Genomic DNA, 72,089 nt, shown 5'->3' with positions numbered 1-72,089 from the left:
GGAATAGCCAAGTGACACCTCTGTGGTGGGGTGAGAGCAAGCAGACCTCTGAGCCACGTGTTGTCAGAGCCTCTGGGTACCCTACATACTACCATCAAGGGAGGGGGTTGAAAGGTCATGGTCTAGCCATCTACATACCACATGCATAGAGTCCCAAGTAATGGGATCATCTATAAGTAATAGAAGACCAGGACCGTTCTCATCCCTCCTCCACACTAATTTTTGTGGCTTGGAAGGGATTAGAGTAGTGGAGATTAAGTGTGCAGTGGTGTGAAAGTGTCCCATCTTCCCCACAAGTCTTCAAAATGGTCCACAAATCTGTCAAACACATCAAAAACTTTATGCCTTAACTTTTGAATTTCTTGCCATAGAGCATTCGGGAATTCACCCTGCTTGTAATGCTACACCAACACCACTTTGAGATGTCTTCATATGCTTGACCTTGATTTAGCTAAGCTCTCCATGTCTACAACCACCTTTTGGCATCTACCTTCAACAACATAGACAACAATGTTAACTTATCCTCATCTCTATCCTTTTCAAAGGTAAAGGCTGCCAATTCCATCCCCACCAAAAACTCCTTTGGATCTTCTCCAACATGTCCATGGAAGATTGGATATATCAGCGTGGCTGCCATCTGCTCTACTGAAAACTTTCGAACCTATGGACAGATTGAAGGGTGCTTCAAAGCCCTCCTCAGTGGGGGCACCAAAACAATGAAGTGTCGGCGGGGAGACCTGCCTCTATAGCTCTTCTGACCACCCCACTATGAAAAGAGGGAACTACCACCTAGCATAAACACCAAATGAAGGTACCAATCCACTTAGATTGTGTCTCCTGATCTTCAACTAACCCAACTCTTCACTCCCAAGCCTTCAGCTGACCTTAGCTGACCACAAACCTGACCACAAACAAGCACCTTGCTGATTGGGAACTCACCCACCTATTTGCTTCAGCCGACTCAGTCCTGAGTCATATTTTAACCCTCAATATCCGCTGTCACCTCCAATTCGTAAAAAACTTCAGATCTCACCTGAACTCAACTCCCTACACTCAGAACTGAGAAACACACCCTTCTGACTCTAGAACACCTTTCCCTTCAATTCTACCCAACTGCTGACAGTCCTCAAAAATCTCTTCTCTTTAATCCAGATAGCTAGATCTACTCTTGAATATCCTCCACTAATTCCCCCAACCTATCAAGACTGACTTCTAACTAGTTCCTGACTGTCAACCTAGACTTCACAAGCGTCAAACAGAGACTAAACCAATATTGCAACAACATCAACTAACATATCCAGACACACAGCCGACTCCAGTTGATCAACTTATGACACTGTCAGATCTTATTGACTAAAAAAACAAAGTGATATTGACACAACTCTGATTCAACGTAGTTTAGCTCTTCACTCACGATTGGTTCTTTTCAATAAACTCCATCAAGACAACATAGCTAAAACTAAAACATAAGGTTTCATCAATCCAACACAATCAAACCTTCATGTATATATAAAACTGAGCCAATCTCAACAACCCTAATATTTGGGGATTGAACAAATAAGAGAGAACATTATGGAACCAAGGGACCTTCACACAATTACCCTAACAAAAATCCTTTATTTTTAACTCCACAAAGACCAACAAAAACAACAAGAGCTACAGCTATACCCTGCAGTCTTCCACCAACAAACCAACAAACACTGCAGAGGATTGTTCATGAGTAAGGCTTTGAGCTAGTACAAGTTCTAACAAAGTTGCTATTCAGAGGTCCTAGGGAACCAACATCCTACAAGGCCCTCTATCATCCTTGTAGCCTCTTCTCTAGGTAGACCCAAATCTACTCAAACAAAACCCACATCGCCTTCTTCTCAAAATAGAACAAAATTCAATAGCAAGCTATTTCAGAGTTGCTTCACCATAAAACACCTTGGCTTACTCACGACTCTCTTCTCTGCAACCAGGCCCCAAATTTGGAGCGCCGGCCTCGATTTGCGTGCCGGATCGCTCAGGGGGGGTGAAAAGTTTTTTTCGGTGAAAATGTCTGGGATGTTCCCTTGGTCATTGGGGTGCACACCGTCCCCATCAATCAGACGCCCGATCGTGCATTTATTAAGGTTTAAAGGCCATCTTTTTTTTAACTAAAAATAACTAAAATTCACGTATATGCTTGATCCAGTGTTTGTTTTGGATGCTATAAAATCCTATGTTAGGGTAAAATCGCATGCAAATTTCAAATTTAAACTTGGAATTTAAAGATTCTAAGTAGAAATGGCTTGTTTAATAAAATCATTGATTTTTACATCATAAAAACTCATAAATTCATCTATTACAGGGACATTTCTTTATATGAAGATGGGCACATTACATCCTTCCCTTCTTTAAAAAATCGAGATGTCCTCATCTTGTCATGAATTGGGGATAGTCCTTTAAGAGTGTAGCTTCATCTTCCCAAGATGCATCCTCTTCAGGGTAATCTTTCCACTGTACTAGATATTCTACAAGAGTTCTATTACGGAGTTTCCTTTCTCTAGAATCTATGATTCTACTAGGCTGTACTTCAAGGACTCCTTGAGTAGGGATTACAACTTGGTATCAACAATATGAACAAGACTGGGTACATAAGTCTTTAACAAACTTACATGAAATACATTGTGGATTTTTATATGGGCTAGGAGCTGGAGTTTATAAGCACTTTTCCCTAGACACTTGATAACTGTATAGGGACCACAATACCTAGGGCTGAGCTTGTTATATTTCCCAAGTGACAAAGAACTTCATTTGGGTCGCATTCCTAGAAGAACTTTGTCTCCTTCCTTGAACATCCTTTCAGACCTCTTGGTGTTAGCAAAATGCTTTGCTGATCTTGAGCAGCTTTAATATCCTTTTGGATTGCCTTGGTCTGTTCCTTCATCTCTTCAAGAATTTTCCTGGATGCCTCAACTCTTATGGGTCAGATCAGAGAAATTTAGAGGAGATAAGCATTCTTTGCCCATAGAGTGCTTTGAATGGTGACATTCCTATGCTCTGATGATAAGATGTATTGTAGGCAAATTCTACCAGAGGGAAGATATTGAATCCATCTTCTTGGTTCCCGTCCACAATATTCTCTGAGAATGTCTTCAATTACCTGATTGAATCTCTCAGTCTAGCCATCAGTCTCTCTGGATGGTAAGCTCTACTAAAGCAAAGTTGAGTACCCAAGGCTTGAAATAAGGACTGCCAGAACTTTGAAGTGATGTCAAAATCCCAGTCACTTACTATCCACTTTGGGAGACCATGAAGTTTGAAGACTTCTTTAATGAACAATTGAGTGACATCAGAAGTTTTGAATGTCCTCTTTGCTGGTATAAGATGAGCTACTTTGGTAAGAAAGTCCACTACTATCAAAATGGAGTCATATCCTCCTTGTATAGTGGAGAGACTTGTCACAAAATCTATACTAATGCACTCCCAAGTTTCATTTAGGGAATATCCAAGGGTTGAAGTTTCCCAGGCATCTTAGTCTACTCCAAGTCAATGGAAGAGCATGAGGAGCATGTGAGTAGGGTTCTGTAATTGCTGCGCAAACATAAACTCTATGCCAAGAAGAGAAAATGTACCTTCTTTACTCATCAAATTGAGTATCTTGGGTTCATCGTCTGAAGATGGCATCTTAGTAGATCCCGCCAAGGTCAAAGATATACTGGAGTGGCCACCCCCTTTATTCAATTTGTGAAGTTCGTGGGTTTTTGGGAATCACAGGATGGTACAAGATTTTCATCAAGGATTATGCCTTGGTAATTGCACCCTTAATGGATCTTCTTAAGAAGGATTGCAAAATAGTGTGGCTCCCAATCCATCAAAACAGTTTTGATCGGCTTAAGGCCATTATTACTTCTGCCCTAGTCCTCCTGAAACTTCCTGATTTCACCAAGGATTTGAAGTGGTACTGATGCCAGTAGTCTAGCACTTGGTGGTGTCTTAGGCCAAGAAGGAAGACCAGTCGCTTATACTCCCCTCAAGCTAAGCAATATGAAGCAAATTATGCCACCCATGATTTGGAGCTCTTAGAGCAGTTGTTCATTGCCTCAAATTATGGAGACATTATCTCTTGGGGGGCAAATCCCAGCTTGTAAACTGACCACAAAAGTCTGAAGTGGATCTTTACCTAGCCTAACCTCAACATGCAGCAAAGGAGATGGATTGAAATTCTACAAGAATATGACTTCAACATCAAATTCCACCCTGGGAAAGATAATGTGGTAGCAGATGCACTTAGCCGCAAATCTTTCTTAAGTGTAATTTCGATGCCAAATGATCCTATACTAGTCAAGGTGAAAGAAGTCTCATCTCATGATCCAAATTATCAGAGGATGGTGAAGTTGGTAGAAGAAGAGAAAAATTCAGAGAAAGAGAAGAATCTAATCAAGGGATACTCCACTCATGAAGGAAGCCTCTACTTCAATCACAGGCTATGTATCCCTAAAGGATCCTGCTTTAAAGAAACTAATCCTCCACGAAGCTCATGATAGTCCCATTGCAGGGCACCTAGGCTATGCGAAAACATTAAATGCCGTAAGAAGGAGGAGCTTCCATTGGGTAGGCCGCCTGAAAAATGATGTCCTTCGGTACTTGAAGCAATGTCTCTCATGCCAAAGGATCAAAGCTGAAAGGGTGGCAATTGAAGGTTGCAGGAGGAGCATTGGTTAGCCCGAATGACATTACAGTAAACTCATCGTGGCCATAATGGGTATTGAAGGCTATCTTGGGTATATTTGCTTCCTTGACTCTGATCTGATAGTAACCAGACCTCAAATCTATTGAAGCTTGTCGATGCGAGGGATAGGATACTTATTCTTGACAGTGACTTGATTTAGCCCTCAATAATCTATGCAGAGGTGGAGAGTGTCATCCTTCTACTTTTGGAAAAGAACAGGTGCCCCCCAACGATAGCTACTGGGGCATACAAATCCTTGCTCAATGAGTTGGGAAAGTTGCTCTTTAAGTTCAATGGCTTCAGAGGGAGGGACATTTTATAGGGCGTTTTTGAGATGGGTTGCTAGGGATCACCTCGATTTCATGATCGACTTCTCGAGGAGACGGTAGCCCTATAAGCTTGTCAAGAAAGATGTTAGAGAATTGTTGGAGCCAAGAGGGTTCTGTCTCCTTACTAGGTTCAACGGCTTTATTGAGATTGACTAGGAAAACTTGCTGACCCTTACATGCTCCTCCCTTGAGAATATGTTTTACCTTGACTACCCTAGATTTAGGTTTTCCTATTTTCTCCTAAACGGATACTACTTGGCCATGCTCATTTTCAAAAGTGATACTCCCCTGGTTACAGTGAATGCTAGCTTTGTTTGCAATTAACCAATCCATCCCAAGGATTCCATCATAAATTCCTAATGGCAAGACTCTAAAGTGGTCTCATGAGTTTGCTCATTACCCAACTCAAAATCAAGGTTTCCTATAGAGTGGCGAGATACTACTTCTTTCCCACTAGCTAACTCTACAATCATTCTTGTAGCTATTTTTTGACCCAAGTTTAATTTTTGCAAACACCTAGGAGAAAGAAATGAATGGGTACTACCACAATCAATCAAAAGCTGGGATAGCTTACCGCGATGAGTGATTGGGGTTTTGGATTACATCAAATTGTTGATTCAGACCTTGGTGTTCTACCATCGCATGGACGGTGGCACACTCTTCTACAGCCATTTCCAAGGTCGGTTCTTCACTTATAGTACAAGTGGTTCTAGCAATTGTTCCTCCGTGGCCTTTGCCATGTCCATCGCTTCTTACACCTTGGTGGATAAGGGTTCCACGGCCTTGATTTTCTCTACCACCTTGGGAAAATAATGTTGCCAACTTTCTAATAGTTGGCCCTAAAGAAGCAACATATGAGTGGGGGACAAAAGGGTTGCTTTGCTTCCCTCTATTATAGTAGGGGAAATTCTGTTGGGGTTTCTTGTAGGGCTGATCTTTAGGGTTTACCTCAAGGTAAGATCTCTTTTGAGGCTTAGCTTTGTTGGTCCTCAGTTCTTTCACAAGGAGCTTTGCTTGTATGAGAGCATCCTGTAATGTGCTTGGCCTCATTGCTCTTTGAGGCAAGAATCTAAGGGTTCTTTTAACCCTTGGTAGAAATGAGCCACTTGTTGGGAAGTAGTCATAGCTGGGGCATACTTCTAAAGAGTGATAAATTTGGAATAGTAGTCCTCAAGAGTTAAGCTGCACTCCTGAGACTAAAAAACTCATTCATCTTTATGGATTCATGGGATGGGGGAGGATATCTTTCCTTCACGGCGGCTTGCTTGATGTCTTCCCATGTTTGAGAATGCTCGGTGACTCCCTTATCATGGAACCATTGTTTCCACCAGAGTTTAGCATCTCCGGTGAGGTGAAACCATGCAAAAGAATAATCATCCATCGCTTCAATCCAAACTTCAGCATCCTTCTCAATCTTTGAACCTTCTCCCTTAAAGGGGAGGTTGCATTTGCGTGAGCAGGAGCTTCTTCTCCTAAATATCAGTGTAAAGTGCATTGGGAAGCGGAGGTTGATTGTCCTAGCCACCACTGTAAGATTAAAATTTTAAGATTACAATATTCATACTATGCACAACGTTTAAGCGTTTTTTGAAAGTAAAACTTTGAAATCATTTTATTTTTCAAATAATTACAAAAAAGGACAAGTTTTATTACAAAGATCTAAGACTAATATAATTAGTCTTTATTCGTCACATAAAGGAAAATTCCTAAGCTTGAATATGACATAAGGGTAGAGCGATCCACATAGGTGAAGTATGGGGGTTCCGCTGTAGTTTCTAAGACTCGAAAAAGTGATGGTAAGGGTGGTAGACTCTGGATTGGGATACGTCCCAACACAGCTACTCTGTTAGGCAGGTAAGACCTGCATCACTCAGTCATACACCCAACGGTTCTATGGTATGTGAATCTCATCTATAATCACAGAGGTGTCGGGCTTGGGAGTACCCACCACGAACCAAAATAAACGAACCATCTTCAACTTTTCAATCCAACAAATTTTCTTTAGATCGGTGGTAAGGTTCCTAACTTTATCTGCTCGGATGAAGAAATATCTCGGCCCATGATTGTAGAAATCTCTACCCCATCCTTTTTTGATATGAGAGAAATGGGGGAGGGACATCTTCTCTAGTATCTGCACCATGGTGTCACGAAACTCAAAATTTAAGGAGTGACAAAGCGGTCTCGAAGATGTACTAGAAAACTAGAAACTTCAAGTAGGTATTTTCCTCTTGCTACAATTATTCAAACATCAATTCAACTTGTTCTTACTAAGGTGTTTTTATTAATTAACATTATGTTAGGTAAAACATACATTGCAAAACAGTCCTTAAATGGTAAGTCCTAGGAGCTAAGATCGGCTCTGATACTAATTGTAAGGTTCCCCCCTTCCAAAATAGGGGAAACACTTAAGATAGTATACTAAGTCTTAGGGTGGAGAAAATTTCCTACTCGTCGAGCGATCGACACCTTGACCATGTAAAGATTCAAGGATACGATTTGTAGGTAAGACCTAGTCCTATCCCACAAGGGGAGCATGCTCTTCTAAAAGTCAAATTACCCATAGGGTAATTGATCATAATTTGGGAAACTACTAATCTTGATTCCTAGAGACAACGCTTTTTTCCTCATCCATGCAAGGCACGGCCGCTGGCCTAGTTGTCTAGAATAGAGTTGCCCGAGAACCTATTTATCTAGCATAGGGCTTTTACTTAATATGTTGGAAAGCTACCCGACTAATAATCCACCCGTCCGTAGGATGGTGCCGTCGAGGCATGCCATCCTCCCACTTTCCACCCTACTCACGCGTCAATTTGTTTTCTTATTAATCTTATCACACTGTTTGACATAAATAAACATGTTCCTTAATTAAGGCCCTTTTCACAAGGTTCGTTAAAATAGCCTCTTTCCACAGTACAATAATGCCAAAGATAAGATTTATAAAAACAGTTTATACAAGAATCAATTCCATACAAGCTAAACCGGCTCTCTTATTCTTTTTCTTTATACTACCAATCATGTAGTAATTGGCCTTCTAGCCTCTACATGCTGGGCAAAACCCTACGTGACCATACACCTCATCGTCGGCGAGGACTCAAGCCAGCTTGTCGCTCCCTCAAGCTCTATCGCTTGATCCTCCCGCCCCTCAGAGGGATGTCTACGCGCTAGGGTGGGCTTATTCACCGCACTAGCCTGGGCCCGCATAACTAGACAGCATCACAATCACTCGCCTCAATCGATGAACCTCATTCTCCCAATGGTATGAGGGATATACTATGGGTCGAGCTTTGCTAACGACGTCACTCGGCTACACAAGCACAGAAACAGAGTTAGTGTCGAAGCCAAGAGAAAAAATAAATACATGTACTCTTTCTCTTAAAAATAGCAGTTTTAATACAAAACGTTAATTACAAAATGCAACATCACTTCAAATAGCTTCATAGAATTTCTAACATTTTTCAATGAAAAGATACGCATCTTCTTTCTTGATTTATTGATATTAATAACAAATAATAATTTAAAACTCCTTTTAAAAGATAATCAAGGTAGCCTGGCCACCGTTCCCTTGTGGAGCTTACATCAAGGTAGAGGCAGAGAGTGCTAGAGCTAAGGTAGAGGAGCACAAGATGATGGAGAGGATTGCCCAACAGGGTGAAGCAGTTGATCTTGCATGTTTAAGAGTTTTGCAGGTCCTCCGATATGATAGTGCCTTACTTACCTTTATATCCACGGTCAATTTACGGAGGTTTTTTGATGACCTATCTCTTGAGATACACCACCATTTCTTACGAGGCTTGTTGCACTCTATGCCTCAAGGATATAGATGTGGCTAGTGGATATGGACATCTTTTCCATTTTTCTTGCATCACTCAAGAGTTAGTACATTTCTCAGCATGTCCCTCTTGTCAAGAAGAAATAAACTTGGCGCCATATAGAGTTCTCGACATTAACGACTTCCACACCTAGGCTTCGATTGTGTAATGTTAGGACTGGTAGGCCTCTAGATTTTACATTAGCGAGTGACTTAGGAGTTGGTGTGATTGAGGACAAAGTACAAGAGTCCAAGATGCCTTTGAAGATTGAGTGGAGTGCACATGAGTTCGATGCCTACTAGAGAGTCCTTCAGGAGAGCATGCTCACTGCACACGAGCATGTAGGTGGTGTTGGTGCCATTAACGACTTCCACCTAGGCTTCGATTGTGTAATGTTAGGACTGGTAGGCCTCTAGATTTTACATTAGCGAGTGACTTAGGAGTTGGTGTGATTGAGGACAAAGTACAAGAGTCCAAGATGCCTCTGAAGATTGAGTGGAGTGCACATGAGTTCAATGCCTACTAGAGAGTCCTTCAGGAGAGCATGCTCACTGCACACGAGCATGTAGGTGGTGTTGGTGCCAATGGAACCTCAAGTGTTGGTGGTTGCAATAGTGCAACTTTATGTGAGTAGTGTGTCCTTACAGTAGAGGAGTTTACATGCGTAGACTGGCAAGCATGGATCGTAGCAGCCGGTTACAAAATTTGGGTTTATAGACAGAGACGTCTCCTAGTAGCTCAACATTGAGAGAGAGAGCTGGCTCTATCAATTTATGGGACTCGTGAGAGCTCCCAACTATACCACCACTAGCCCATGATCCTACCGTTAAGGCACACATACCTATAGAGAAACTTATAGCCTAGAGACCATGAGTGTGAGATGATGATATTGCTCAAGTGCGATTGACTATACTTAGACTAGCTAGGTTAGTTCACTTACATTGTACTTAGATTTATTGATAGTGACTAAACTCAAACTAGCTAGGTTCACCTACATTGTACTTTGATCTATTGAGATAGTGACTAAATTGAGATTAGTCGGGTTAGCTCACATTATGATGTACTTAGTTGATATTTATACTTTATGACTTATGTCTTCATTAATGATCAACCACATAGGAAACGTGAGATGGAGTACCATATCTTGCTCAAATGTTTTGCTCAAACGATGTTTGATGGTGACCAAACTTTGCAAGTTTGTGGGGAGGGGTATCCCACACTGGCACTTGAAAAGTTCAGCCCCACCACCACCATCAAACATTGTTCGGGTATGACAATATTGAGGAAACCTAGATTTTGTGTGTTTGGGCCCTCTTAGAGAAACTCACGTAGAAAACATGAGATGGAGCACCATATCTCACCTAAATGATAGATGGTGATGAACTTTACAAGTTTGTGGGGAGGGGTACCCCACACATACTTGCAACGTTCTCCCATCGTACCGTCACTCAGGCATGATAAGATCAAGAAAATCTAGATTTCATGTGTTTGGGTCTTCTTAGAGAAACCCCATAGAAAATGTGAGATATGGAGCACCATATCTCACCTAAACGATGATTCGATGGTGACCAAACTTTGCAAGTGTGTGGGGAGTGGTACACCTAACATACACTTCCAAAGTTTGGCCAACCATATCGAACATCATTCGAACAAGAAGGGATTGAGAAAACCCAAATTTTGTGTGTTTGGGCTCTCTTAGAGAAACCCATGTAAAAAATATGAGATGGAGCACCATATCTCACCCACCAAACCATGTCGAATGGTGACTAAACTTTACAACTATGTGGGGATGGGTACCTCACACACACTTGTAAAGTTTGGCCACATTGGATGTCATTTGCGTATGATGGGATTGAGAAAACCCCAATTTTATGTGTTTGGGTGGAGAAACTTGCGAAGAAAATGTGAGGTGGAGCACCATATCTCATTGTAACGATGTTCGATGGTTTACTAAATTTTGTGTGTGGGAAGGGATACCCCACACACTTGCAAAGTTCAACCCCACCATCCGCCGATGTCGTTTGGGCGGCAAGATGGGATTGAGAAAACCCAGATTTTGTGCATTTGGATCCTCTTGGGGAAACCCATGTAGAAAACATGAGATGGAGCACCATATCTCACCAAACAATGTCCATCGTTTGGGCAAGATCTAACCATTATAAATACCTTTACTCACATGAGTTTGGAGTCATTTGCATAAATATTAAAATTCTTATTATTGAATTATAAAACTCTCACGGGCATTCTAACAAATTGCCATAATTTTCTAAATAAGATCTAAAAAAATCTAACCATGAAATTTAGAATTTTATCTGACTCACATTCTATCAAACTTCATCTAATTTATAACCATTGGATCTCTAAAATTGAGCATTGTAATTGTCGATCTTATATGCACAAAAATTACTGTTAATTTTTATCATTCGTAAGATCTTAAAATAATTTTAAAAATAGAAATAAAACTCAAAAAATTTACCAATAAATCAAGTTAATCTCTATGTTATGTGAATTTATTATATTCAAAGTGGCTTTTAATTAGAGCTAAGATACAAAAATATAAGCATTTTAAGAATATATTATACAGTCCAAATTTGTGACATAAGATACCTGCTATGCGTTACACAAGGAAATGTGTATCATGTTTCATTAGAAGATGATCTTGTAATGAAATTCCTTTTTTAGGGTGCCCATCTTTGGGAACATAGCACCCGCCTGTTCTTCTTAAGAAAGTCATGTTTATTGAGTCCCTTCAGCAGATCTAAACGAGAAAGTGGAGCTAAAGAGAACGAGAACCTTTGAAGAAGCCTTGAGAATTTCTAGAGAGAAGGAATGAAAGCTACAGAGAATGGCTCAAAAACAAAGGGAAGTTCAGGTTGAAGCAAGGCCAATTGTGCATGGGGAGAGAAGAGCAAAAGGATCTTCTCCAGTAGTCCCAATGGTTTCTGATCAGCTCATGCAAGGTATTAATCATATGACTTAGCAGATGGAAAATTTGAAGTTAAATCTATTGCAAGGAGACAGAAATACCCCTAGGGTGGGAGATATAGTTGGTATGAGAGGCAGGGGAAGAGGAGACCTAAACATGAATGTTTAGTGTTTTAATTATATGGAAAGAGGTCATATATCTCCTTAGTGCCCTTATCCCAGGAGGATGGGAGGTGATGTTTATCCCTTGGCACCTAGGAGGGAAGAAAGGAAAGATGTTAGGAGGGCAGAAGAGATGCCTAATCAGCTGGTGCCACAGGTTTAGCAGCAACCAGTAAATGGACCAAGACAAGGAAAAGTTAACTTGATTGGAGTGGATGAAGAAGCATACATTTTAGTCAATAAAAGGAATAGAGGGGAATGTTGAAATATACAAGTGAATGGGTGTGTGTGCGGGAACAAGACCTTAGTAAGAGGCTGTAAAAGAGAGTCTGTAAATGAGTGAGTAGCACTGAAAAGGTGATAGGTATCTACTAGGAGAGAATAAAGGGTAGCATGAGAAGATCTAGGATGTGTGGAGATATTCTAGGAAAAGTGAAGAGGTGGAGAGAATCAAGCAAAAGAGGTGGAGTGAATCAAGGATGAGGTGTCCCCCCAGATGTAGGGCAGGTGGCACAAATCAAGGAACAAATCAGTGGAGCATATCATGGACAAACTTGTATCAATTGAGGCATTGGCCTAATGAGTAATTTGCTAGTTTTTGAGTATCGACGATGAGGATCTTGGGATACCAGCTATGAGAACACCTGGTGTAAAGAAGGCTATGGATGCCATGAATGCAAAGCTGCTCATGCCTACATTAAGCTATCAGTTAATTGCTCACTAATTTCATCTTAATCATCATCTAATCACTTGCTAATGATGTTGATTCTTGCATTTGATCCACCATATCTCATCACTTTGCTTGCATTTTAACTTGGTATCAGAGCCTAGCTTAGGATCCATCTAATTTATGAGCTTATTTATCTTGCTAATCATCCTATTAATTAGAATTAAGAGATAATCAAAATTTTAAGCTCTTTTCAACTAAACGAGGGGCTTGATCTCCCTCTAGCCTCAACATTAGGCAAAGAGGTCTTAGGCACATATAGCCAGCTCATCCACACTCCAGACCATCGCGTCAAATCATCAAATCCCCGCCGGCTCTCCTGATTTTTGTCGATTTTTGCAGGTGCCAGAGTTTTGAAGAAATTTATAGATGTTCTCTCTTACAAATGGAATTGTTCTAATTCCTCTTGGCCCTAGAGGTTTTAAAGGGTACTCTACATGCTGGTGATGTCAGATTTGTGAAATTCCTCAAGGAGAAGTGGCATCAAGCTCTGCATCAAATCTACAAGTAACTTTGGTAAAACAAATATGAAGCATTCAATGTTTGGTCAAATCTTTTGTTTCTTGGCTTGATCCTCTACTAGACTAAGTGCTATTTATGCCTTTGAAAGGATTTGAGCTCATTTGAACTCTAAGGCACCAGATCTGGCCTCCCCGCACACTCTGTTTTCTACACATAAAACAGGAGATTATTTCACTAAATCAGTATTAATCACTATATTTTGGTGCAATTGAGGGTTCAATTTTACCATTGGTATCTGATACAAATTTCTATCACTTCAGACTGCAATTCGGAGATGGTTTGATACTCCAACCATTCCGTACAAGATCAGCTACGCTTGGCTTTATGTAATTTTTGGTAAATTTATGCCAATAAATCTATTGTAATCATCATTTAACACCAGATTTGAGTTGTAAAAGGGTAGACACTGTCCTTGAATCTTGAATTGGATCAAGATGTAAGACCCCCTTCACATCATCATGAGCATGGCACAAGAAATTGCTAAATTTAATGGGGAGCAGTTTCATACATAGTAAACAAAGACCATGTATTTGCTCATGAGAAAAAATCTGTGGGGGCTAGTTAAGAGAAGAGATGAATGCCCAGAGGTGTTTGGGGAGAATGAGTGGAAGATCAGGAATGAGAAAGCATTAGGACTCATTGCACTCACATTAAATTATAAAATCATTCACCACATCACAGGGATATAACGGGCTAAAGATGCATGGGATGAACTCAATAAATTATTTGGCACTCAAGCAAAAAATTCAAAGATAAATCTGCTAATGCAATTCCATAAACTTGACATGAAGGAAAGTGAACCTCTAACCACACACTTGAACAAATATAAAAGCATTAAGCAACAATTGGCAGCCCAACCATTGGTAAGAAGGTAGAGGATGATGAGGCACTTAGCAGTGCTTCTGAAGAGTGTGGACAAAGGCGAATATGAAAACATTGTGGCAACCTTAAAGAATGTATTGGAATTGAAGCTACATGAGATAGAAGGAGCTCTACTAGAGCAAGAGACCAAGGTCAAAGAGAAGAAAGGGGTGGACCCAACAACTGGAGAGGAAAAAGCATTCTACACTCGAGGAGGATTCTCACGAGGACGGTAGGGGAGGAGGAAGGACCTTCACTTTGCCACGAGGACGGTAGGGGAGGAGAAAGGACCTTCACTTGCCACAGCTATGGGAAGCCAGGACACATGGCAAGAGACTACTATAGCAAACCTAGTGAAGAAGGATCGACATTGGCAAACTTTATGGAGACTCCTAAGGAAGTGGAGTCAGATCATATTTTCTGGGAGACAAAGAGAGAGAAACCCCACAATTTACTATCTAGACATGCTAACCTTAATGTGGCGCTTGAAAGAATGCGCCACAATGAGAGCATCTAATAAGGTTGCACACATGCATGATGAAGTTTCATAAGAGGGGTTGTTGGAATGTAGTCTCTTGGAATGTGCTAATAATCACTGTATGTGCCGAGATGGGGAAAGGTTAGAAATCACTGAACTATATGACATGCCCCTGTATAGACCTATTCAAATGGAATATTAAAGAATCTAGGACTACATGGGTAAACCCGGCTATATGGCACGAGTGGGAGATTTTTTTGCTAAGCATTTTCTAGCGAGTGCTTTTTGGGAATCAGACGAGTGGATTCCAAAAAGATACCCTCCCCCCCTCCATCAAGAGAGAGAGGGGAAAAGATAATTGGAGAGAGTTTCATGACATAATTATTTGAGAGGAAGAGGGCAATAGAGAGACAGCGAGTGAAATCAAAAAAATATGACACCACATCCTCTACATCGTGGTTATTTCTTTAAACTAAAAATAAAACTAAGTTCGTTCATGTACAACTTTCAAATACAGAAATGTGAAAACCATCATCTTTATTACTATGGGCCTTGCTTGTCCTCCAAGGAGAAGGCACAAAGTAAGCGAACAATGTTTATACCCTTTTGCACTTCCTCTAGTAAGACACGCTCAGATGATTCATCAATAAAACCATGGCTCACCATATTGCAATTAAGCCCACCACTTTGGCCTTCACTTGAGAAATAGCATCATTATTATTAGGAAGTGGAAAAGACGTGAGACCTTTCCATGCTTGTGCACCATCTATGGTCTTCTACTTGACCTCCACATTGGTGGCCTCTCTCTGGATACGTGTAGCAACAGCTTTAATGTGCTAATATTTGATGAGGCCATCATAAACAATATGAAGGACGTTTTAGGGTGGTGTACTCTACTAGCAAGGCTTTATGGCAATGGTGATTAACAAAGTGTTGTGGAACTTATGTCTATATTTATAAAAGTAGGAGAGGTGTACTCTACTTTTGCAACAAACAAAATAGAAAACAATTTATATCTTTTTTAATGTCAATAATAAAGGCATCTTTCCTCCAATTTCTACACCATAATAATAAAGGCATCTTTTGTGCTTTTTGGGAGAAGAGCGAGTATGTATTGGTTTTTTTTAAAATACATGCAATTTTAGATAAGGAGTTGTGTGTTTTGTGGAGCACCTTGACCCTCTCTCTTCTCCTCTCTAGCTAGTTGTTTCCCTCTCATTTTTGTAAGATTTCGAACCAATGAATGCTCATAACGTAAACACCATTCATCAATACATGACCACATTCTACAATACTATACTTGCTTGAAAATGCACAATCCATAGCGAGAGGGGAAAGAGGGGGGAGGGGGGCAGAAAGATATTGCACAATTAAACCCTCTACAATGAGGTTATTCCACCACACAGAGGTTACAAAAGTCCCAAAATACTATAGGTAAATTGATAATCTATGCATTCAATTGTCTAAATTAGGGTAGGTTCTCCTATGAGACAAGGCATTGTAAAGCTCAAGGTTTGATAGGATAGGTTGGTGCATAAACATATTCTCATTCTGGCTCAAGCTTAGCACACACAAATAAATGAAGTACAAGTGCTTGCTTGCCAGATACAATTTCTTATTGGTTTCTCTATCTGCAAAATCTGGACACGTACAACACAGTTCGTCTTTCACATGTAGATCATATTTTCCCATATGTGCATCATCCCCATGTGATTTGATCTTGAAAACTTCATACTTATGCTCCACTCTTTGCACTTCTTTACCACCATAGCTTTCATTTTCAAAGCTACCTTTATTGTTTTTCCACTTCCTTTGATATCGACGTGCGGTACTTGACTCTTATGCCATTTCGCATGCCTGAGCCACCAACCTCTATTAGTAGTGGACCCATATGTGTTAAACAGTCCTAAAATGAGATTGATCATGGTGATAGACATAGATTAAGCAACACCACACTAAGAACTCCATAAGAGAGAGAGATTGCACACTCAAGACACAAGCTCTATTGCATTCGCAAATGAACTATACAATGATATAAGCATTCTAGCCTTATCATATGAGACTAAGCAACATAATTAAGGTGGGATACTCAAGACACAAGCTCTATTGCATTCACAATGAACCATACAATGATATAGGCTTTCTAGCCCACTAAGAACTCCATAAGAGAGAGAGATTGCACACTCAAGACACAAGCTCTATTGCATTCGCAAATGAACTATACAATGATATAGGCTTTCTAGCCCTATCATAAGAGATTAAGCAACATAATTAAGGTGGATTATACCACACTAAGAACTCCATATAAGAGAGAGAGATTTCATACTCAAGACACAAGCTCTATTGCATTCACAATGAACCATACAATGATATAGGCTTTCTAGCCTTATCCCACTTTACACATCATCATACTCCTTTTCTACTCTTGTGGTCAACACTCACATACCATACAATATCACATGTGGCATTCTTATCTTACCACAATATCTTGCACCTCTAGGGTGCATTCACACACTCAACCAAATAACCCATTCATTTTATATTGCACATTTCAACACCCCTCCTCAATGTAAACTTAGGTGTGTGCATAAAATCTCTCCAATTGATTTGACCAACTCATCTCTCACCCCATCAATTTTAGCATTACCAATCTCAACACTCCTCCTCAATGCAAATTGGGTGTGAATGTGTCTATCATCCTAGACACAAAGTCCATTTTGAGCCGACTTGCTTACACTAGAACCACTGAGTCCGATTTGAACATAGAAGTTCAGATGGGAACGAACCCATGCGCATGCATCTCACACGTGCATCGCTCATGCACACATCATGACCACCATTTTGAGCTTCTCGGTGAGCTCGGGTACCCTCATACCAATGGGTGAGAACAAAAAATTCTCATTTTGAGTACACAGGCTCGGGCACGGTTGCCCTCATATACATGGGTGGAATACAATTTACAATCCTTTTTAAGGCTCTTTGTGGCTTGGGTTTGGCAAGGCACCCAAATATGTATACAAAATGAACCATGTGCCACTCATGGTCACTTGTTGTAGCTCACAACATGGCTACGTCAATATCTTTGCCATCTCTTGCCCATGGCTACGTCAATATTTTTGCCATCTCTTGCCCATATCACAACGAACTCCTCATGGCCCCATTGTGGTTCTTCATGACCACCAAAACACTAAACTTTATATTTCATTCCATGTATCCATGTAAATGAATTTACATCTCATATTAACACTTCCCTTATGGAGGACCTTTTAAACCATAATTTTAAGATTACCCCTTTTGGGTGTGCTTTGAACCACAAGAAAAAATATCCTCTCTTTTAAAAATTTTCTTCTCATTATCTTATGCCTGAGATAAGCTCTGCCACCACCACACAATTTGACTTTCTGGCATTTGCAACACCTTTTTCCTTTGTCTTTTACAGTAGCACCATTTGCTACCATATGTACCCAGTCTTCTCAGGTCTAATGCTTACTTCCATGTGCTGTTGGCGATGGTTGTGTTGTAGTTGGGGCCTCTTGTTGAGAGCGATCACCTAGGCAATGACCCCCCTGATATCTGCACTTGTAATGATGATGTCGTTGTCACTTGCTTTCACTGTGCAACCTATCCTTTCTCTCTCTCTGCTGCTCTGTCACCCGAGGTCGCCACACAGGAGCCACCGCCACCTTGCCTTGGTGTCAGTCAGCCTGCTACTAGAGGCGGAAGGTGCAATAGGTCTCCACTTTAGTGATACTATGGTCTTTCCAATTCCATGCTCTACTCTGTGAGGCGCAGTCTTGTTGCCATCAAATTTTCACAAGCCGTAGCTCTGAGTCGTCACCTCTCTCTATGATCAGCCATGCTAGAGCGTAGCCCTCATTCCTTTGTGCTGGGCCTTCTCTTTTTTTTTTGCATAGGAAAACTACCAAACTGCGGTCTGTCATCTTCTAGTAATGTAACCACCATTGTTGTTATTGCCTCTTTCGTTGAGTACAAGATCCTTCTTGTTCATCAGCCAAGCACTGTGTCTTGTAGTTTCTCGCATCTAGTAGTTTTTCCCACCACTGATCATTCTAGCTTGCCCACACATCTCTTTCATGGTCACTCTTTCTCTGAGGTGAGATGTAGCTATTGTGCTCTCTGTAGTCTTCTTTAGCTCCTGAGATTGTATTAAAAAATTTCTTGTATCATTACATTCTATTAATCCAGCGGTGATTTACATAAATCTTTTTTTCTCTCCATTTGTTTTGTGCTTGGATAGCACTTGAGTTTTTAAAAGCTTCAGATCTTTTTTGTTTTCTCTTTTCTATATCTCTAAGTATTTGAAGCATCTTGGATGACTTTAAGGTTTCTTTCCTGTGTAGTTGTTGGAGTATTCTATGGTAGAACCATTGGAATACTTCATGCATGCTGTTTGCTTTTCTCCTTCCTCCACCATGTTGTGTATGCCTGAAATATGCATTTCGTGCCATATAGTGTGACTTTTCCATCTCTCGAGTGTTCCAAGTACTAAGGTTTCCATACTTTCAAATAAAAAATGGCGTATGATTGTAGAGCACGTTAGTAGAATGGTTGCTTACACTGTTGCTCTCCATGGACTACTACGTGTACGGGTGAAGATAGGGTGATAATATCTTGCTTATACTATCAAGGGATTTATTAGAATTTCAATTCTAAGCACGAAATGTTTCATTAAAGAGCCCTATCTTGGTGTATAAGATACGAAAATAACTACTTTATGACAAGTTGACAAGAATTATATTAGAATAAGGTTATATTAGGATTCGAATTTATGAAAAGCTTGTAGCTATTCATAAATGCAAGAGTAGAATAATCACATCTTAAAATTCTTTTTTTTTCTTTTTGTACATTTCTTCTAGAGAGAGAAAATAAAAATTCGTGAATTTCTTGGAAGGCCCTACAAATGATCTCCAAAATGTCCTAATGCATATATACGCAGGTTAGCAGGCTGGTGGAGATGCATGCACAGGCTGCTGGGGCTAGTGGAGATGCATGTATATGTAGGTCAACAGGCTGCTGGGGCTAGTAGGTACGTGGACATGCAAGTTGTGTAAAGGGGGCGCCCATGCATGGGCAGTCACTTTTTTAATAAACACAGGCATGGGCAGTTGGTGCGTAATGGGGTACGCCCATTCAAGAGTGCACAAGGCACTTTTTGGCTGCCCACATGTTGGACACCCTTAGGCGGTGTGTAAAGACCCTTAGATCTATCTTTTGGTTTTACCACATTGGTGGATTCACATGAGGCTGCCATCTTTTCTCATCTCATGAGAAACATGGACCATTGATGGATGAAAGTTCTTTACACAAGGAGGACTTCTTTATAATGATTTTTTTTCATCTTTTCCTTTGTTTTTGTTTTTCTTGTTTTTCCACTCACAAAGAGTGTGAACACATATGCATAGAAAATGGCACAGGAAATTTCTCAAAGAAATAGTAACGAAAGAATAGAAGAAAGAATCGCTTTTGCACGACTAGAGTTGCCGCCTTGATGAGACGCCCAATGAAAAAAAGTAGTCCACTACTGCTTCTTTAATGCCGCCACCACCAGTGCACAACTCACCGCCATACACCACCACGTCTTGTTTGAAGCTGGCCGTCGAGTGCTACTATTGTGCAGAGTTCCTCGCTTGCTACTTGCAGGGTCCTCAAGTTCTCAGTGCGTTGCCTCGGGTTCTCAGAGAAATAAGAACCAATCACCACACGATGGAAAGAACCAATCACCACACGATGGAGAGCCTCGATGTCTTCACACAGAAAAAGAAGAAGGAAATAGCCAGTTGCTTCCCTTTGAGCCTGCAATGCCGTTTGCAGTTGGCCATCCTTGCATCTCGACATCTTGGTTTGCCCAAAACCTCGCTTGCCAGCTGATGTTGATCCTTCTCAAAGCTAAGATCTTTACTTACTGCTGGAGAAGGTTAACACTTAGTTTATTGAATGCTCTGAGTACTTAGGTTGAGATGGTGCTACTAGAGGTCATTGTCGTCAACAAAGAGAGTGCTCAAAGACTCACTTCTATATTGCTCTCCAAAGGAGTACACCACGAAGGCTAAAACACGGAAGGATCTACCCACATAGGGTGTAGGGGTATTTATACATCAAGCCAAGGGGAGGGGGCGCCTATATCAAGTGGACATGCCACTTGTCTCGACAAGATCATCCTCTACCACATATCCAAAAGGTGCCTAAGATATCTAAGATCACCTTGGACCACTATGATTAATCATATCATAGACCCATAGCTTACAAAGTATTAAAACCACCCACCTAAGGTAGTGTGCCTACAACTAATGTAGATCACATCTTTCAATGATATGTTCATATTGCAATAGGATAGGTATAAACTCTTTTATCATGGCTTTATCCAGCATGGACAAACATCTAATACTACTATGTTTACAAACATCTTAAGTAAAGCTCGTAAATCTTTTATGCACCTCAAAGAAAAGGGACCTAGATTGGATGCCCTTATGGAAGCATGGACAACAACATCTAAAGTGCAAGAACTCTACAAGAAGCTCACAACAGAGAAAAGGAACCTAGATCGGATGCCCTTGTGGAAGCATGGACAACAACATTTTTGAAGTGCAGGAGCTCTACAAGAAGCTCACACCAGAGAAAGCGGTAGACCTTACAAACAAGAACATGCTAGAGGTGAAAGTAACAACAACCATTGGGATATGGAGAGCTTTTGGCATCATTGAAGAGGAAAAGGAGGATCCTCATTGAGTAGAAGTTGCCACCTTCATTGCAAATTTAGGGTGGACAGGGAAGGCTAAGATGATAGTTGAGGCCCAAAATGCTTTCATATATTGTTACATGTGTTCAACATATTCGTAAGTGTTTTGTCATAATATTCTACAATTTTATAATTTTTCTTTGAAATCTAATGGAAGTTGCATCTCTCTATGGTGTCTTTGTGAAGAAGTAGCAATGATAGTGGTCCATGGAAGTAAAGAACATTGTGTATGCCCTTGCTTTCATGTGTTGTTACGTGTGCTCAACATCTTGTAGGCTAGAGTTTGTCATGTAATTCTGTGGTCTTGTAAATTTTCTTAGAAATACAATACAAGTTTTAAATCATAAGATGGTGTCTTTGTAAATGAGTTGTAATGAACATTGTATACACACATGCTTTCAAGTATTGTTGCGTGTGTTCAACATCTCATAGGTGTTTGCCATATAATGACGTGGTCTTGTAAATTTGCTTTGGAATATAATGGAAGTTTTAGATCATAATATGGTGTCTTTGGTAAATGAGTTGTAATGATAGTGGCCCATGGTGTCTAGTGCGAAACATCTCATAGGTGTGACAATAGAGGAAGAGGAGTAGACGGATACAAGAAGCGTAGAGAGAGAAACCTCTCACCTCAACACTAAAAAGCGCTTGCTAAAAAAATGCTCACCAAATAAATACACCTCGCACGAGATAGTGATTTGGTGGGTAGCAAACCAGGGTAAACCATACACACTATAAAGCAAGTCACATGCATTGCTAATGATAACAACATACAAATCTGTGATTACTTGCATTATGGGTTTGGCGCCTCATCTTGATTGGGCTACTTCCTATATTCAACACTTGTATCTCCGCATTCTTGATTTCAAACACATACATAGGGGTCTTGTTAGGACTCGATCGCCATCACCCTTGCCATCTTCGGGCTTCTTGCCACTACATGGCTTGCCCAATTTCCGGTCATCATCCCTATCATCGCTGGTCTTCTTCCTTCTCTGTTAAAAACAGAACCATGCACAAGTTAAAAGCAATTTGACTGAAATCAGCATTGTCAAACCTTGTGCTTCGTATACCCACTTGTGTTTTGTAGCCCTCGTAAATTCCTCTTCCAATCTTTTTCAATTTTCACATCCCTTTGTGACATGTATTTGCGCATTGCTCTCTCCACAAATTGTCACGTAAACGTCTCCTTTGACCCCAAGCGATTTATCTTTGGAATGCACTCCCAAACCAGCTCTGCCTTTGCATACTGCCCTCTTTGGAACTTCTTGCAATTATTGGCAAATTTCCTATCAGCATCCACAAAGTGCTCCTTGGAGCGTCTTTCGGATGACTCTGGATTGATATGCGACTGCTCCTCCTTACACGGCCGCCCTGTTTTTAGCCTTGGCACATTTACGGTACTGCCATGCTTTGCCTTCAAGTGCAGCTCCATGCGAGATCTCTTCAAAATGTGTAGGTTTCATGATGGGCAAGCCTCGTCTACTCGGCATAGGAGGGCTATCCTGCCATCCTCCATTTGAACACCTCAATGTAAGCAGCGTGCCCGCTTAGCTGCAGAATGGAAAGCTCACGTTCCTTTTCATGCTTGACTAGGTCCTGTATCTACTGGTGCAGTACTAGGGCATGTCCATCTTTCTTAGCCTCATCATTTGGCCCTTTGTTCTCCTACACCGATTTCTTAATGGCCATCTCCTCATGCTGCACAGGATCCATTGCCCCCCTCACGTGCGGTTTGACTGGCAATTTTGAGGTGTTGCCTTCCCTCCTCCCTTTGGAGTCTCTGTAGAGTCTCTTCATTCCCATGGGTGGGTGGTGACTCGTGGGCCGTCGTTATCTTAGGCGCTTTGCATGTCGCGTTTGCTCGTGCAAGATACTTGCTAGATTTCACCCCTTTCGGGAGGAATCTCTGCCTAAGGCACCAACTCCTTAATGGCCATCTCCTCATGCTGCAGAGGATCCACTACCGCCCTCGCACGCCGTTTGAGTGGCAATTTTGGTGCTTTGCAAGATGTTGCCTTCCCTTCTCCCTTTCGAGTCTCTGCAAACTCCTCTTTCTTCAATCCCATGGGTGGGTGGTGATTCCTCTTTCTTCGTTATCTTAGGTGCTTTGCATGTCGCCTTTGTTGGTGCAAGTGACTTGCTAGATTTCACCCCTTCCCCTTTCGGAGTTTTGGGAGGAATCTCTGCCCGAGGCTCTTCTATTCCCTGTAGTTGCCCTCCTTTTTTGGAATGGAGACCCTGGTACGCCATGTCTTGGACCACCACAAAGGCATTCACTGTTGCATGTAGCCACTCTCCTATTCCCTACGATTGCCCTCCTTTCTTGGAGCTCTGCCTTAGCTCGATTCCCTCTGCGAACCCACAGTGAACCCCTCCTCTTCGCACAGATATGGCCGGTGAATCACCTGCCCTCTCTCAAATGCCCAAGTTCCCGCGTTTCACATCAATGAACACTCGGACACCAGCACGCCAAATGCCACGTGACCTCGCCTTGGTTTACTGACATAGTAAACCAGGCAAGGTCTAAATTTGATGTCTAAATTTGATGCCTGTTTTTCTGTCATCAAGGGCCATTTTGCCTGTCAAAAAAGGTAGTTGAAAAAAATTCCAGTCAATCGACAAGCCCGAGAAAAAAATTTGCCTGTCATAAAAAATTTGGGGTAAAGCAAAAAAGAGGAGAGCTATGCCATTAGAGTGATTTTTGGATTGCACAACTTTGATGATTGTTCACATTTTTTGTCTTTTGTCCGAGGTTTATTGTGATCTAGTGGTTTTTTATTTGATATCTTTTGATGATTAGGGATTTTGCACTGGCAAGATATGCATGAATGTGATTTTAAAGAGAGCCGGTCCGTAGGTTATTCTCTATTTTATGTGTCTTCTTTTTATGGTATCTGTGTTGATATAAATTTACCTGTCATTTGACAAGAACTTTTTTGTTGAAGCCTGTCAAGCGAAAGGCGGAAAAAAAAATTGCCTGTCATAAAAAATTTCATAGGCACCCGTCAAATTTAGGCCCTAAAACCAGGGCTCGTTTTTAACATCAATCCTAGTCCGCACGTGTAGAAGGTGCCGGCCATCTGGACGGTGGAGATATATCATAAGTTTGCGCTATTGTCGATCACCCTAACACCCTTTTTGCCCTTGTTTACTAAAATAGTAAGCTAAGGTCCATTTTTAGAACCTCAGATCCGACGACCCTCGTCACTCCGAAAATCGGGCTGGGACTTCACCATCACCGATCGCATGTCTCTAGCTTCATTCAATTCCCGTGTGGTTTAGTGACGAGGTTGGGAAAACTACTTAGACTAGTTCAAAGTCACCAAAGGTCCTAGATTTCATGTAGTACAAGAGATTAAGGTAAGTTTCGGATAGTGTTGGATGCTGATGCTAGGTGTGGTAACGGATTGAACCATATTGAAGACGCTAGCCTGTTTTTGGGTAGGCTTTAATGCAAGCGTTTCTAACAAGTCGTCACACCTTCAAGCACACCTTCACGCTGCTAGGGTTTCTTCCTCATGGCAGCTACGCACCTGCTTCTTCTCTCTCTCTTGGCATTTTTCCTCTCCTCTGTCTCACAAGCCTATGGCATCCCTTTGCACCCAGGTTGGAGCTTCTCTACTGACCTCTTCCTGTCCTCCCCTTTGCCTCGCAATGCTTACTCCTCACCTTCCATTAGCCTCTTTACACCGTTATTAAGCTCCATCAAATTCTCCTCTGGCAAAGGCTTTTCACTTGGTTTCTTCAGTTTGTTCGATTCTCCAAAGCCATCACCCACCAGTATTTTCCTCACAATTTGCTTGGGAACCAACAAGACTGACTCAGAGGGCAGATCCTTTGCTGTGCCAGTATGGAATTTGGATAGCCAGAGGCCATTGAAGCAGGTAGGGACATCAGGGTTTGTTTCTCTTGGTGTGAACTCTACCAACAAGGACTTGGTTCTCAGAGATGGAGATGGGGGTGTGCAAGAGAATGGCAACTGGGCTATGTACAACTCCAACAACGAGGTGATATGGCAAAGCTTTGATCATCCAAGTCATGTTCTCTTGCAAGGACAAACCCTGGCCCTGGGGAAGAAACTAGTGAGCAACAACTCTGTTTTCACAGCTGAGATGATGCCAGGGGGTATGCTTTTCTATATGAATTCTGAAGCACCTGCCCCCTTGGCATACTGGGCAGTTCCTATCAACCTGAGGTTATAATCCCTTTGATCTCCTTTGCTTGTTCACCAGCAATCAAAGGTTTCATCCAACCCTATGCTACCTTAGAGGGGGGAAATTTAACAGTCCTAGGGGGTTGCTCTAGTTACCAACGGTCAAATTTTGCCAACACTTTCTTGAACTCAACTTTCAAATCGGACTTCTTAATGCTAGCCAACAATGGGTACGCAGCAGGTTTCACTTACCTTCATCAACAGGGAGCCAATTACCTCTTCTCAGTTCAATCCGATAAGAGCTATTGCCTGGCCCCGAACTCGTGCGGAGCGTATGGGATCTGTTCTGAGTACTTGATTGGCATGCCACACACGTGCCACTGCCCAATATCATCACAAGATAACCCCGATTTTTTGATTGATCCAGAATTTGTCAATGCATTTAACCCCATCAGTCCCTCTGATCCCTCTCAAGGTTGCAAGCGTGCCATCCCATTGCAATGCCCAGCTAGAAATGCTAAGTATACTCTAATTGAGATCAAGAAGACCACCCTCTCATCCATCCATCCTTTCTTTGAAACCACCTTCATGCTCAATACACTCCCTCTTCCTGAATGCATCGCCCGCTGCACTTCTAATTGCTCTTGCTCTGGCTTCCTCTATCACCATGGCACCTCCTACTGCTTACCCTTCAGTGATACAACAGGCTTGTCTAAAGTCTCATTCGTTGCCTTAGATAATCCGGATTTCTCTACCTATATCAAATTACCGTTCTCTTCCTCAAGAGCTCGTATCAACCACTCTAATCACTCGGTAAAGGCAGTGGTGTATGCCACTGCTGCAGTCACCTTGGTGATAATCACTTGCTTAATCGTCATAATGATACGGAGGTACAGGTCAAGGGACATGGATAGCTTGGAGTCGGCGATGGATGAAGAAGACCTACAAGAGGTACACAAGGCACTTTTGTTTTTTTTTTCCGAGAAAAGATCCTTTCATTAGTTATGTAAAAAAACGCCCGTAGGGCTACAAAAGAGATCTCTCCTGCTCCTAACAGAGAGAAGAGCAGTGAATACATCATGGCAGCCCGGGAGACTCTCCCTAGGTGCTGCAAAATACAAAAATCAGTCTAAAGGACTGAACGGCTAAATCATACAATGGGAGGGGGGAAGAGCCAAACAGGAGGCCTGTAGTGCCAACGGGGGGATCCCGTGTGTAGGGTGTAGAACGGGCCGCAGCGCCAAGTGGTATGAAAGGCCTGGCGCCGTAAGATCGCCTCATCCGAGTCTCCCCGGATGCGGTCGTACTGTCCTCGCAGGGTGTGGATCAACTCCTGCCAAATCCCTCGAACAGTCTCTGCTGGTGGCTCCAATCTCCCCTCAAAGGCCGTGAAGCACCGGGCCCTCCAGGTGAACCAGATGGTGAGGCTGCTGAGGAGCTCCCATCGTAAATCCCTCTCCTGTGTCCAGCTGGCGGACGAGTAATCCGGTGCCGGAACCAGGCGAGGCTGGCCCCTAATAAAGCTGATGGCCTGACTGCCCTGCTCCATCTCATAGCCCATAGCAGGCCCTGACGAAGTCGACCAAGCAGCGGCACCCCACGTAAACATACCCTCTGGAGAGAGGGGGGCCAGAATACGCAGCATCCGCAGCCAAATCTGCTGAGCCTGAGGGCAGTCCCAAAGGCAATGTCGCTGTGTCTCCATAGGGTGGCCGCATCGGACGCAGGCCGCCGGGAGACCGCTGTAAACAAGCCAAGTGCCAACTGCTGAGCCCCTGTGGGCGACCAGCCACTGAAAAGCTGAGATCCTGCGGGCCTGTCGACTAGCCCAGAGCCGAGCCCAGAAATCCTCCAGGAACTCCTGTGATAGTCCCTGCAATCGCCAATGCCCCGATGCCGCTGGAGAAACCGTCCTCCTCGCCGTCAAGATATGCCGTCCCAGCCGAACAGTATACTGGAAAAATGTGATCTCTGTGGCCTCAAGGGATGCATAAGGATCATGCCACTCGTACTCTCCGGGGTCCCACTGCAGCCGGGCCAAGGGGCGCGCTGCATATGCCCATATGCGCCAATCCGGGAGCACGTCAGCAGGGTCGGGGTCAATATGCCACTTCCGAGAAGCGGCAGCCACTACCCGAATCCTCTGAAAGGTGCACTCTGCAACCAAAGGCGACTCCACCTCCACTCTCTGGAGTCGGCCCTCATCCTGAATCTCATAATAGAGGCATCTGCCATCCTCAGTGCTAGCTCTGACAGCAATCAGGATCTCCAACTGTGTGAAGGCACCCATCCACCGTGGGGCCACTGGCTCGAGAGGTGTGAACCACTCCTCTGTAAGTGCCTCCCGAATATCATCCCTCATAATCAACCCCCCTCTGAAGTGACTCAGCCTCTCCACCTGGGTCTCCTCTGGTAGACTGCAGAAAGCCTGCCAGTCTCCAAAACTACGAGCTGGGCCTGCCGCTAAAGGTCCCCAGGCTAGACGAGGCCGAGAACCCAGCATATGACCCTGCTCTGTACGAACCGCTGGGCTCCAGATGAGCGGCTGCCTGGCCCGCTCCTCAACACAAGACGGAGGCCGCTGAGAGAGCCCCGGTCTCAGTAGCTCCCAAGCTCGCAGGATACTCAAAGCAAATCTGTCCTCCCATCCTCTACTGAGGCCTGTCCTCCTCATCTCTATGAATATCCAACGAATCTCTGGTGCCCAAGTACCCCCTGCAGGAGGCGCCCGGGCCTGCAGTCGCTGCAAGAGGAGCTCTTTCCAAGGCTCAGCGCCTGGAAGCAACCCCCGAACAATAAGCTTCCCCAATAAGGCTCTACTCTGATCGACTGGATCTATAATGCCCAAACCGCCCTGAGCCAACGGAAGTGTAATAACTGCCCATGCAACCTTTGCCCGGGCTGGCTGACCGTCCCGCCCAGACCACAGAAAGTTCCTGATCAGCCTCTGTACCTGGCTGATGCAAGAGCTCGAGAAAATCCAGCAAGACGTAATGTACCACATAGTCGCTAACAGCACCTGATTTGCCACCACCACCCTCCCAGCCAAGGATAGTCGAGCTGTACTCCAATACAATAGCTTCTTCCGAATGCTCAGAAGAAGCGGGGCAATCTGCTGCTCGGGTGACAAATCGAGGCCAATCTGGCATCCCAAATACCGCACTGCTGTGCCGGAAGGAATCCATCTAAAACCGGGGTCCGGACTCCATGCCGGAGTGGGAGCACTATTGATCCAAAAGGCCACTGTCTTGCGACAATTGATCAATGCTCCCGAAGCTGCACTAAAAACCTGGAGCGACTGCTCTGCCCGAATAAGATTGGCCTCTTGGCCATGCAAAAATAAGCCCGTGTCGTCTGCAAACTCTGCATCAAGCAAATCCTCCCCCCGGACTGGGAGCTGAAGTCCTCTCAAACCAACCTCCTCTGCCGTCAAATACATACTCATAGCCTCCGCAAAGAAGAGAAAAAGGAAAGGGGCGAGAGGACACCCCTGACGGACTGATCTGGTCAGCTCAAAACTCGGCCCCCGACCTCCTGCAATCAGCACCTGGCTGCGAGCTGTGGAATACAAAGCTGCCACCCCTCTGATCCATCCTGGCTCAAAGCCCAGGCGCAGCATAGTGCCCTCTAAGAATCCCCAATCAACTCTATCGTATGCCTTCTCAAAATCGAGAAGCATCACGACCAAGTCCTCGCCAAGAAACCTAGCTCGGGCCGTCGCCTCCCAAAAAGTAAAGATGTTGTCAAGGATACTGCGCTCCTTGACAAATCCTGTCTGAGTAGCATGAATCAACTCCCCCAGGAAGGGCTGGATCCTCAAACTCAAGGCCTTTGCCAAGACCTTGTATACAGTATTGAGGATCGTAATAGGCCTCCAATGCCGAATGTCATCCGATACTCCCTCCCCCTTGGGGATAAGATAGATCAAGCCCTCTGAAAAGCTCTGCGGCATCACCCCAGTGTCCAAAACATGCTGAAAGCCCCTGCGGAGGCCTGGCCCCAAAAGGTCCCAATAGCGCATAAAAAAGGCCGGCGTCAGTCCGTCCTCCCCTGGGCAACTATGTCGCGGCAGGACCCTCAAGGCCTCGGCAAGCTCAATCTCTGACAGAGGCGCACCTAGAACTGTGCGCATATGGTCTGTGACCCTCCTCTGCACATGGGCCCACACTGTCTGTCTGCATACATCTCGATCCTCAGTGGCTGGCTCCGCTGAAAGCAAGTCACGATAAAAAGCAGTGGCAATGGCTCTGATCTCCCCGAGCTCAGTAGCTATCGATCCATCCGGTCTACCAAGCTGGCGAACCCCTGCTCGCGCATGACGGGGTCCAGTGATCTCAAAAAACTCCCCAGTCACTCGATCACCAAGCTGCGTCCACTGAGAGGCCTGACGACGATAATAAAACTCATGTCTCTGCTCCTCTGCCTCTCTAACCTCCTGGCGTGCCTGGCTTAGCTGGGACGCCACCCACTCACATGCAGGCTGCTGCTCCTGAAGGCGCTGTAGCGAAGCAAGGCTGCGCCTCAGCCGTTGCTCCCGCTCGCGAATCTCTCCCAGTCGTGTCAAAGCTGCAGCGTGAAGAAAAGAGCTAAGATCAATGAGTCCCTGGGCACACTGGCCCGCTGCATCCTGGTCAGAGCACTGACTATCATGCCAGATCCTCTCAATGTCCTCAGCGAGACTGGGGTCTGCAAGTACCCTCTCTGGGATCCTCAACTGCAAGCTGGGCTCCCGTGTCCCCTCCTCCAAAGTCAGTATAACTGGCGCATGATCTGAAAATGAGGTGCCAGCAAGAATGCCGACGGAGCCCCCTCGCTCCCCCAACCAATCGCCCACATAAAAGCGATCAATCCGAGATAGATTAGTCCCTCCCTGCCGGCGATCCGACCGAGAGAAACTAAGACTGTCCTGAGACCGGGAGAAAGCCCCATGCTGCCATGCATCAGTGATCCTCAATGTCATACAAAACCGGTCCCAAGCTGCAAGCTCCGTGCCGTGCACTGTAACATGACTGCCTCCCACCCTATCTGCCGGGTCCTCAAGCATGTTGAAGTCTCCCCCAACACACCAATGTGCGGCCTCTGGCAATGCATCTGTAACCTGAGTCCAGAACTCTGCTCTGGCACTAGCATGATTGGGCGCATAGATGTTGAGCACACCCAATAGCTCATCATGCATCCTCAGAATGACATACTGTGCTCTACCAGGCACAATGATCCCTCGATCCACAATGGCCTGCCGCCATGCATCTGCAATAACCATGCATACTCCTCCCTGTCCTCCCAAAGGACCAAACCCTGCAGACCAGAAAGTATCCCATCTACCAGGCATCACCGAACCATATCTCCGGATCCTGCTCTCACCCAAGTGATGCTCCTGCATCATCAGAATGTCAATGCTGCCACCAACCAGGCATCTCTGTAGCTCCTGCCTCAAGCAGCCTCGATAGCGTATAAAGTGTGCTCCGCCAAGGCCCTGTACATTCCATGAGATGATCCTCATGGATGTCCTACTGAGGTGGAGGCTGTCTCAGCCGTGCGGCGGGCCTTCGCAAGCGGCTTGGATGGAGAGTAGTCCCCATCCGAACGGCTGCGAGTCTGCCCACCCGGTGTACTGCAAGTATCCCGGATCAGGCGCCAGTGGCTGTGACCCATGACGACTGCCTCCTGCTCGGACATAGTAACCTCGTGAATACTCACATATCCTGGGTCGCGTGCCAAATCTGCAACTATGCGCACGACCAAATGCCGAATCCCGGATGTATCCACTCCCTCGGGATCCAAGACAAAATGAGCCAACTCCCAAAGTCGGCCTAGCACATCTGTAACCTCCAAGTCGCTCATGTGGTGAGAAAACTCAACTGCCTGAGTCTTCAACGTGCTGAGAGCGAGCTCTAGAGTCCACTCCCGATCACAAGGTCCACATAGAGGGAACGAGAAGGCCACCGCTGAGTCTAGTGCCTCCTCCCCGCGGGCCGGGGGTATCACTACATGCACTCGGATGGGTGCTGGCTCATGGGGGCCCTCTGCTCCAAAAAGCCGTGTAAAGGTATAATCAAACGCCGCCGAGCGCTGTCGAATGCCGAGACGACTCAGCCGACTGCGGATAGATGAAATCCGTGAGGCCCTAATCGGCATAGGTCTCCTCTGTGATGCTCGAGCGAGGTCAGTGCTCAGCGCCCTCCGGACTGCAGGTGAGCGCCAGGGAGCTGCCAGAACCTCCCGGGAAGGCGAGGCGGGCGGAGGGGGAGGAGGGGGAGGAGAGGGAGGAGGAGAGGGAGCCGCTGCCGAGGCCGGAGCGGGGACGGGAGGAGGCGAAGGTGGAAGCGAGGCGGTGGGAGGGGATGGGTGTGGGGGAGGTGAAGGAGGGGGAGCTGGCATCTCCTGGTCCTCGGTCGCTGCAGCGGTCTCCTCCTGAAGGGGAGCAAATCTGTTCCTCACGGGAACCCAGTGAGGCTGAGACTGTTGCTGCTGCTGCAGCGGTACCGGGGCGTGCTGCTGTGGCTGTCTCCCTCGACGGCGCCCCTGTCCAGGCTGCCACTCCGAGGTCTCTGTGGCCTGAGCAGGTGTCCCTGAGGCAGCCTGCCGAGCCGAATCTGTGGGCGGGCCATCCGTGGCCTGCTGCTGTGGTGAGGGCCGAGGTCTCCTGCGAGGGCAGGCCTTGGCCAAATGACCGACCTGCCTGCAAATGAAGCACTGGTTCGGGAGCCCCGAGAACTCCACTCTCTGATCAATCCACCCCCCCCCTATCCTAGGTAGCTGAATGACCTTAGGAAGGGAGGAGATGTCAGATACCAACACTCTGACCGAAGGTAGCCCAGCTGCTCTGGCCACCACTGAAGCTGCTGAGGGGCCCGTCTCAAGAACCGAGCCCACCAATGCTCCGAGCCTGGAGAGGAGCGGAAGATACTCCCGGCGGAGACCAGGGAAACAAACTGTAATATGGAAGAGGCGCTCTCCCTGCTCCGCCGCAGCTGGGTCAAATCCATGCTGCCAAGGCCTGAAGAAAGCCCGAGCACCCCTGATATCCAGAGGACTCATGGCAAGGACCTTGGCAACGCTCTGGGCAGCCTCGAACTCGATCTGATAATGTCCCCGGCCCAAGAGCTGTACATCAAGGATCTTGCCCACATCTGCAAGAAGGCGAGCCTGAAGTAGATCCCTGATCTCCCCTCTGCTGGGGCGAGTGCCGACTATACGGCAGATGGTGGAGTGAGCCTGAAGGCGTTCCACCTCTGCGGTGAGGCTCGCTTCCTCTTCCGGCGAAAGAGAAAGCCTGATGGGGATGACCTCGGGGGCGGGCGAGGGGGCTGCGGAAGAGTCCCTCTGAGGCGAGGCGGGAGGAGTCTCCATCAGAGTCTGAAGCTCAAGCGAAGGCGAGGCGAAAGCGAAAAACCCCAGCAAGAAGCGGGCTGCACACCAAGAGGCGGAAGACGGATGACGAAGAGGAAAAAAAAACCACAAACCCCCAAGGGGGGGAAGGCAGCGCGACAGAGGAGGGAAGGGGGGGGGGCGGCGAACGCGAGAAGGAGAGGGGGGGGGGCGCTGCTGAATGGAGGCGGGCGAGATGAGATCGAGGCGGCGGGGGGGTCAGCAGGCGGAAGCGGGGGGGGGATGGCGAGCAGGCGGAAGCGGGGGGGGGATGGCGAGCAGGTGGAAGCGGGGGGGGGATGGCGAAAAGGCGGCAGCGGGGGGGGGGGAACAGGCGGAAGCGGGGGGGGATGGCGAGCAGGCAGCAGCGGGGGGGGCAGGCGCAATGGCGCAGAGGGGAGGGGGCGAAACAGGCGAGAAGGGGGGGGCGGCGCAGCAGCGAGGTAGGAGAGGGGGGGCGCAGCGGCAAAAGGGGGGGGGGAACGAAGGTGCGCAGAGCTAGGGGGGGGGCGGGAGCTTCAGCGAGCGGGATCACAAGGCACTTTTGTTCATTCTCTATATAGTAAAAAAAAACATTTACTATATAATTTCTTAGATATAAATAAGCATATCTAGAAAAAGTGCAAACTAAAGAAAATGAAACACTTTCTTAGATAGCTAACTAAGAAATACAATGCATGGATTTTTTTATATAGAAAAATTTATCTATATAGTAAAAATTTCTTATATAACAAATTTTCTTATAAAAGAAAAAAATCTCTTATATGTAGGAAGATTTTCTCTATATATAAAAATTTGCTTATATAGAAATTATATATATATATATAAATTTATCTATGTAGAGAAATCCATGCACTTTTTTAGATATCTTTATTTGTATCTAAGAAATCATATAGTGAATCCATTGTATCTCTATATAGAGAATGCTTAGTAGCTTATCCTCTAGATAGTTTTATGAATCGTGCTAATATACTACTTACAACATAATAGATTAAGTAGTTTTATAAAGCATTATAAAATAAAAATCTTTTTATTTATCAAAGATTAAGCAAAAAAGTCTTGCATATTTAAAAAGAGGGCCAAAAGTAGTCAACGTACATCATGTTCAAAATAAATAGTACTTCAAGATTATCTAAATGTCATGGGATTATGTTTACATCTTCTAAACTAATAGGTGTGGTTTGTGCATTGAATTTGACTTTCTTATTGGTAATAAGCTAATGCACAGTGTCACGAATCATAATGTCACTCCCAGGCCTTTTCGGATGCTTTGAGCAGTTTTTGAAACTAATATTCTCCTTCTTTAGATTGACATATGTACTCTTGAGAGAAAAGTACATGTCTTGGATTGTATGCACTCTCATGTACTTTAATAAGATTGTCTCTGTATCCTCCTCTGAAATGTGATTCACCTACTGTATTCATGATAATAAAATATATAAAATTTTAAAGCATATTCAATTTATCTAAATAAAAAGATTTAAAATAATAAACTTATCAATGATAAATTTTTCTAATATAATATCACTTACTTGTAAAGGTTCACATGATGTCTCTACATTTGATTTTCCAATGTGTTCTAAATCCTATTTGAAATAGCAAAATCAAACCCATTATGTTAAAAATAGAAAAATCAAATCCATTACGTTACAAATAGGAGAATCATAACATTATACATCTATCTAACAATACCTTTAAAATGGTTTGTTGGTATAATATTTTCACCCTTTTGGTGGTGATTTCTTTCTTCCAAGTGAGTGTTTATCTTCTCACTTACCTTTGGAACAACCCAAAAACTAGGATTAATAATCACAAAAGTAAAAAGAGAAAGAGAGAAAAAATAAGAGTACAAAGAGATAGTAGAAAACTTTTATAAGTTTTGCAATACCTTTCTCTTTCTTTGACTTTTTCTTGAAACCTCATTCGTATACTTAACCAAATTCAACATTGGATCCTACAAGTACAATAAAGTATTAGAAGAAATATTGACAACTTATCACATATACAAAGAAAAACTGAACCAAACCTTGTCTTCACTTGTCATATATACTCTCGCTTCTTGATTTCTTATGGCTCTCACTCTTTTTGATGTGTCATGATCATCAAAAAGAGTGAGAGCCATAAGAAATCAAGAAGCGAGAGTACGTATGACAAGTAAAGACAAGGTTTGGTTGAGTTTTTCTTTGTATATGTAATAAGTTGTCAATATTTCTTCTAATATTTTATTGTACTTGTAGGATCCAATGTTGAATTTGGCTAAGTATACGAATGAGGTTTCAAGAAAAAGTCAAAGAAAGAGAAAGGTAATACAAAACTTACAAAAGTTTTCTACTATCTCTTTGTATTCCTATCTTTTTTCTCTTTCTCTTTTTACTTTTGTGATTATCAATGCTAGTTTTTGGCTTGTTCCAAAGGTAAGTGAGAAGATGAGAACTCGCTTGGAAGAAAGAAGTCACCAAAAGGGTAAAAATATTATACCAACAACCATTTTAAAGGTATTGTTAGATACATGTATAATGTTATGATTCTCTTATTTTTAACGTAATGGATTTGATTTTTCTATTTTTAACATGATGGGTTTGATTTTGCTATTTTAAATAGGATTTAGAACACATTGGAAAATCAAATGTAGAGGCATCATGTGAACCTTTACAAGTAAGTGATATTATATTAGAGAAATTTTTCATTGATAAGTTTATTATTTTGAATCTTTTTATTTAGATAAATTGAATATGCTTTAAAATTTTATATATTTTGTTATCATGAATGTAGGTGAGCCACATTTCAGAGGAGGATATGGAGACAATCTTATTAAAGTACATGAGAGTGCATACAATCCAAGACATGTACGTTTCTCTCAAGAGTACATATGTCAATCTAAAGAAGGAGAATATTAGTTTCAAAAACTACTCAAAGGATACGAAAAGGCCTAGGAGTGACATTATGATTCGTGACATTTTGCATTGGCTTATTGCCAATAAGAAAGTCAAATTCAATGCACAATCTACACCTATTAGTTTAGAAGATGTAAACATAATCCCATGACATTTAGATAATCTTAAAGTACTATTTATTTTGAACATGATGTACGTTGACTACTTTTGGTCCTCTTTTTAAATATGCAAGACTTTTTTACTTAATCTTTGATAAGTAAAGAGATTTTTATTTTATAATGCTTTATAGAACTACTTAATCTATTATGTTGTAAGTAGTATATTAGCATGATTCATAGAACTATCTAGAGGATAAGTTACTAAGAATTCTCTATATAAAGATACAATGGATTCACTATATAATTTCCTAGATACAAATAAGAATATCTAGGAAAAGTGCAAACTAGGAAAAATGTAAGAGTTTCCTAGATAGGCTACCTAGAAAATACAATGCATGGATTTCTTTACATAGATAAATTTACATATATAGAAATTTTTTTCCTATGTAAGTAAATTTTTCTATATAGAGAAAATTTTCCTACAAAAGAGATTTTTTCCTTTGTAGGAAAATTTGTTATATAGAAAATTTTTACTATATAGATAAATTTTCCTATATAGAAAAATCCATGCATTGTATTTCCTAGTTAGCTATCTAGAAAAGTGTTTTATTTTCTCTAGTTTGCACTTTTCCTAGATATGCTCATTTATATTAAGGAAATTATATAGTGAATGGTTTTTTTTACTGTATAGAGAATGAACAAAAGTGCCTTGTGAATTTCATAATGCCTTTGAAACAATGTAATTATATCGATTTATATAATTTTTGGACTCCATGGAGATCATTTGCAACATCTTTGTAGGAACTCTTGTACAGTTGAATGGGTAACACATGGTGTTCCTCCCAGATAATTCCACACCATGATGAGAGTTGCATTGTAGGTAGTTCGACACCATAATTGCACACCATGACTGGTAGCAACCATAATTGCACACCATGACTGGTAGCAACCACATTGCTGCTGTTTGCGGCGCAATTTAATAGAAAGACATGCGAAATGTTGGATGGAGGTATAGCCTTTCTTGCAAGGATCTTCATCATAAGGTTAACTACTTTGAGCCACTTGGCATTGATATAGCAGATGCTTAAAATTTAGTTTAGTTCAAGCATCCACATTAAAACTTTAAGAATCCTTATTTTAAAACACAATACCAAAACATCGGGTTTATGTATACGTATGCATTTAGGGCATATAATAAAATATTAATATACTATATATTTAGCTGTTGACCTAGCCTACTCCTTCTCCATTTCCTTCCTCCTCTTTCTAGGTTGGAATGTGTTTGAGGGCATATGAAATTCCCTCCTCCACCAACTTCACATATGTCCACTCTTTCATCCGAGATGCATGATTCTATATCAAGATGTGGTAAATGAATGATTTGCCAATCATGTCTGCAACTCTCCCACATCCATGACGAGAGCATATGATTCATTGTAGAGAGTGTTAAGATAAGACTTGCAAGCCTCTAGCTGGCGTGCAATATCAACAACAAGTACCTACATAAGAGCATTAGAACAAAAGAGAAAATTAGTTCTAAGAGGCCCTTGCTAAGTGGCATATGCATGAGGCCTCTACAAAGTGGCATATACAAACATGAATAGGAGGCCTTCTTCAAAGAAGCCTTATACATAAGAGGCCTATATACACACGGCCTTATAGATAAGAGGCCTATGGTGTCATGTGACCTTACGTAAAGAGAGAGCTCTCTTTACATAAAGACCATAAAGAGAGCTTTTTGCTCTCTTCATGCATGCTTAAAGAGTATAAAGAGAGCTCTCTATGCTCTCTATGTATGCATAAAGGAGCTCTATGATCTCTATGTATGCATAAAGGAGCTCTATGATCTCTATACATGTATAAAGAGCTCTCTCTATGCATATGTATAAAGAACATAAAGAGAGATCTCTATGCTCTCTTTGTATGCATAAAAGAGATTTATACTCTCTATGCATGCATATAGATCTCTCTACAAACATGAAAATAAAACAAAACAGTAAATTAACAAAAAAACCATAAACCCAAAGACACTTTCAATAAGAAGAACCTCCACAAGTCAAGAACAAGAGAGAAAGAAAAACACAATTTGTTTAAACAAAGTTTTTTAAAAAAAAAAGAGAACATAAGAGAGGCTGCATGCATAAAAGAGGCATAAAAGAGGTCTATGCTCTCCATGCATGTATATAGAGCAAATCTTTTTGCTCTCTTTATGCATGCTTAAAGAGCTCTCTACTATAAGCTATACATGCTTAAAGAGCTCTCTACTATAAGCTATACATGCTCTATTTATGCATGCTTAAAGATCTCTCTACGATTAACTATTTATGCTCTCGTTATGCTCTCTCTATGTTCTCTATGGATGCTTAAAGGGATCATAAATAGCTTAAATAGAAATCTATATGCTCTCTCTATACATGTATAAAGAGCAAAATGCCTGAACTATTTTCTCTCTTTGTGCAAGGTCCATAGCAGTGCTAAGGTCATGTGGATGAAACATGTTAACATCAGCCCTAATGGTAGACTTAAGTCCTGCAATGAATTTTCTACGTTGCTCTTTTTCCTTGACTTTTTCAATGACTTGAACCTATAAAAGAATATCCCAAAACTTATCGATATAAGCTTGGACATTCTCTTTATTATTAATCTGGCCGCACAGTGTTCCATTGTTGACGTGCTTTAGCTTTGTCTGCGATGGTAGAAAATGTTTCTTTAAGAGTTTTTGAAACTCTTTCCATGTTGAAGGTCGATGTTTACCTTGCTTAATCACATTCCACCCATAAAGCCGCACTTTCAATTAAATGATTACAAGCACATTTAATTTTATCTTTTTCGGAGAACAACTCCGCTAGAGTAGAGAAATAGTCATCTAGTTGGCTAATCGAAGCAATGAGAACTCGTGCATCCTTCTTGCCATCATAATTTTGGAAAGTGAATGCCTTTCGAGACTGATTCGTGAGTCTTTCTTAGAATTTTGACTACACAATGTAGCTTTAATAGTGCATCTAACTTGATCACTTTCCTCATCATCTGAGTGAGAAGAATCAGAAGCATCGTGTTTGCATTTGGTACGCTTGACTTGACGCTCTAATTTGCATCGGAGTTCTCGTTTATTAGCAATTTGTTCTTGAATCGCTAAGATTTGTTCTTGAACTGTGGGCGGAATGGGTAAAGAAGCCATTGCAACCTTTCTTTCTGAATTGTTGCCTTTTGTGGGGAGTGATGCGTTTTCTCAAAAAGTTTTTCTTTTGAAGGGATGAGGATAGACTTTATACAAAAAATTTAAGGCCCTTTAGCAGAAAACTTGCTTTAAAGAAGCTATGGGTTTTCTCTCTTTGAATTTTTGGTCACAAAAATGCACAAAAGAGAGAGAGAGGTAGATGGTAATGGGATAAGGTATAAAATTATATATAAAATGCACAAAAGAGAGAGAGAGGTAGATGGTAATGGGATAAGGTATAAAATTATATATATATATATATATAAAGCTTATTGTTTAAAGCTTATCAAAGCTTTAGTATTAAGCTTAACAAAGATTTGAGTAAATGTAAGCTTTATTAATTAAAGCTTAACAAAGCTTTTATTTAATGTAAGCTTTATTCAGTAAAAGCTTACAAAGCGTTTGTGGCCCAATAAGCATAAATCGGTACAAACAGTCAGTCCTTCCTAGGATTCGCAGCGCCGGTCGGGGGGGCCGTTGTGGTGTTGAGAGAGATTTTTAAAAATTTCCCCTTGAGTTTGACAACCGGTGGTCGTGAGTTGGAAAGGGAAGGAAGAAAGAAAAATTTCTAATTAAATAAATCTATTTTTTAAAATTTTTCCAGAGTGCATACACTCCCATAAATTGACTCTTGGAGATTCACACACTGTCCATTATAGGTTTCTTCCTCCCTCAGCGGTTTAGCAACCTAAAAGCTAAGCAGGATTTGCTCTCCATTTTAGAATTCATCAATATAGAGACGGATTAGAAAGAGGTAAAGAATTTAGCAAAACCGCTTTTCAATTTTAGAGTGGTTTCATGGTTTTTTTGAAAATGGTTTACCACCCTCCTCTTAACCTTTGGTTAATAGAGGCAATCCTTCAAAACCTTTGGGCTTAGCTTCCCACCACTCAATTTTATTTTCTTCTCTCAAGGTGTCTAGCTTGATACCACTATCACGGGATCTAAATTTCTAACAAGATAGAAATTAAATAAATTGCAAGAAATTGATTTAAATTCAACAATTCATCAAACATCACATGACCATGATTAAAATATTCAAAAACAAATAAAATACTTAGCTCACAAAGATTCAGCTCCAAGGTGGGGTGCAATCATCCCCCCTCATGTGTGTATAGCCTATTTTTCCCCACACATGAGTATTTATGAGACACTTTATTCCAATTTAGGCCATAGCCTCCAAAACTACAAAAAGGGATGCTTTTCTTGCATGACACTCTCTTATCTTCAAAAATAGAGTGCCCATAAATTGAGGCTTGGGTTTAAAGCATATCACGCTTTACCAAATATTAAAGATCAATTCTATGCTTGATAAACTATAGCTTTTACAAAATAAGTAAAAATGTGCACAAGCTAGCACATGTATTACAAAGCTTGTTTACAAAAATGGTGTGCAAAGTAATAAATTGGTGTGACTTCTCCTCAATCCTTGGAATCCTCTTCACCTATATAATAACCAACAATAAATTGGTGAAATAAATATTCGATAACCATACAAACCATCATCACACACATGTTTGCTAGGCGTAAGTAACCCGAGAATCACCCCTACATATGAACCAACTGAAACAAAGATTGGAGACTCCAAGCATACGTCAATATTCAGCAAATGTATTAATATTTATAATGGTATCACCCATGATATTAACATAATTTGGCATGACACAAAGATAATCCAAGTGTCCCCGAATTATCTAAGAGGGTAGAATAATATTTTTAAGAGGGCTTAAAATATATTCCCATAACATTAGTCTAGGTATATTTTTAGATAAGGAGACCATGACTGTGGGTGCAAGCATACTGGCCCATGGTAAAACCCATCATCACATAGACTCCCATACTACTAAGTGCATGCTAAAAATTATCCTTGTATCATTGAGGACTTAACTGCATTTGTAACCGCCTTATTGGCCAATTTCACTACACATCAACAATGAATCTCCTCCTATCCCAGACCATATGTAACAGTAAAAGAAAGCACATAAGAAAAAGAGTTGGCAAAGAAAAATTAGTATGTTGGAATTTTCACTAGAAGAATTTTCCATATAGACACACCTTTATCTAAATGCCATGCACAATGACCCCTCAATTGAAAAGATGCAAGGGAGAAGAGAGCTTGAGCTCTTGCAAGCACACACACACTCACACAAACCCTAGAAGAGAGCACACAAGGTGAGAGGCTAAAAACTCCTCTTCTTCTTCACACAACAAAAGAGGTCTACACAGAAGATAAAGTGACTAACACACATAATAGAGTATATACAAGTGGTCCATAATGTGAACACGCTAAGAGGAGTGGGTAGATGTGGATTAGTCAGTGTAGTCCAGCCTGTCAAATCTCTGGCGAAGATATGTCGGTGCCAGAGCTACCAAACCCGCTAGTCATGCAGGCGCCTTGAGTGTCAGCTTATGTTGAGCTTGACATCTCAACACTCCCCCTCAAACTCAACTCCAGCTCATGAACTCCAAGTATATCTCGAAATCTGTGGAGCTTCTTAGCTCTCAAGACCTTCGTCGTGAAGATGTCAGTGACCTAATCCTTTGTGCTGACGTTGGCCAAGTCTATGTCACTTACCAAGACTCTCTCTCTCTGATGAAGAGGTCTACAAAGACGATAAAGTGACTCACACATAATAGAGTATATACAAGTGGTCCATAATGTGAACACGCTAAGAGGAGTGGGTAGATGTGGACTAGTCAGTGTAGTCCAGCTGTCGAATCCCTGGCGAAGATATGTCGGTGCCAAGCTACCAAACCTGCTAGTGATATAAATGTCGAACAGTCATGCAGGCGCCTTGTGAGTGTCAGCTCATGTTAAGCTTGACATCTCAATACTCCCCCTCAAGCTCAACTCCAGCTCATGAACTCCAAGTATATCTCGAAATCTGCGGAGCTTCTCAGCTCCCAAGGCCTTCGTGAAGATGTCAGTGACCTAATCCTGTGTGCTGACGTTGGCCTTGGGAGCTTCTCAGCTCCCAGGCCTTCGTGAAGATGTCAGTGACCTAATCCTGTGTGCTGACGTTGGCCAAGTCTATGTCACTTACCAAGACTCTCTCTCTAATGATGTGGTAATGCACCTCAATGTGTTTCATCCGCACATGAAAAACTAGGTTCCTGGGGCCAACTGTATACTGCTAAGATTGTCACAATATATGACAGTCTTTCTCTCCACATGCAACCCCAAATCAGCAAGTAGCTTGCGTAACCAAGCTACCTCACATGCTGCTATCGTAGCTCCTCTGTGCTCTTTCTCTGTACTTGACAAGGCAACTTTGGGATGCTTCTTTGGTGCTCCATGTCATAGCAGCACTTCCCAATGAAAACATAGATCCACTGGTACATCTCCTGTCTGAGATGCTACCTGCCCAATCTGCTGTGTACCCATATAGCTCCAATGGTACACTTGCTCCATAAAACAATGCATAATCAACAGTGGCCCTCAAGTGAAGTGTGTGTCACACACTATCAAGATGTGGTTTGCGCGGAACCTGCATAAACTGGCTCTCTAAAGCGAATAGTGTAGCTTAAATTTGGCCTGCTTTCGTGACATAGATCAGACTCCTCACCACAACTTTCCTATACATAGTGGGATCCTCCAACATATAACCTACATCTGCACTAAGCTTGCCATTTTGATCTAATGGCACCGAGATTGGCTTATAATCAGCCATCGCATACTTGGACAACATGTCCAATGCATACTGTCTCTGTGGTGATAGATACCCTCAGGTGTGCGAATGACCTCAATTCCCAAAAATTAGCGCAGATCTCCCAAATCCTTCATCTCAAACTTCCATTTAAGAAGACTGTTTCACATGCTCAATCTCATCCAAGTTGTCACCCCCTAACAATAAGATCATCTACATATATGGTGATCACAATACCCTTATCACTCTTGCGCACATACAAAGAGTGATCTGCATCTACCATATGAAAACCAATAGTGACAAGATACTTAGCAATCTTGTCAAGCCATGCTCGTGGAGCTTGCTTCAGCCCATACAAGGCCTTACGAAGCTTACACACATACTTTGGGTGACCTGTATCCTCAAAACTTGGTGGCTGATCCATATACCATTAGGGGAAGGTTGAGGTCTATAGGGGCCCTTTAAGATGCCATGTGATTAAAAGGTTATTAAGGAAAAGGGCCAATCATGTGATGCCATGTATACAAAAATGTTGGGTGATTAAAGGTGGTCAAAAGATTCTCTAGAAGATGCCTTTTTGTACTTTTCATTCCCAAAAATGGGGGGGAAAGTTTTTGAAATTTTGGACATCCATAACTTCTACATATGAGCTCAAAATTTGTCGGAGATTAGAGATCCAGAATCTACTCGCTGAGCTCTTTCCATAGATATGTCACATGATATGGTTTTGCCCACTCAATTTTAAATTCAATTTTGGCGGGAAACTTTGAAATTCAAACTTCTAGCCATTTAAAGAATAAGAAGGTATCTGAAGTCAAAGAAACTTAACATTTTAACAAAAAGTCATTAAAATCATAATATGGCAGCTTAAAGGGCCCCTATAGACCTCAACATTCCCCTAATGCACCTCTTCTTGCAAGAATGATTTTTGACATCCATCTGATGTAAAAACCAGCCTCCTTTAGCTACAGCCACCGCAATCACAACTCTCATAGTTGCTATCTTTGCAACTAGGGCAAATGTCTCCTAATAAATACCATGTGTCTGTGCATATCCTTTGCAACTCTCATAGTTGCTATCTTTGCAACTAGGGCAAATGTCTCCTAATAAATACCATGTGTCTGTGCATATCCTTTGGCTACCAATCTAGCCTTGTACTTGTTTATGCTACCATCACTATTATGTTTCACCTTATGCACCCACTTACAACCAATAGATTTCATTAGGAATTTTTTGGACCCAAAAAGGGCCTCCTAAGGATTCCTAATTTTAAGGGATTAGAGCTTAAAAAGCTGGGCTTAAGGGAGACAAAGGCTATGATGACCCCTATTTTTTGCCTTGCCACATCAGCCATACCCCCCTAATTTCACTTTTTAATAAAGGGAATATTTTCATACTCTCTCTCTTACTTTTTGACTTTTCTCATACTTTCTCTTACTTTTTGAATTTTTTATCTTCACTCTCTATAAATTGAATCTTTCTTGTCAGTTTGAAATCTCATTTCTCATTAACTCCCACCATATCTCCCTTCCACATCAGCAAAACATTCTCGTATTTAGGTGGGCCCCAAAAAGTGATTTTTTAAATACATTTTGAGGTGGAAAAAACACCACCCAACCAATATGTATGATGAAAATAATTTTTTCCTCTAAAAAGCTTGTAATTCAAGGGTTACGTCAGAAGCCTGTCAGGAGAGTACATCCATAACTAACTGTCAGGTCTCCACAACCCCATAAACATAACTAACTATCAGATCCCGAAATTGTGGGAACCCCAAAAATTATTATTTTTTAATTTTTCTCATAAATGTAATTTATTGATGAAAAACTCCATGTTAGTATATTTGTATATCAAAAATATCATTTTCTACTTAGAAAAATGGATTTGTGTTAAACTTGCAATAGCAAAGTTTTAACAGTCTCTCTCACTCACTCCCTCTCTCTCTCTCTCTCTCTCTCTCTCTCTCTCTCTCTCTCTCTCTGCTTAGCTATGGAGCCTTTGCAAGCTGTGTGTATAGCCCCTTGTCAAGCTAGAAAATGGAAGGTTGATTTACACATTCGTATTCCTGAAGAGTATGGCAGCTCTAAAAAAACCCATCCTACTGATGCACAATCTGTCCAAGCTCGTAGGATAGCTAATCATCTTTTATGCAATTTGTTGGTGAAGGGGAGTTTGGCTTGTTAGGATACTGCAGAAGATTGACTACAAGTGGAGCTTGGCAAACCCATATTCTCCAATCTCAATTTTTGCAAGCATCACAATTCAGCCTTTTACAATGTCAAGAAGGACTTAAAACATCATCAGATAAAATGAAAGAGATCCTCATAGAGAATGTGGAGAAGGATGCAAAGATTCAAAGGCTAGAGAAACTTATCAAATGACTCAAAGCAATGCTGCCAAATGGTGCTCGTGAACGCAAAAAGACATTGGCTGGTATAGAAACTCTTGCGTTTAAAGGTGGAGCACGGAAGAAAAGGATTCGTACAATAAAGTAAGTAACATAAACTTTCATTATACACTCAATGATTTAAACAAAATAGTCATGATTTGTGTTCTGCGAGGAATTTTCTGCAAAAGAGGTGTGTGGTTCTAATGAAGAGGGATGGAAGGATTTGGTCGAAGTCATTCTGAATACCAAGGATATTCTCTCAATTATTACTGGCCCTCATCATCCTAAAATACGCCAAGCTGTTGTCAGCAATATAGTGAGCGACATTACCACCTCCATGATTCTTCATTAATTCAACATGCTTGTGATGTGGCTGGAATCAGCATGAAAGGGTACCAAGCAATCCGTCAGGTTGTAAAAGATGCATTTTTAAGACAAGGAATCACTGGCACTTTATTTCCTACACTCAAGGTGATTCACAATGTCAAGCGTATCAATAATGATGATGTGCAGAGAGCTATAGGACAGTTCTATCACGTTGAGGGCACACTAACATTAGACACAGGGTCGAGCAGAAAGAAAATCAAGACAACAAGTACAGAATTTCACTATGATGTTTACAAATAACATCTTTGTTCATATTGAGAGACTACAACAAGCTATGGTGAAGTTCTATGGTCTTTCACCAGAAGGTGAGAACTTGCAATTGCTACTATTCATGTTTTTCAGTAGAAAATGAAGACGATTATTTTGTTTTGAATATTGTAAATTACCGTTTATTTGCAATTTTGGGGAGCACACTTTCATTTGTGCTCAAGCTAGATGAGTGCCAAATTGTGAAAGGTCGGAAGCTAGAATGTATGAGCACACTTTCATTTGTGCTCAAGCTAGATGAGTACACTTTCATTTGTGCCAAGCTAGATGAGTACCAAATTGTGAAAGGTTGGAAGCTAGAACGTATGAGCATTACGCTCATGAATGAGGCCATGATTTGTGCATGGGAAAAGACTACCAAACCAAGTTTTAGTGTGAACTTTGAGAAAGAGGTTTGGTGGCTTGGTGCATTCGAGGTACCGAAGGAGACACATGAGGTATTGACATGGATGTTTGAAAGGACTCCCTGGATAACAGATGTAATCAAAAAGCAAATTGATGGTCAAATTTTAGATGTAGAAAACATAGGAAAGTTCAAGGTGGATTGGCATCTTGGGGGAGATTTGAAGACAATTAAATGCATGATGGGTTGTGCTCAAGGCGCAACATCAAGATGGCCTTGTCCATACTGCAATGCTTAGATTGATATTCCTAGGCAGAAAAAGACAAATGGAAAAGGTATACAGAAGGTTCGTTCTGTTGGGAAGGATGCCTCAAAAGATCCCAAAAGAAAGGGAAGAAGTAATAAGAAGATGTAGTAGATCCATTCGAGTCAACTGATGATGAAGATGAGGAACAACCAAATGCAAGATGGGTGGAAGGTGTCATGTCTCGTGATATGCTAGGAGAACCAAACAGGAATTCAAATTGGAACCCCATCATTAATTTTTCACTAAAGAATATTCACTTTTGCACAATTCATGCATTCATGAGAATCTTTGATCGATTGCTTAAGTGCCATATCGATTACGCATTCACAATGCCTACACAAGAGAGGAAAGTTACAGCCCTTGGTAAATTAGAGCATCTTTTGAATATTCACTTTTGCACACTTCATGCATTCATGAGAATCTTTGATTGCTTAAGTGCCATATCGATTATGCATTCACAATGCCTACACAAGAGAGGAAAGTTGCAGCCCTTGGTAAATTAGAGCATCTTTTGAATTCTCTGGGCTACCATGGCGGAAACGTGAAAATTGGAGTGAATAAGCAGGCCTCTAATATGTCATACGAGGTTGCTCACAAAAGGTCTCCACCATGACTGGATCAAAGGCAAGGAGATTTTTGGAGAAGCCAGCAAACATAGATAATTCAAAGAAGACTTGGGAACTCTGGAGAGATCTGTGTGCAATCACCACAAATGTAGATTATCCAATGCGAGCTCTTATAAATATGCGTAAATAGCTTTGGATAAATTTCAATAACATGGTTCGCATTATGAATCAAAGTAGCACAACTGCCCAAGAACGAGCATCATTCCAACAACATATCATAGAATTCACCAAAAGTGTGCTAGGTTCTTGGGGAGAGAGTAAAGTAGCACACTATATGGTAAGTTGTACAATTAAAAAATAAACTGGTGTTTTAACCTTGACTTTTTCTAATTAAATTCTATTGTCATGGTGTACAGCACATAGTTTATGCGCATGGTGCGTATTTCATGAACAAGTATGGATCGCTCGACATGTGGAGTACCCAATGTGGAGTACCCAAGGGACGGAGAAATCACATTAGAAAGCAAGAGGGGTTTATTTCAAAAATACAAGACATGGAGGTGGAGCTTCTGTAGGAGGAACACGTATAAACTATCTACAAGAGTCCCCAACCTCTTCACCTCCTGCTTATTGAAGGTACAGTAAGCTCCTGCGAAGATGCAGATGTCGATGAAGCGTTCAAGGCGTTGGATGTAGGGACGGGCATATTGTTGAATGTACTTAAGCAGCTCAACAGAAACACATCGAGCGATCATTAGGGCAATGAGGAAAGGAGATGGAGTGGGGAGCCAAGTATTGCTCCAAGTATGCAATCTGTGTCTCATAATGTTGGGACGCAAGGGCGAGCGACCTTTCAAAGTCGACTTCACGAGAGAACATGACAAAGAGCTCACTCTTGCCCACCCACGGGGTTTGGTAGCTATGTCTTACTTCACTATGTTACAAATTTTCTTCTCATGCACATATGATGTTCGCCTGGTTTATACTTACAAATTCCATCCCTTCATGTCAGAGATTATGCAGAATTGGTATTGGGGTTGGTTATTGGCCTAGATGTAAAATGAAGCAAGAATCCATTGCTCATTTGTTTCTTCTCAGTCCTTTTTCAAAGCCTATCTGGGATCTTGTCTTTCACTTATTATGCAAGTTCATATCCAAACCTTTCACTCTTAGAGAACTAATTTGCGGTGACACTCAAGGATGGTTATTAGATTGTAATAAGAAGTGGTCTTTATGTTGGATAAGAGTTTCTTTGTTAATTTGGAATAGTAAAAACTCTTATCTTTTTTTAGCTGTGCTGCTGCCTCCTTCAGGGAGAAACGCGGTCCTGTGAAAGTAACTCCCAAGTAGACATATGACTTGATGTACTCAACCGGCTTCGATCTGAGGCTCTGATCTCGTTACCCATGCCTGTGTGGTGTTAAACACCATAACCTTGGTTTTCCCAAGGTTCACTGTCAGATCTCTATCCGCATAGAAAGCTTGTAATGCATCCAAGTGTCTCTATAATCCCTCCGGAGAGTTTGAGATTAGAACAATCAGCATATAACAAGATGGGTATCAACACCCATGCCAGGCACTGCATCAATGTACAGTCCAATGAGGGTGGGCGATAACGGGCATCCATGCTTCACCCCTATCATGCTGGTCACCATATCGGATAGTCCGCCTGGAGCTCGGACTCTGCCTGTCACACAGACTCATACAAAGCATATAGTGGAGATGAACTCACAGAAGTTCTCAAAGTGGGTAGCCATGTGAATGCAAAGAGATAGTGTGAACTCGTGCTTGGTTTCTATCGCGTAAAAATGAGAAAGAAGGCACCTTTGGCTATTTATAGTTAAATTTTAAAGTTTGGCCTTTTCACACTAGACCACTAGACAAAAAAATTACACTTTGTAAAAATATTAAGATTCCAATTAAATAAAGATTGGTTAAAAAAGAGCCTGCTACAAAATTACAAGCATGTCATCTAATCTAAAATTGTTATAATGTCTTCATTTTTTGCCCCTCTTGTGACATTTACTTCATGTTGATCTCCATCTCCTTGTTGACTTGAAAGCTTTTCATTGCCTTCACCTCGATCCTGAAACTCTTGTCCCTCACGTGCATCAAAACAGAGGCTATTTTCCCATATACTCAGTTCATCTTCAAGCTCTTCCACATGCCTACTATGTGTTGGTAGGGCTATGCACCTTGCTGAAAATTCAAGGTCCCCCATTTGCCATGATTCTGAGACCATGGTTGTCCCCTCCTTACGCTTCCCAATGTGTAAAAATATATAAAGTGGCACAATAACCAGAAAGTATAAGAGTTAACTCTAGACATGCAGTGGAATCAGGTATACCTTTCTTCTCATCAACTTGAAACTTGACTCTTCCACATTGTCAAAGCCCATGATGCTAAAGTGTTGACACAGGTCTGTTAGGCTCCAATCCTTGCTTGCTGCCACTCGCTCAATCCATCCATTTTACACATCATTGGTAGTGCAGACGCATGTATAAAATAGAGCATGCCTTCAATAACCTGAAAGACATTGTAGAATCTACTACATTGCACTTGTACACATCACCTTGATGTGACCCCTCATTAACCTCCCAACCCTCTCCTAGTAATCCTTGAATGAGGTCAGACCGTACCTCCTTACAAATATACATTATTTTTGTTTGGTGCATTGGCATGGAATTGAACATGTGCACAAAAACATGTAAAGGACAAAACCAATTTAGCCCTACTGACCTAGATGCCTTTGAAAACTTGAGTGATGTCTTGATATCACTTACCATCTTAAACTTTAAGTATAAGATGGTCCAAGCATCAGGTTTGGGCCATTCGGGGATTATTAAGAGGGGGGTTGGGGATCTCTTCTACCTTGCCAAATAAACCTGGTTAAGAAAAGCTTGTTTTACAATAGAAGAGTGGAGAGGAGAGAAAGTTCAGGGTTTTCAGTGCAGTAATGGAAAGCTTAAAAGAGGGATAGAGTTTGAGAATAGGCTTCCTAAACCTAGAGTAGACTAAAGAGGGATAGAGTTTCTGTAGAAATGGAGAGGGAGGGAGCTTGAGAGAGAGAGAGAGAGAGAGAGAGAGAGAGAGAGGGAGATTGAGAGGGAGGGAGCTTGAGAAGAAGAGAGAGCTTGAGAGGGATGGAGTTTTTGCAGCAATGGAGAGCTTAGAAAAGGAAGAAAGAGGGAGAGGGAGCTTGAGACTGAGGGAGCTTGACAAGGAGGGAGATTTTGAGAGGTATGGAGTTTCTGTAGCAATGGAGAGCTTAGAAGAGGAAGAAAGAGGTTCAAAATGAGCTTTCCAAACCTAGAGTATGTTGGGGGGAAGTTTGAGAGGGAAAACACACTTTTGGGAAAAAAAATTAAAATTTTTTAATTTTTAGGATTTTTCATCTGCGCGATTCTAGGTGGGGGGACCTCTAAGTTTAGGCCCAAGAGGTAGGGGGACAAGAGTAGTAATTAGGTCCCATTAGCAAACCAAAGCCTAGGCCCCCTAGGGTCAAAGAAGTCAAAAATGTGCACCCAGCCCTCTTCCTCTTGGTCCATTCCTAATCAAAAGTTAATCCAAGAGGCCCTCTTTGGGTCCAAAAAATTCCTAATGTCTTGCCTTCAATTCATCCATCTCCTCATCCATAGCTTTCTCCCAACACACATTTCCAATAGCCTCATCAAAGCATGTGGGTTCTACAACCTGCATAACTTTTGCCATATACGCATACTGATGTGCCACATAACCATCATAAGTCAACCTCTGTACATGATTTTTGACTCTTCCAGATCTTCGTAACTTTGCATTCACGGCTTCCATAGCCTTCTTCACACCAAGTGTCTTCATTGCTAGAATCCCGAGATCCTCATCAAGGCTCATCTCCAAGAAGCCACTAGAATCTGCATCAATAAGAGAATGCCGTGCAAAAATGTCAGGCATACCAAGGGGTTCAACCACTTTCTCTTTGCCTTTATGTGATGTACCAACTACATTTTTAGGACTGGTATTATGATGCAACTTGCCACTCCATGGTCTATCAACTGTAACGTACCCATCTTCACTAATAAAGAAATGTCCATGTAATTATGAGTTTTTATGGTATAAATATCAATGATTTTATTATTTGAGTCATTTCTACTTAGAATCTTTAAATTCTGAGCCCAAATTTGGAATCTGCGCGCGATTTTACCCTAATATAGGATTTTACAGCATCCAAAACGGACACCGGATCAAGCCTGTACGCTAATTTCAATCATTTTAGTTTAAAAACGGCAACCTTTAAACCTTAATAAATGCACGACCGCACGTCCGATTGATGAACGGTCTGAACCCCTGCGACCAGGAGAACCTCCCGGATAAAAAAAAATTTCGCCCCCCGGGGCGGTCGGACACACAAATCGAGGCGGACGCCCCAAATTTGGGTACCCCGCCCCAAAAATTTGGTCCGTACACACTTACTAGGGTGCCCGTACAATGACCGCCCAAGAACCAAAGGACGGCCGCCCACTGTATGGTCCACGCGTACCCTTACGTGGACACCCATGCTGCCCCAGACCAGATAAGGTACATGCGTATCACTCCTTTCCCCAGACAACCGACACCGTACCTTTCCCCTAGACCCATGCAGGCCACTGATCCATAGCCTTTGAAGGTACACCGTCCTTTCGTCCTTGCTTTGCGCAGCGCCTGTACCCTCACCCCTCAGCTATATAAACCCCCGCGATGCTCCTCAGACGGCACGCATCTCTGTGTAGCGTATACCTTGTCCGTACCGCCGTCCGTCCCTGTGTAGCGTACTTGCTGCAAGTACAGCCGCGCCCTCGCAGCCACCCCTCTCACACCCCCTCATTTGGCTCTTTTCAGATAAGCCAATTTTCCTCCATCCCCCTCTTGCTAAGGGCCAGTGTCCTTAACTCTTCTCCCCCCCGTGTGAATAGACTTACAGAGAGGCTTGCAGCCACCCCTCCCAGCCCTCTCCACATTTTTGCCTTTGCCCTTAAGGACATCTCACAATCCCCCCCCCCTTTGCGTAGACTTTAGTAAGGGTTTTTTGACTCAAGCGAGGGTTCGTGCGCCATATTCTTTTGCTCATACGGTGAGCAAACGAGCTCGGAATTCAGATCCGACTGAAGCGTTTCGATCGCAGCAGCGAGCTCTACAAGGCGACGCCTAAGATGGCCTCATCTCGAAGATGACAAAATATTGCCTCAAGAGGAGCACGTAACAACGAGATGGGGGAAGATGCGCCCAACGCGGCTCCAGTCCTCCCTTTTCAAGCCCCTCAAGGAAACGGTGGCCAGGTTAGCTTGGTTAATTTTTAAAAAGAAGGGATTTTCCTTAAATTAGTGCTAATGAATGGTGTCTTTTTCTCTTAAAATGACGATATAAAAATTATATGAAGTTATGAATTATGTGATGTTGTATTCGATAAATTGCGTTGAAATTGTTATCTTCATGAATTATGAAAATTTAGTAAATTGCATTGAAGATGTTATCTTTAGAATTCAAGATTTTTTTTTTTGGGTTCAACGCTAACTCCATTCCGTGCTTGTGTAGCCGGGCGGCGTCGTTAGCAAAGCCCGGGAATGGCCCAAGGTATCCCTCATACCTTTGGGGAAATAAGGATCGCCGATTGAGGCGAGAGATTATGAGGCTGCCTAGTTCTGAGGGCCCAGGCTAGTGCAGTAAATAAGCCCACCCTAGTGTGCAGACATCCCTCTGAGGGGCGGGAGGATCGAGCGATGGAGCCTGAGAGGGCGACAGGCCGGCTTGAGTCCTCGCCAGCGGCCGACGATGAGGTGTATGGTCCCGTAGGGTTTTGCCCAGCATGTAGAGGCTGGAAGGCCGAATTCTAGATCATCGACAGAATAAGAATAAGAGAGCCAGTTTGGCTTGTATGGAATTGGTTCATGTATAAACTTTTTATATAATTACATCTTGTCTTTGGTATGAATGTATTGTGTAAGAAGGCTGTTTTAACGAATCTTGTGAAAAAGGACCTTAATTAAGGAATATGTTTATTTATGTCAAACACTGTGGTAGGATTAATTAGAAAATAAATTGATGCGTGAGTAGGGTGGAAAGTGGGAGGATGGAATGCCCTGACGGCACCATCCTACGGACGGGTGGACCCGATTAGTCGGGTAGCTTTCCAACAGATTAAGTGAAAGCCTACGCTAGATAGTTAGGTTCCTGGGCAACTCTATTCTAGAAGACTAGGCCAGCGGCTGTGCCTTGCATAAGATGAGGAAAAAAGCATTGTCCCTAGAAATCAAGTCTAGTAGTTGCCCAATTTATGATCGATTACCCTATGGGTGATTTGATGTTTAGAAAATCATGCTCCCCCTGCGGGATAGAGCTAGGTCATACCTATAAATCGTATCCTTGAATCTCTGCAAGGTCAAGGTGTCGATGAATAGGAAATTTTTCCCAAGATAAGACTTAGCGAACTATCTTAAGTGTTTCTCTCATCTTGGAAGGGAGGAACCTTACAATTGGTATCAGAGCAAGTTTAGCTCCTAGGAATTGCAGTTTAAGGACTGTTTTGTAATAAATGTTTTACCTAACATAATGCTAATTAGTAAAGACATCCTACTAAAACAAATAAATTAAATTGATTGAATGATTGTAGGAAGAGGAAGATGCCTACTCCAAATTTCTAGTTTTCCAATGCATCTTCGAGACTGCTAGTCACTCCTCGAATTTCGAGTTCCGCGACACCATGGTGCAGATATTAGAGAAGATATCCCTCCCTCATTTCTCTCGTATTTAGAGAGGATGGGGTAGAGATTTCTGGAGTCGTGGGCCGAGATACTTCTTCATCCGAGCAGATCAGATTAGGAACCTCACCACCGACCTTAAGCGGATTCGTTGGATTGAGAAGCTGAAGATGATCCGCTTATTTTGGTTCGTCGGTACCCCCAGGGCTGACACCTCGGTGACTATAGATGGGGTTCGCATACCTCAGGATCGTTGGGTGTATGACAAAGTGATGCAGGTCTTACCTGTTGCTGATAGAGTAGCGGTGTTGGGATCTACCCCAATCCAGAGTTTACCACCCTTACCATCAGTTTTTAGAGTCTTAGAAACTACAGCGGAACCCCCATATTTCACCTATGTGGACCGCTCTACCCTTATGTCATAGTCAAGCCTAGGAATTCCCCTTAATGTCAAATAAGACTAATTATATTAGTCTCAGATCTTTGTAATAAAACTTGTCCTTGTAAATATTTGGAAATAAAATAATTTCAATGTTTTACTCTCCAAAAAAATTAAGCGTTGTGCAAATATGAATCTTGTAATCTTAAAATTGTTTTTACAATGATGGCCAGGACGACCACCCTCCACTTCCCAATGCGCTTTACACCGATACCCAGGAGAAGAAGCTCCTGCTCAAGCAAATGCAACCTCCCTCCTTTAAAGGAGAAGGTTCAAAGGTTGAGAAGGATGCTGAAGTCTGGATTGAGGCGATGGACGATTATTTCTCTGCTGCCGGTACTGGAATAGCAAATCAGTCTATGCTCGCACGGTTTCGCCTCATTGGAGATGCTAAACTCTGGTAGAAACAGTGGTGCCATGACAAGGAAGTCACCGAGCATTCTCAAACATGGGAAGACATCAAGCAGGCAGTGAAGGAAAGATATCTTCCTCCATCCCATGAATCCATAAAGATGAATGAGTTTTTTAGTCTTAGACAGTGCAGCTTAACTCTTGAGGACTACTATTCCAAATTTATTACCCTTCGGAAGTATGCCCCAGCTATGACTACTTCCCAGCAAGTGGCTCGTTTCTGCCAAGGGCTAAATGAACCCCTAGATTCCCGCCTTGAAGCAATGAGGCCAAGCACATTACAGGATGCTCTCATATGAGCAAAGCCCCTTGTGAAAGAAATGAAGGCTAACAAACCGAAGAATCAAAAGAGATCTTACCCTGAGGCAAACCTTAGAGATCAACCCTATAAGAAACCTCAACAGAATTTCCCCTACTACAATAGAGGGTGACAAGGCAACTCTTTTGCCCCCCGCTCGTATGCTGCTTCTTCCAGAGAAGGCCCTCTGTGTTTTGAGTGCAATGAGCCGGGACACTTTAGAGCCAACTGTCCCAAGATGGCAACATCATTTCCCCAAGGTAACAGAGGAAATCAAGGCCGTGGAACCCCTACCCACCAAGGTGCAAGAGGCAGTGGCCGTGGCAGAGGCCGCGGACGAACAGTTTGCTAGAACTGCCTATGTTATAAGTGAAGAACCGACCTTGGAAACGGCTGAAGAAGAGCGCACCACCGTCCATGCGGCAGTAGAACACCAAGGACTGAATAAACAATTTGGTGTAATCCAAACCCTCGCCACTCATCACGGTAAGCCATTTCAGCTTTTGATTGATTGTGGCAATACCCATTCATTCCTTTCTCCTAGGTGCTTGCAAAAATTAAACTTGAGTCAAAAAACAGCTAGAAAAATGATTGTAGAGTTAGCCAGTGGGAAAGAAGTAGTATCTCGCCACTCTATAGGAAACCTTGATTTTGAGCTGGGTAATGAGCAAACTCATGGTCACTTTAGAGTCTTGCCACTAGGAATTTATGATGGAATCCTTGGGATGGATTGGTTAATTGCAAACAAAGCTAGCATTCATTGTAATAACCAGGGGAGTATCACTTTTGAAAATGAGCATGGCCAAGTAATATCTGTTCAGGGGATCACAGGAAAACCTAAGTCTAGGGTAGTCAAGGCAAAACATCTTCTCAAGGGAACACGTTAGGGAAAATTTGGACTCAAAAAGGGGCCTTGTAAGAGATCCCTTGGGATGGTGATGTGGACAAAGCAAGCCAATAAATCCACATATAATATTGGAGGGCACGTGCATCGTTTTTGAGTTCTTTATTCCATTAACTGACATGTAGGGTGTTTTTTAATTCAAAACAATGCATCTTGAGTATAGTTTTTTATTCCCACTATGGTGCCTTATTTTATTGAAAAAAGACACCACTCTCTTTCTTCATTACACTTTTGAATGTAACGAATCCAACTCTGCTAACCGAACTTCGTCCCTGCAACCCATCATCTTGCATTGTCTCCCTCATTGTCTTCCCGATTGCACAACCACTACCACTCCAAATCCGAGTTTTTTTGAGCGGGAGGTTTTTGATTTTCTCTTCTTCTCAAGGCGGCAAGTTTTGAAAAAGGATGGAAAAGTATTTGTTCTTCATGCGCCATACCTGCTTGTGCATGAATAACAATCCCATTTCTTACCTTTTTCAAGTGAGGGTTGTGCTTACAAGTACTCTGTACATTTTGGTTCATCCAGGATACCAACAAGTTTGTTTGATGGACAAGGAGGTATTATTTAGTGATGTTGTCTTTTGGTTTTAATGAAGCAATCTTCTTCACGGGAGATAAGTGTAATATCTTTGGGTTTTTTTTGGTTAAAGTGTGAGTTCATTATGCTTTTTGGTGTTGTTAAAGCACAGAACAATGCAATGGAACCTGTGCAGCAAAAGAGGAAAAAGGTGGATATCCACTTCCAAGTAGAACCCGATTATGCTCCCTGCTGTAAGAGAAACTGGTCTAGGCCAGCATGCGAAGCCCGCATTACTGAGCTTCGAAATGAAGGAAAGAAAAATATGGACCTTTGGTTGGATGGTAGTATTTACCCACCAGATCCAACCTCCTCTCAATCTCCATCATTCTTTGGGTTGACAAGTTTCTTCAAGTTTGTGTGTGAGGGTGAAAATGGATTGCTTGGGTATTGCAAAAGACTGTTTGGCCAATGTCAAAGTATCTTTGAAAGACATTTGAGTGATAGAGATGCCAGGATAAAAATGCTTGAAGGTGCAAATTTTTACTTGGCATCGATCACAACAGCTTTGCAAGCTTCAAACGAGGACAAGGCAAAAGTTTGTGCTGGGTTACAAAAAGAGTTTGATCATTTGCAGCAGACTATTTGTAAGATGCAGGACACTATTAAGGAGAAGAATGAAATTTTGGCAGTTCGAGAAATCAACAATTTCACATTGGAGAGTGAGAATGCACACCTTCGAAAACAACTTGAAAAGTTCAACAGAAAATTGCAATATTTGAAAGACACGCCATTAGGTGCTCGATTACGCAAGAGACAAATCAAACCATTGGAAGAACTCAATGTTGGAGGTGGCCAATGGAAGCGTCGTGTAAAAGCTTGCAGGTATTGGGATCTATAATTTCTTTGAGCTTAAATTTCTTTGAGCACTCACTTTCATTTTCATCTTTAGTTCCTTTCTTGGAGATGGGGGATTGGGTGTGGGGGTGGTATAGTTAGATGAATGGTGGACTGAAATAGCTATCGTTGTTGCTTCAGGATGGTCACAGATGTTGTGGGTCCAAAAGAGCAAGGTTCTGATATATTTGGCAAAGTTCTGACAAAAGACATCGTGGAGTCAGCAATACAGCATCCTAAGTTTGCAAGACTTCGATCAGACATAGCAAAGCAATCCTTGCAGGAGGTGAGTGAAGCATTCACGCCTGCAGATGCACAAGGTATATGTGACATGGCTGGTATAAGCACAAAGTCTTACAGGATGTTGTTTAATAAAGTAAAAGAGGGTTTCAATTGCAAGCTTGGAAAAAAAACAGTAATTCCCATTCCAAAACCATTTCACGTAAACAAAGCTCGAAATATTCTCAACTTGGGAATGGTCGAACTTGTTGGAGAGCCTTGTCACGTGTCTAGCACATTGACAGTGACTAAAAAGAGTGGGGAACAGAAAATTTTAGAGCTTACAGAGTTCAACAATTTCATCATGGATGTTCGGAAATTACAAATGGCTATGGTGAAATTTTATGACATCAGTGTACATGAGTGCAATGGAAGGCTGAAATTTGTTTTGAAACTTGATGAGAGTGAGGTGATCAAAGGACAGAAGCTGGAAAGGGTTAGCATTACTTTAATGAATAGAGCTTTGGATGCAAGTATCAGTAATGCTGATGAGAAGCACTTTAGTGTACAATCCGAAAATGAGATTTGGTGGCTGGCTGCATTTGAGGTGACGTGCTATCCATTTTTAAATAAAGAATATTATGTTGCTATCCTCTTGTTATGATGTTGTAGACAATCTAACAGTTGTTGTTAACAGGTTCCAACAGAGACCCATGAAATTCTGAAGTGGTACTTCAACCAGACTGAGCTTCCTTCCACTATCCAGCAGCAGCAGTCGAATGGCGAAAAGCTTTATGTAGAAGGATATGGTGAATATGAGGTTGAATGGCACCTGGCTGCAGATCTTAAAACCTTGAAATGCATGTTTAGTATTTCCCAAGGAGCAATGGCCAAGTATCCTTGCCTGTATTGTATGACCGAACGAGGTGTCTCCAAAGGAGGAAAAGAGAGAGAATGGAAATGCCTAAATGCAATCAGTAATAGGCGTGAACCCCCAAATCGTGATGCTCCATGAGTGGATCCTACTTGGGATCCAATTCTTCCTATCCCTTTGATCAGAGTTCATATTTGTGTTTTGCATGCGCTGGTTAGAATAATTGAGAAACTAGTCTACATGTACATCGAATTTTCATGGAATATGAAACCAGCAGTAGAGAGTGAAAGAACTATTAAAAAAATAGAGCAAGTGCTTTCAGATGCAGGTTTACATTGTGGTCAAGTGAAGATTGAGAAGGACTTGAGAAGATCAGGGAAGACCGGAAATGTTCCTAGCAAACCATGTTTTGGAGGTGCAAAAGCCAGAAAGTTCTTATCTAATCATACCCAGAGAGGTCATCTGGGTACAGATTTTGAGGTGTGGAGGAAGCTTCATGCAGCTGTACCTGACCGAGGCTCTTCAGGACAAGCAAGGGTGGCAAAGGCCAAAGCGTGGTTGGCACTTGATCGCCTAGCACCTTTGTTGCAAAAAGCAAGGTTTGAAGATGGGGATGTTGAGAAATTTGAGGCAGTTGTGACAGAGTTCTACACTAGCTATGAAAAGGCATGGAGTGCGACAAACTTGACACAATACATGGTAATTACTTGAAAACCTACAGCTTTGAGTATTTTTTGTTGTTCAAAAAATATTGTACGATACTAAATGTCTTGTTGTTGTTGAGCATTTGTAGCACATTTTGCATGCACATGGTTCCTTTTTTGCGGAAGAGTTTGGAAGCCTTGGGATTTGGTCTACCCAAGGCATGGAAAGATCTCATTGGCAAGCACGTTGTGCCTATCAAAGGGCCACTCAACATGGAGGAGGAATAAAGAAAAGTAATCCCATGAAGCAACTATGTTAGTGGTGGTATAGGCAGATTCAAGTGAGGGCTCGTGTGAAGATCAAACATGCTGAATCAGCTGTGTCATGTGCAATAAGAAAGGTTCAGGCTGAACGGAGACATTCAATATATGTCTCCTCACAGGGAAAGCAGAATCATGCTGAATGGCTAAGACAACGACAAAGACAGGGCAAAGTGTGGAAGAAAATTGATCATTGAAATATATATTGTAAAACAATGATGTAACTGTGAAAGATTTTAAAAGAACAAGAGCTTTCATCTATGTCCCATATAAATGTTTCCAATATATATACATTTCATAGTTTGTAATGGTAAACAAGAAGAGTATTGAGAAATATGACGAAACTTCTTAGCAATTGGAACAATCTAAATTTGTTAATCTAGAACAGAGACTTCCCCCAGCCGAGCCTTTTTTGTTGACGTTTCTGCATCATCTTCTTCATCCTCTATCAATGGCACAACAGGGACCTTTGGCCTTGCTGTTCTAAGAAGATGCTTCTTCCTGCAATCACTCAACAGATTAGGATCTGTGATTCCACATGCCAACCCGTAAGCAGCATATGTTAAATAATATTTACATCTTAACGAATATACTCCAGGTCCCTCTCGAAAAATTCGAACAGCTGCTTGCCGCTCCAGAAGTATTGCCTTGTTTGCATTCAGCCTTAAGTGATAGCCACCTAAATACCTGGATAAAGTCTTTATCGCCATCAGAGGAAAACTGGCATTGTCCTTGGAGTAGCTAGCGTGAAATATCACAATTTGAGGGAATTTTAGGCGGTGTATATATGTTCCTAGTGTCGAATCGTGGCCCAATCCCGCCATACGCTTGCCTGAAGCACGTTTGAGGAATGTGTCTTCATATATTTCCAACTGAAAAAATAAAGGAGCATTAGCCAGAAACAACATCACCAAACATTTTAGGACAAAGTTGATAAAGCCAAATCCACAACAAAAAAAACTAACCTCTTGGTTCTCATCTGCTTCAAGCAAGGCGTCTTGCCATAAATTAGTGCTCGAACTAGGAATGGTTTCCGCTGACTTATTTGGCACATCCCTACACCCTCCCATGTTGGTGATATTCAGTCTGTCCCTTGCTTCTTGTAGCTCTTCCTCTGTGGCATCTTTTCCTTCATATCTAAGGGCATCAGCATAGATCATATTTAGTGTTGCTGCAGCAGAAAGGAACTCGGTGTCTTTCACATGGCTATCCACTAGTAGGTACTTGTCTATCCCATCATCATCTACAAAATTGTCATCGACCTCCAGATTCTGGGCTATGAAAGCTATGCAATGATCCTCCCTTAAGTTAAATACACGTTGTATGTCTGTCAGCAATATATACTCTGAATCTCCTACTTGGTAGGAGGGGAGTAATGGCGTTGGAATGGGGGAGGAGTCATCTGATTCAATCACAAGCTGACCTACATCACTGTTTTGTTCTCTAACTGCCTCAATATCAACCTCCGAACTGAGCTTCCTCTCTTCTTCAACATTGAACTCCTCAATGACATGAGGAGTGTCCTCCTCTTCAACAGCATCCTCAACGGTGGGACTTGCCTGATGAGAAATCGTGTCTTCACTTTCAATTTTTGCAGGCGGCTCTGTACATTCTTCATCTGTTAATTGCACGTTCATGTGCAAGAAGCATAAGAAGGCGTAGGAGTATTCCATCAAGCGGCACTTTCTTTTGTGAAAAGGGCATAGCAAGGCTCTCTTCTTATCACATGGCACCTTGTGCCAATCCCTGTTTAACCTCTGCTTCTTCTCCGGCGACACCTTGAGATTAAAATGAATGTGACTTTTCCCATCAATCATCATTGGTTCTTCATTTGTGAGCTCGTCAAACTCTTGCTTTGCCTCTTCGAAGTATCCATGATGGCTAGACAATGTATCCTCCAGAGAAAAATCGCTATTGAACATCAACGAAATTGCAGGGTGCAAATCATGATGTCGACATTTGTAGAGGAAGTCATATAATAGAGTTGCAGGTGTTTCTTTGATCTCTTCGTCCACATCAAATTCGACTTGAACTTGCGCCATGGCTGAATTCAAGTCTAGAAAAGACATGGAAAATATTAGTTTAGGCAATGAATCAAGAGACAGTCGATCTTAAACAACAAATCTCTGTGTGGTGTAAATGGATTCAACATAACGCGAGAGGAGATGCCAGAGGAATCCAGGTATTCCTCCTCGCGTTGTAGTGAATCTATTTTCCCTAACGCAAATAAAATTGCAGCTAAGTCAAGGACCTCTTCTCGCGTTATGGTGAATCGATTCACCATAATGCGAGGAGGAGTATTGTGCTTCCTATGGGACCCTTGCTCGCGTTATGGTGAATTGATTCACCGCAATATGACGACTTTATCATCCTTTGGCAACGCCTCTAACGTTATGGTGAATTAAAAATAAAGATAGTTCTCCAGTACCCATACTGAGAGAGGAGGTGTCAAACGAATTAAAATACTCTTCTTCGCAGTCAATTCACCATAAGGCGAGGAGTCATAGGTTTTCAATTCACCTTAACGCGATGAAAAGACAAAGCAAGAAGTTCTCCACGACTGAAACCAAAACAACGAAATAACAAAAGAAGAAAAAAGCACAAAGGAGATAAAAATACCAGGAAAACGAATTGTATACAATCGTCGCAGGAGATGGAGATGAAGGAGGTTGGAGGTTTGTCTTTGACGTTGGATACAGGAGGATGATTGATGGAGGAGGGTTGGAGGAGATAGTCAGTCGTTGATGGAGATAAAGTCCGTTGGAGGGGAGATAAATGAGAATACGAACTCCAAGAGAGGCAATAAATGAGATGAGTATCCTAGAAAATCCGTTTTTAATGCTACGCGACACGTCAGCGTCGCGTTTTCACCCGCCATTCCATGAATGCCACGTGGCATCCCGCCATGTACCTAGCACGTGTACAAGCTATAAAGTTTAATCAAAGCCCTTTTTAATGCTATACGACACGTCAGCGCCGCCTAGTCGCCCTGGCAGCCCGCCAGCACGTGTGTTCGCTCTAAAGACTAATCAAAGCCGTTAATCACGCCACCTTTTCGTCCTCTTATCGATTTTGCCTTGTCCGTCCTCCTGCTTGCCTCCAGGTGACTTCCGACTACCGCCACAGTACTGAACCGACTTTCCAACTCCTGCACGACAGTCTCCATCCATTCACACGCAAGAAATGTAAGTTTTTGTATAATACTTGATTGTTTTGTAAGTTTCTTGTATATTGCTTGTTTGTTTTGTTTTTTCTTCGACTGTTTGCCCTGTGCCATTGTTTCTTCTTCGACTGTTTGCCTTCTGCCGTGGTGATTCGATTCACCTTAAAGCACACGACGGGCCATTAGAATCTCAATAAGCTCCATGTCTTATGGTGGATCGAATCACCATGGCAGAAGGCAAACGTAAGAGATTCGCGAAAATCGATTCACTATAACGCGAGGAGGATTGTTTTGCTTTGACTGGCCCTTAGACTCGCGTTATGGTGAATTCACCATAACGCATGACCAAGGGGCAAAGGATTCACGATAATCCACCTCTTATTGGTGTCAATTAAATCACCTCCTACACGACTGTCTCCATCCATTCCCACTCATAGAATGTGATGAAAGTGTATTACTTGATTGTTTTGTGTTTCTTGTATAATACTTGATTGTTTTGTTTTTCCTTCGACTGTTTGCCCCCTGCCATTGTTTTCTCTTCGACTGTTTGCCCTCCGTCATGGTGATTCGATTCACCGTAAAGCAGACGACGAGTCATTAGAATCTCAATACTGCTCTATGTGTTATGGTGAATCGACTCACCAAACTGCAAGACGGAATGGTAAGAGATTCGGGAGAACCCTCCTCCCGTTGTAGTAGATCGATTCACTATAACGCGAGGAGGATTGTTTTGATTTGACTGGCTCTTAGTCTCGCATTATAGTGAATCAAATCACTTTAACGCAAGATCGAAGCTCAAAGAATGCACGATAATCCGCCTCTTATTGTTGTCAATGAATTCACCATAATGCGAGAAGGATTATTGTGTTTCTGTGGACCTTCATCTCTCGTTATGGTGAATGGATTCACCATAACGCGAGGAAGTGCATATTGCTTTCTTGGCCCCCCTCTCTCGCTTTATGGTGAATTGTTAATCGTGTACTACTGAATAGCAAAGTTTTCTGCTTTTTCTTGCGTTTTCAGATGGCTCGTGTAAGGCATACAGCTAGACCCATTGACAATGCAGCTCCCTCATCTACTGGGAAGAAGATGGGCGTTCTGAAAGCCTCAAGATCAAGAAAATCAAGCAGTCCTTCCCGATTGTCCAAAACGCAGCCTAGACTCAGGCGTTTCGCAGAGCATTCGGCAGCCCTGCGAGAAATCAAAAAGTTTATGAAGCACCCGACAGCTGCTATTCCCAGATTGCCTTTCCAGAGGCTTGCCAGGAGAATTTGTGAGCAGAATGGAATTTTGTTTAGGTGGAAGGCATCGGCCTTGTTTTGCTTGCAAGAGGCCACAGAAGATTGGATGATCGAATTTTTTTTGGATAGTTACGTTCTTGCTGCCCACGCACACAGGGTGACAGTAATGAACAAAGATTTTTTCAGCCTAATAGCCCTTCGTTTCAGATACGATAAGTCACTTAGACCAGTTACGTTTACTGATGAACGAATGTTACAAATTTTGGATGTCCGGCCTGTACAAAAAGTGAGAATTGAAGAGGTGACCGAGGGAAGTCCAGATCATGAGCATCAGACTCGGGCAAATTTAATGACAAGCGCTCAAAGGGAACATCAAGCTGCAATGCTTGCATTGCAAACAAAAAGGGAAAATGTTCGCGCACTCCACGCCATGAATCGGGAGGCGCTGCAATTTTTGTTGCCGGAGTTCTATGTACCCTTTAATATTAGAGGGCATAGATGTTATTTCCCGATTCATGCTGAAGAAATCAACATTTTGTTTGATCCCAAAACTAAAGTCAACGACAAAGTGCTCAGATGTGTTTTAAGGTATACTCTTTTCTCTGTCCTCCCACAATTTTTCATTCTTGGCTCTTAAAGTTGATGCCTCACTCTTGATATGTTTCCTTGTGAAGTTTTGTTATTTCGCTATTGCCCGAGGATGTACAGCAACGAGTGTTCCAGATTGATTCACTGGTCTCAACACTGTTGCTAGTAGAGTCAGTTCCGTACCTCGATGTGCTGAACTGGTTTCGGGAGGTCCAGCTGGACGATGCCCGAGTTTTTTTTTTGGCATATCATGAAAAGTGAGTTTGTCTCTCTCTCTCTCTCTCTCTCTCTCTCTCTCTCTCTCTCTCTCTCTCTCTCTCTCGCATGATGTTTATAGGAATCACCGTACACGAGTTATATAGTGCTTCCTTTGGATTGAAACTAATAGAATTCTATTGTGCAGTTCCCATTGGAGTCTTCTACTAGTCGACATGCAAGAAAATGTCATTTACCTTGCAAATTCGACATCTGGTGTCCATGGAAATGTTTTGCTGTAAGTAAAAATCATTAAGATACATATTATTGTTTGAGTTAGAAGTCCGGATTGATCAGGATAATGATTGGTCTCTGTTTACAGTGGAGTCAGGAAACTAATGGCAGCTTACGAGAGCCTCAGCATGGACATCGACACCCTGGATTGATCGACCATCCGAAGGGTTAGTGTCCCCAAACAAGAAGATGGCTACAGCTGTGGGTGGAGGGTTGCACTTAATGCAATGTTGCTGCTACGAAGCATTTTTCAGCTCCCTTCAGAGGATGTAAGCATTTTCAGCTCCCATACGCATTTGTGCTCTTGTTTATCTTCTTATATATTGTCATGTTGATCTTATTTATGCCTTGATGAATTGTGATGGCAGTTTCCATCAATGTCTCGCTACGTGGACCTAGACGTCCAAACGTTTAGGGAGGAAACGATTGCGAAATTGATCGAGGTCGCTGAAGTTATGCCTCCAGACGGGCCAGTGGACTTCATCCCGCCCAATCCACGAGGGGGGATAGGCCCCCCTGAGCCTCTTACATGGGCTCCATACTTGGGAGAAGAGCCCTGGCTCCATCCTGAAGCCGATACCTATGGGTTCCAGCAATAAATAGTTTTTTCCTTCTTCCAACAAATGTACGTTTGTAAATATGCAGCTATACATGTATTGGAGAGAGAACATCAAATGTAAATACACTTATCATTTGAAAATCAGAGGATCAAATTTGCTACTGTGTTCCTTCACTGCTTGCTTTCTTACTTTAAGCCTTTTTTTGTGTACATAAAAATTCAATTGGGGAATTCTTGCCTTCATTACATTGTTTTAAACAGTAAAGCATTACAAAAGCAATGTTCTGAATAGATAAGTTTATTGCATATGGAAAATACATTGTCACCGTATACATGGTCACATCATATATCTTCTAGTGCCTCCAATTCATGTGGGGCTGCAACATCTTTACAAATGATCTGATGCTCTCTTCTTTTACTTAGCTTCCGACCATCGAGCTTAAAGCAAAATTGATCTGGAGGATTCTGAATAGCTACTTCTAATTCCTTCCTAACATAGTCGAGAGTCCAATTCTCTTCCACTTCCAATGTCAAAGATGGGTGACCCTGTCGAATCATAACTATATCTATCAAGCAAGAGTGGCTGCCATCTCTTGTATCTTGGTCCATGCTTTCCCAGTTGTTGTTGATCCATCGCCACCTTCTATAAGTAAATGACATGCACAGATGTTGCCTGGCAATATAGTATCTGATTCCAAAATATCATTAGGATAATTTTCCGAGTATAATCAAATAAGCGTTGTAACTGTTTCACAAAAATACATTTTAATGTTTTAACACTCACCGAAATGCAATGTCGGAGGTGTTCAATCGACATTCGATCAAATCATCTCCCTTTGATGATTTCACTCTCCAACCTTTGTCAAACAAATGATCAAGCCAGGCTTCATCTACATCTTTGCACACAAAAGTTGTTCTAGTTTTTCTCAATTGTTTACAATCAGAAAATAAATGAACAAAGCATGCAATTGGAACAAACAAACTTAAGTGCACATTTCTTGCACCAATGCTAGGCTTCATAGCACATTTAATATCATTAAACATTTTGGTCCTGTATGACTCTCACTTCTGTGTCAAGCAATGGCCACTCCGGACTATCAAGTGCGGGCAACGGAATACGTTCCAACTTTCCATGTCGACTCGATTGAGTGGGCAAGGTATAAAATGAGTCATAGAAATATGTTCTACTTCTTGCGAGATCACTTGGTGCACGACCTTCATATTGAAGTTCCCCCACCTCACCATGTATGACATTCAAGAACCCCGTCAAGCATTGTGCAGGCTCCCACTCCTGAAGATTGGATGGGTACAAATCTGTGCAAGGCAGAAAAATGTATATCAATCACCTTATTTGTAACATTGAAATACAAAACACAAGCACTTACAATGTGGTCTGTGTCTTGGAAGTCCTTCCAATGGTCCCACGTTGATCTCTTTTTGCATGAATACATGCTGGATCAACACTTCTTTGACAGTTTTCCCTCCTGGTGCCATCTTAAAGTCAAGGATCCTTCCTTTCCAATGTTTGGCCAAGTCTTCAGATGCCTTTCCCTTCACTCGGTAGTGGCCTTGTTTTCCTGGCTGCATAGTGACCCAAGAGTACTTCCTGTATACTTGGGGAATCCATTCTTCGTTCTCGTCTTTTATGTTATACAACACAACAGATGAGATACTGCTCCTTGCTCGTTTCAGTCCACTTTCGGGTGCCATGATAGATTAACAGACGTATGAGAAAGAAGAAGTAGCAGAAAGTGGATGACTGGGCTAACCGCTTTTGTGGATCAAGGAGGGAGGATGAAATGAGGGACGGTGTGTTCTTTTGGGCGCCAAAGATGTTTCAAGATTCAAAAGTGGAACCAAGTTGAGGGAATAACCGAGAGAATGTGTATCTATCTATTCCAAGCATTCAAGCTTCATTAGTTCTAGGGGTGGTGGAAAGAATTTTTTAGTGCTCCACGTCTAACACAGGAATGTGGAAAACATTCTTTTATTGCGTTAGTTTCTGACAAAAAAATGATTTTAAATATTTTAAGACAAGGTGATGGTTTTTTTTAATATTTCATGAAGATAAGAGTTTCTCCACGTTTTGGGTGGGTTTGTACAGAGGTCCCACCACCGGTGAATCTCGTTCGTAGATTACATGTCACTCAATCTATGTGTCTATTATTATATTATTGTTGAAACAGCCCTCTTTTGAGTCCAGAATTTTCCTAATGTTTAGGATTTTTCATCTGCGCGATTCTAGGTGGGGGGACCTCTAAGTTTAAGCCCAAGAGGTAGGGGGACAAGAGTAGTAATTAGGTCCCATTAGCAAACCAAAGCCTAGGCCCCCTAGGGTCAAAGAAGTCAAAAATGTGCACCCAGCCCTCTTCCTCTTGGTCCATTCCTAATCAAAAGTTAATCCAAGAGGCCCTCTTTGGGTCCAAAAAATTCCTAATGTCTTGCCTTCAATTCATCCATCTCCTCATCCATAGCTTTCTCCCAACACACATTTCCAATAGCCTCATCAAAGCATGTGGGTTCTACAACCTGCATAACTTTTGCCATATACGCATACTGATGTGCCACATAACCATCATAAGTCAACCTCTGTACATGATTTTTGACTCTTCCAGATCTTCGTAACTTTGCATTCACGGCTTCCATAGCCTTCTTCACATCAAGTGTCTTCATTGCTAGAATCCCAAGATCCTCATCAAGGCTCATCTCCAAGAAGCCACTAGAATCTGCATCAACAAGAGAATGCCGTGCAAAAATGTCAGGCATACCAAGGGGTTCAACCACTTTCTCTTTGCCTTTATGTGATGTACCAACTACATTTTTAGGACTGGTATTATGATGCAACTTGCCACTCCATGGTCTATCAACTGTAACGTACCCATCTTCACTAATAAAGAAATGTCCATGTAATTATGAGTTTTTATGGTATAAATATCAATGATTTTATTATTTGAGTCATTTCTACTTAGAATCTTTAAATTCTGAGCCCAAATTTGGAATCTGCGCGCGATTTTACCCTAATATAGGATTTTACAGCATCCAAAACGGACACCGGATCAAGCCTGTATGCTAATTTCAATCATTTTAGTTTAAAAACGGCAACCTTTAAACCTTAATAAATGCACGACCGCACGTCCGATTGACGAACGGTCTGAACCCCTGCGACCAGGAGAACCTCCCGGATAAAAAAAAATTTGCCCCCCGGGGCGGTCCGACACACAAATCGAGACGGACGCCCCAAATTTGGGTACCCTGCCCCAAAAATTTGGTCCGTACACACTTACTAGGGTGCCCGTACAATGACCGCCCAAGAACCAAAGAACGGCCGCCCACTGTATGGTCCACGCGTACCCTTACGTGGACACCCATGCTGCCCTAGACCAGATAAGGTACATGCGTATCACTCCTTTCCCCAGACAACCGACACCGTACCTTTCCCCTAGACCCATGTAGGCCACTGATCCATAGCCTTTGAAGGTACACCGTCCTTTCGTCCTTGCTTTGCGCAGCGCTCGTACCCTCACCCCTCAGCTATATAAACCCTCGGGATGCTCCTCAGACGGCACGCATCTCTGTGTAGCGTATACCCTGTCCGTACCGCCGTCCGTCCCTGTGTAGCGTACTTGCTGCAAGTACAGCCGCGCCCTCGCAGCCACCCCTCTCACACCCCCTCATTTGGCTCTTTTCAGATAAGCCAATTTTCCTCCATCCCCCTCTTGCTAAGGGCCAGTGTCCTTAACTCTTCTCCCCCCCCGTGTGAATAGACTTACAGAGAGGCTTGCAGCCACCCCTCCCAGCCCTCTCCACATTTTTGCCTTTGCCCTTAAGGACATCTCACAATCCCCCCCCCTTTGCGTAGACTTTAGTAAGGGTTTTTTGACTCAAACGAGGGTTCGTGCGCCATATTCTTTTGCTCATACGGTGAGCAAACGAGCTCGGAATTCAGATCCGACTGAAGCGTTTCGATCGCAGCAGCGAGCTCTACAAGGCGACGCCTAAGATGGCCTCATCTCGAAGATGACAAAATATTGCCTCAAGAGGAGCACGTAACAACGAGATGGGGGAAGATGCGCCCAACGCGGCTCCAGTCCTCCCTTTTCAAGCCCCTCAAGGAAACGGTGGCCAGGTTAGCTTGGTTAATTTTTAAAAAGAAGGGATTTTTCTTAAATTAGTGCTAATGAATGGTGTCTTTTCCTCTTAAAATGACGATATAAAAATTATATGAAGTTATGAATTATGTGATGTTGTATTCGATAAATTGCGTTGAAATTGTTATCTTCATGAATTATGAAAATTTAATAAATTGCATTGAAGATGTTATCTTTAGAATTCAAGATTTTTTTTTTGGCTTCAACGCTAACTCCATTCCGTGCTTGTGTAGCCGGGCGGCGTCGTTAGCAAAGCCCGGGAATGGTCCAAGGTATCCCTCATACCTTTGGGGAAATAAGGATCGCCGATTGAGGCGAGAGATTATGAGGCTGCCTAGTTCTGAGGGCCCAGGCTAGTGCGGTAAATAAGCCCACCCTAGTGTGCAGACATCCCTCTGAGGGGCGAGAGGATCGAGCGATGGAGCCTGAGAGGGCGACAGGCCGGCTTGAGTCCTCGCCAGCGGCCGACGATGAGGTGTATGGTCCCGTAGGGTTTTGCCCAGCATGTAGAGGCTGGAAGGCCGAATTCTAGATCATCGACAGAATAAGAATAAGAGAGCCAGTTTGGCTTGTATGGAATTGGTTCATGTATAAACTTTTTATATAATTACATCTTGTCTTTGGTATGAATGTATTGTGTAAGAAGGCTGTTTTAACGAATCTTGTGAAAAAGGGCCTTAATTAAGGAATATGTTTATTTATATCAAACACTGTGGTAGGATTAATTAGAAAATAAATTGATGCGTGAGTAGGGTGGAAAGTGGGAGGATGGAATGCCCTGACGGCACCATCCTACGGACGGGTGGACCCGATTAGTCGGGTAGCTTTCCAACAGATTAAGTGAAAGCCTACGCTAGATAGTTAGGTTCCTGGGCAACTCTATTCTAGAAGACTAGGCCAGCGGCTGTGCCTTGCATAAGATGAGGAAAAAAGCGTTGTCCCTAGAAATCAAGTCTAGTAGTTGCCCAATTTATGATCGATTACCCTATGGGTGATTTGATGTTTAGAAAATCATGCTCCCCCTGCGGGATAGAGCTAGGTCATACCTATAAATCGTATCCTTGAATCTCTACAAGGTCAAGGTGTCGATGAATAGGAAATTTTTCCCAAGATAAGACTTAGCGAACTATCTTAAGTGTTTCTCTCATCTTGGAAGGGAGGAACCTTACAATTGGTATCAGAGCAAGTTTAGCTCCTAGGAATTGCAGTTTAAGGACTGTTTTGTAATAAATGTTTTACCTAACATAATGCTAATTAGTAAAGACATCCTACTAAAACAAATAAATTAAATTGATTGAATGATTGTAGGAAGAGGAAGATGCCTACTCCAAATTTCTAGTTTTCCAATGCATCTTCGAGACTGCTAGTCACTCCTCGAATTTCGAGTTCCGCGACACCATGGTGCAGATATTAGAGAAGATATCCCTCCCTCATTTCTCTCATATTTAGAGAGGATGGGGTAGAGATTTCTGGAGTCGTGGGCCGAGATACTTCTTCATCCGAGCAGATCAGATTAGGAACCTCACCACCGACCTTAAGCGGATTCGTTGGATTGAGAAGCTGAAGATGATCTGCTTATTTTGGTTCGTCGGTACCCCCAGGGCTGACACCTCGGTGACTATAGATGGGGTTCGCATACCTCAGGATCGTTGGGTGTATGACAAAGTGATGCAGGTCTTACCTGCTGCTGATAGAGTAGCGGTGTTGGGATCTACCCCAATCCAGAGTTTACCACCCTTACCATCAGTTTTTAGAGTCTTAGAAACTACAGCGGAACCCCCATATTTCACCTATGTGGACCGCTCTACCCTTATGTCATAGTCAAGCCTAGGAATTCCCCTTAATGTCAAATAAGACTAATTATATTAGTCTCAGATCTTTGTAATAAAACTTGTCCTTGTAAATATTTGAAAATAAAATAATTTCAATGTTTTACTCTCCAAAAAAATTAAGCGTTGTGCAAATATGAATCTTGTAATCTTAAAATTGTTTTTACAATGATGGCCAGGACGACCACCCTCCACTTCCCAATGCGCTTTACACCGATACCTAGGAGAAGAAGCTCCTGCTCAAGCAAATGCAACCTCCCTCCTTTAAAGGAGAAGGTTCAAAGGTTGAGAAGGATGCTGAAGTCTGGATTGAGGCGATGGACGATTATTTCTCTGCTGCCGGTACTGGAATAGCAAATCAGTCTATGCTCGCACGGTTTCGCCTCATTGGAGATGCTAAACTCTGGTAGAAACAGTGGTGCCATGACAAGGAAGTCACCGAGCATTCTCAAACATGGGAAGACATCAAGCAGGCAGTGAAGGAAAGATATCTTCCTCCATCCCATGAATCCATAAAGATGAATGAGTTTTTTAGTCTTAGACAGTGCAGCTTAACTCTTGAGGACTACTATTCCAAATTTATTACCCTTCGGAAGTATGCCCCAGCTATGACTACTTCCCAGCAAGTGGCTCGTTTCTGCCAAGGGCTAAATGAACCCCTAGATTCCCGCCTTGAAGCAATGAGGCCAAGCACATTACAGGATGCTCTCATATGAGCAAAGCCCCTTGTGAAAGAAATGAAGGCTAACAAACCGAAGAATCAAAAGAGATCTTACCCTGAGGCAAACCTTAGAGATCAACCCTACAAGAAACCTCAACAGAATTTCCCCTACTACAATAGAGGGTGACAAGGCAACTCTTTTGCCCCCCGCTCGTATGCTGCTTCTTCCAGAGAAGGCCCTCTGTGTTTTGAGTGCAATGATCCGGGAC

The 72,089-nt window shown here is 42.5% G+C and overlaps 1 protein-coding gene across 1 annotated transcript; it reads left to right on the top strand.

Annotated features, from left to right (window-relative positions):
- Positions 1–24,787: 24,787 nt before the first annotated feature.
- Positions 24,788–61,921, top strand: LOC147618648 (PAN domain-containing protein At5g03700-like). Its single transcript, XM_086774352.1, has 5 exons — positions 24,788–25,464; positions 25,575–26,312; positions 57,718–57,910; positions 58,001–58,123; positions 61,877–61,921. The coding sequence occupies exons 1-5, from the start codon at positions 24,788–24,790 to the stop codon at positions 61,919–61,921; spliced, it is 1,776 nt and encodes a 591-aa protein (XP_086630478.1).
- Positions 61,922–72,089: the final 10,168 nt, after the last annotated feature.

This window comes from Cibotium barometz, chromosome 34 (assembly GCF_041138505.1).
Source record: "Cibotium barometz isolate CiBa-2024 chromosome 34, ASM4113850v1, whole genome shotgun sequence".
In the NCBI taxonomy this organism is placed as follows: domain Eukaryota; kingdom Viridiplantae; phylum Streptophyta; class Polypodiopsida; order Cyatheales; family Cibotiaceae; genus Cibotium; species Cibotium barometz.
Note: the sequence above shows the minus strand (reverse complement) of the source record. Positions and strands in the feature narration are given on the sequence as shown.

Excerpts from the sequence above, each read along its gene's own strand:
- LOC147618648 (XM_086774352.1), top strand. The coding sequence starts at position 24,788 with ATGGCAGCTACGCACCTGCTTCTTCTCTCTCTCTTGGCATTTTTCCTC. Across the intron at positions 25,465-25,574 it reads GCAGTTCCTATCAACCTGAG|TTACCAACGGTCAAATTTTG; the intron begins GTTATAATCCCT and ends GGGTTGCTCTAG. Across the intron at positions 57,911-58,000 it reads GGTGGCTGGCTGCATTTGAG|GTTCCAACAGAGACCCATGA; the intron begins GTGACGTGCTAT and ends TGTTGTTAACAG.